Raw genomic sequence first — 72,089 nt, forward strand, 5'->3', positions numbered from 1 at the left:
TCAAAACCCAGAACTCGGTGTGAAATGTAGCCACACTCTCTTTGTTCTTGAAAACTTGAAAATGACCCCTCTAGCAGCCAGATCCTACACTGTGTAAGTCCATGGGAGTCCAGGCACTTAAATCAGCGCAAGTAGTGCATCGCTCTATAAAAAGCATTAACCACGTAAGACCACTTTTCCTCTTCAGTTCTTTAGATCTGTCAGCAGCAGCAGATCATTAATTGCTATCAGCCAGCATCACCCCCCTGGGTTTTGTACTTTCAATGTTGTTTTAGTTGCAATCCCCCTCTCCAATCTAGCATCAAGGGTTTTCAGCCTCAGGTGAAGATGTCTTATTGTGCATAAACATTATTTACAGATGATTGTCTTAATTCAGCTACAGTTGGAAATTAATAAAGTCCAAAGAAGGGATTTAAATTACAATAGTTCTTCAGGAGAACTTTAGAGATAATAACGCTTGATTGAGTTGGCCTGGAGCAGGCCTTGATCAGTTGTTCATGTAGTGAAAAGAGCAGTGACCAGGTTTGAAAAAGAATTCAGCAACAGTTTTTCTATAAAATTCTGCTTATGCTACAAATAACATCACCAGGAACACTCCTGGAATGAAGGCATATTTTCCTGGAGTAAATGGGGCTTGTGAGCTTGAAAAGTTTGGCCAAGGTGGGCTGATAGCTCATATATTCTACATTCTTTTTAAGGATTATTTATATTTTTGTCTTCTGCTGATTAAATGAAAATCCAGACAGAAAATGCTTGAAACCCCGCAAATATAAATGCAATGCTGGTTGTTTCCAAGCTTTCCCAAGCTGATGAAGTGTCACGTTCCTTTCAGCTGCTTGGTTCCCTCAGAGAAGGGCACGTCTTTGCCATGTGTGCTGAAGGCAAGGGACAATGACAGACTGTAGCCATCAAAAAGGATGAGTTGGTCCTTTTTGGTGGTGTGTGACCTGTCAGCCCAGACAGATGATGCAAAGCTGAGCCTTAGGGGAGAGACAGTTCAAAGGGCATTCACTTCCTCGCTAATGCTTTTGAGTTTTGTCTTGGTATGAGAAACTGCTCAAAAACAGATGGAAAAGTGGATTTGAAAGAAGTGTCCTATGACCACTGCAGCTTTCCTTAGCACTCCTCAATAGAAAATCTGCTTTTGTTTCTGAGTTCTTGTCTTAATGTTTGTTACTTGTATTTCCAGGTTCTCTTCAACACTGGAGAGAAAATATTGCCAGAAAACCCTGGGTTCCTTTCCTGTGTACTCTCCAGGCCCCTGTGAGATCCCCTTTTGGGTGAAGCTGAGATGCTAGCAGTCCTGTAGCTGTCATCAAGGCATGTGCTGGTGCTAGCTGGGAAGGAGTAGGATGTGCCACTGGTTTTCCTGTTGTCCCATTCTGAGGGTGCCTGGCCAAATTGCTCAAGTGACCTCAAAGGCATTGTCTACTTAGCAACTATTATTTCAGATTAACCTTCGTTTGTCTACTCAGAATGAATTACATTGCACGCATGTGCGCACATACACATGCATGAACATACACATGATAATTTTCTTCAAATTTTCTGAAGTCATGTTTGGAATTAATTAATCCACTGTATTTTCAAGAATGAGGTGGGATTTACTTTAGACATTTGTGCAGATGTATTCAGTTTTGAATGTAATATCCCTGCTCTGATTGTGGATTATTATTATTACTTAATTTTGCACTGTTTTTCACTAGGATGGGAATGCCTGACAGCTTCCAATTTGTTGATAACCCCCTGCTGTTATACTATCATGCAGCAATGTCTGCTCTCCTGGTTAAATTTAGACCCTGGGAGCCATGTCTAGCATCGCAGCAGTCGTCCCTGCATCCCCGGCAGCCTGGGGCTGTTCAGCCCTCCAAGCTTGGGTGCTCATTTCTGGGTTGCCATCTGGTGGTGCCGTATTTCTTCAGCGATGATAAGATTCTAGACAAGTTAGATATTATCATTAACTTCACACATGCACCATTAGAAGTTAGGAAAAACGACAAACCTGTTCCTAAGGCAACAGGTAGGGAGATTCTCCAGCAAGAGACTCTCCTGCAGAGCTCATCTTTTACTGCTAAGTGATCACTTTATTCTGCTATGGTCTGTTCTTATCAAGACACCTGAAGATGAGGGCATCCGTCTCTTAAAGTCAGAATAGAACAGTCATTGTGGGCAAACCTCTGTTTTGCTTTGCAAGCTGGTTTTGACCACTGCTGGCATTTTATTCTGCTGGCACCAACAGTGATTTAAAAGATGCATTCATCATCTCAACTCTTGTCTGAATGTGCAGGAAGACTATATCCAAACAGGGAGACCACAGCAATAATACATTTTATTTTTTTACTGGTGGCTAGTTCTTTGGATATATGCATTAATAGGAAATGAGGTAGAAATCACATTCAGTGATTTGTTTAGACAGAGTAGACAGGAGAGGGTGAGAAGAATAAATCCAGCCTCTGCTTTGGAAATGAGATAAATTTGTCTGATAGGGACAGGCAACTTGGAGTTGGAATTGTCAGTCTGTCTGCTGGGTCTGAGTCTGTGACATATTTAATGTCCAAAATAAATGTTTTGCCATTTCAGAGTATCCACTTTCCCATTCCCATTTGAACTACCACAAGAATTTTAAGAGTAAAATTATTGATCATTTTGAACTGAATTTGCAAATGGTTTTGATCCCTCAAAACAAAAGTTTTTAGAACAAGTGATTCGAATTAGTTTTTTTTCAATTCTGTCCTTGATTTTGTTTTAAGATATTCACTTAATTTATTCTCAGACAATAAATGAATGAAACCCAGTGCCCTAATTTTAGCCTGAGTATCACAGATGGGACATCTTCACTGCAGGCAGACTTGTCAGAAGACTTACCATGTCAGCTCAAATGCCCTGTAGAGAATGGAAAGCAGGAGTTTCCAAAGGGTTGTAACTTGGCCCTGTGGCTGCAAAGGCACACTGATGGCTCATGTTCAACTTATCATCAGCTGGAACATCCTGATCCTTCCTGCAGGGCTGCTCTCAAGTCTCCCCCAGTCTGCAGGTATATCCACAGCTTTCCACTTCCACGTGTAGAAACTCAACTCATACTGCTCTTCATGCTGCTGGTAACTGCCCAGCCCTGCATCTTGTCAAGATCTCTCTGCAAGACCTCTATACTCTTTAAGGAGTAAATGTCTGTCAAGACTATTTAGTATACTTTGAATATACAGTGATTAAAGTGAAGAGGGAAGAGGCACAATACCTTTGCAAAAAGCTTTTTTTCTTCTTTGGAAATGGTCTGAGAAGCCATTGAAAGTACACCAAAGGCATGTATCTGACAGAGAAGTTTTTCTTGATGAGTCATGCTATTATCTTAGCCTGCCTCCAAATGTTGTTAATGAAAAGAGTGATTTTGGGCAGCCCAAATCTGTGTCCATCAAAAACAGTCAGCCTGTCAGGCAGCCAGACTATAGGCGAATGTGACCTGCCACTTTCAGTGCAGTTTGTTCTGGAAAAAACAACTTTCTTTCCCCTAACATGAGAGGTCATAAGGAACAACACATTAAGCAAATAAGACTTCGAATCATTCTTGTTTTAAACACCCTCTAAAATTCAAATACGTCGTGCTTTAACATCACTCAGTCATCATTTCCTCCAGCAGGGACTCAGCTGCTTATGCTCAGCGGGCAGATCAGGGCAGGGTGACAGGTAATGGGCTCAGCCTCTGCCCTTGGGCAGGCTTCATTTGTGGTGCTGTGGAAATTGCTGCGCAATACGTGCTGGGCAGAAAAAGATGTAGGGACAGTGACTCCTGCTGCCTGACTTTTTCCTTCCATGTCCACAAGCTTGTCCAGGTAGGGCTTCTCCTGCTGTGTGGGCACAGTGCTGGGAGGCTGGCGTTGGTTGATAGTGTGGCAAAACACTGGCAGGAGGGCTCGGGCTGCAATAAGCAGCTGCAGGTCCCTTCCGTTCTGCTCCTAACTGCCTGTTGTTAAACCATCGTTGGAGAGGAGCAGATGGGTGATCAGGTGCATTCAGATTTTAATTTCTCTCTAAGAGGAACGCACAGGCCTTGAAATATTCTGTTAAGCAAATGACTGCTAATGAGGTGTGAAGTCCCTGATCGGGATATATGCCTCATTCTGCCATTTGTAGTTTTCTCACCCCCCACACCCTCCTTGCACTCCCGTTTTTTGTTGTTTTTTTTTTTTTTAATTTTCCGGTAGGCATCAATTAGGTGAGGTCTTTTCATTTGAAACGCTGAGATTTGTACTTGGTTTGCTAAGGTTGTCAGGTCTAGTTTGCTGCTGAACAGTTCATGCTTTGGTGCTGGACAATGCATGAATGTTTAAATTGCTTGAAATGTCTAATTGAATTATCCTCAAATTACAAATCAAAATAGGAAAGCTGTCTCTGGCTCACAGGCTCACTCACTTGGATGTGTCTGCCATACTGCTGCTTTTCTTTATGTTTTCTTTTCTGCTTCCGACTATGGCTGTGTTAAATGAAACTGTAAATACTGAAAGCATTTCTGTGTGCGTGTGCAGGGGGAAGTGATGCTGAACTTAGTGGGAAATTTATTCATGTTCTGTCTCAAAGTTCTTTTAGTGCCTCACAAAACCCGGTTCAAGAAATTTATATCAATGCATTGGAAGGAAAACCAGCCAGCTGCTATTTACAAAGAAACTTCCTTTCAGCCGCTGTGATATACAATAGAAAGTACTTTCAGGGAGACCAGTATATATACTGCTTACATGTTTTTATGGATGCTCATAGATTAAGGAAACCAACAGACCAGAAAGAGGACTTGATGTACCTAGCCAGTGCTTATTATAAAATCAGCTTGTTGTAGCTTTGCCATCTATACAGTGAGACAGAAACTAAAGCCTGTGTAGGATTTTCTTTTGTAAATCATTGAGGGAAGCAGAGCTGGGTCTTCAAGGACTACATTCATCCTGTCCAGCCACCTCTCCAGCAGCATGGGAGGCTGATCACAAGCTCAGGTCAGTGCAACACTGCATCTTTCATGGGTGTAATACACTTATGTCATTTTATGATATACAGTGAGGAGGGAGGGGAGGCTTGACTACTCACCCCTAACCTCAGCTGTGTGTTGCTATACCTTAACTTGTTCAGTGACCGTAGTGGCAGAACCAAGGGGTGCTGGTGCTGCATCCTGTGCCCAATAGCTGCACCATCCCTCCCTCTCCCTAGAAAAACACTTTGGGGGTTGGATGCCTTACCCAGGCATTTTTGCCTTGCTCTGTGTCCAAGTAAGGAATGCTTGCTGGGGCTTACAGAATGTATAGATGCTCCTGGCAGGATGGACTGAAGCAGGAGGATGCTATGACAACTCTACTCAGATGCTCAAAGTAATTGGAAGAATTGCTAATCTGCACAGTTATGCCAAATTGTGCTATGATGCAAGGCAGAAGCAACATGACAAGTGTTTAAATGTGGCAATGAGTGCTTTTGTTTTAATTCTGAGCAAAAATAAAGCAAGTTCGGAATATGCCAGGAATCTCAGTATTAATATTCCCAGTACTTTTTTTTCCTGAATGCTAAAAAAAAAGATTTAGATTCAGTTCATTTTCAAGGGCAACTCCTCTCTAAGATTGCAATTAGATAATTGTTTCTGTGCTATAAGACTGGTTGAGGATCTATTAGTCATGAAAGGATAGCGAAGCTTACATAAAATCTTTATTTAATGGAAGATCAGCTTGGATGGAGTATTTTGGATGGAAAACAAATAGCTAAAAAGAATGCTGACACATTAATAACCCAAGACCAACACATCAGGATCTTTAAACATCTGGTAGCTTTGGTGGGCAAAGACAACACCCATGTTAATCAAACATGCCCAAATCAGGGCCTCTTTCAGAAACAAAGAAAGTTGTTATTTGAAAGTAATTGTACTGAACATCTATTAAAATGATGTAGACCTTGGCAATGCATGTGATCAGATGAAATCATTGAAATGATAATGATTGTATATTACCAAATCACATAATACACCGCATCTCCCTCATTATTCTTCTCTTGCTCCCTCTCCAAATAGTATTAAAACCTAGTAACTTAATTACCCTCTTGGTATCATAATGCTGGTTCCCAGTGATGGGGCAGTGAAGGAAGAGCACACCAGACAACACCAGGCTTCACAGCAAGGCAAGTTACTCACTGTGTCTCCTATTTAGTAATATTTTCAGCAGTGATCAAAACACCTTCAGTTTTTTTTTGGTTTGGAGTTCTCATGCACTGTTGCTGTCTAATCAGATTTGCACCAAATGCTCTGGTAGTTCACCAAAGAGCACCAGTGTTTTGATTGTTCTTTAATGGGCTCATGCTTTTTTTTATACAACCATTTCACCAGGACTAAAGTATACAGTCAAATGGCAGTGGATTCTTGAATGATATTTTTATTGTTACTAGGACTTGAGGGTCCTCACTTGAATTTCACTAGGTCTGTGCTCTACCAATGACTCCAAGCAGTCTCTCCTTGTTGTGGAAGTCTCCTCTTCATAGTGAGGTGCTTCTTTCTCTGCTACAGGCTGGAAGTGTGGATGTTGAACTGGCAGCTTTGATGTCTGAAGCAGAGACAAATGTCTTCTAGGGGTATTTGCTTTTCCTGTGGTCACCTGGAAATTCTAATATGGGGGACTTCTTTCACAAAACACAGCTAATAATTAAGTCTCCCAGATATTACAGTACATAGCATAGTGGTTATTGCTCTTCTTTATATTTGTGTTGGTTTGGGGTTTGTTCAAGAGATCCTGTAAACGGGGATGTGAAAGGGACCAGTGAAATCTATTGATCTCTAGGAATTAGGCAGACAAATCTTTGTTCCATGAGGAAATCCCATCTAGTGAATTAAAGCTAACCAAGATGACTCCAGGCTTGGAATAAAAATCACCCCATGAAGGCCTGCATACAGATGATCTTGTTCAGGAACTTGAAGGTGCCTGGGGAGTTATTTCAGGGACTATTGTTGTTTGAACAAGCAAGAACCCCAGTGTGGGGTGAGGGTAAGAAATGGACAGGGCTAAAATCTTGTAGCAGTGCACAGAACTGGGACTGAAACTCAGGGTTGGATGAGATGCACCAGAACCCAACCAGACGTCAACAGCCACAAGCTGTGCTGAAGCCAGAGCAGAGAGCACGTTTGAACGAACAGGGTAAATTCAGCAGTAAAAGAAGTGCTGAAAGAGGCACCACAGTCATTTCTCCCTGCAGCATTTCTCTTCATCATGTCCCAGCTCTCAGCTACACAACCCACAGGACACAGGAAACTTTTTACAAGTACATTTTTATTTAAAATAAAAATTAATTATGGTGCCTTTTTAAAATAGGGTACTGCACAATCTGTATTTGCAACACAGTTTTTGGTACGGAACATACTTGTTGAGCAATATCCTTAAATACTAAATATACATTAATGGCTTGTTTGAGAAACATGACAACATTAATTCTGATTTATTTTTTTTTCTCTTTAGTTATTTAACCACCGATACAGATTTCCTATAAATAATATTTGTTTTCATCTGTACATGTGGTACACAGTCAAGAAGGCAGATCTTAGAGTATTTACATTCATGCATTGATTCAAACACACTATTTTGCAGTTTAAAATAATACATTTTTGTTTGTACAGATGCAGGGAGCATTGTAAATACATATCTACCACAGGCCTGATTCTCCATTGCTTGGCAGCATCTATGGCCATTACCTGGTTGGAGAAGCAGGGCCACGCTCGCTTCACATGCTATGCATGACCATATGGCATGCAAGACTGGACAATTAGGTCTCTATCTAGATATATATCAACATATTTATATCTTAAGCTTGGTAGAACTCTCCTCTTTCCTTCTATGTCTGTTTTTGCAACATCTGTGCAAGGTGGAGACGCATTCCTGGTCACAGCCCTGTGGTGGGTATGAGCCAGGGAGGGCTGCAGGGCTGAGGCTTCCTGCAAAACATGAACATGTCAGCTTCACCTTCCTGCTGAGTGCTGAGCAAACTCAATGCTTTGTAGCTCAGGCCCTTAAAGTGCTGTCTATGCTTGTGTTGATACTTAAAAAGAAATGTTAATTCTCTCCCTCAGACTGAACAAAGTGGTTTTCTATTTTGCAAGGCTATCTGTTGGAGGCCAGAGGGTTCAGAGTAGAGCACTATACTTTTGCCTAGAAACAGGCCATCTTTGTAACTGCTGAGGATCTGCCTATTTTGTGAATGGAGCTATGCAGGACCTTTCTGTACCTAAAAGTAAACTTGCGGTGCTTGTGAAGCTGTATTTTGAACTGCCAGTTCCCCAGATCCAGAGTCTCTGCTTAGTCGAGTCCTTATCCATCCAGACGTTTACTTCCTTTTGTATTTAATGATGGTTCAATAAGGAAGAATAGAAAGCAGTTTCAGAAAAGCTTTCCAAATAGACTGTAGAAAATTAGACAGACCCTTAAACCACATAAGAAAACTTTAAAACTCATTCCCCAGAGACGCTGCCTTTCTGGCTTGTCTTTTCTGAAGACTTAAATCTGATTCCAGCATACTTTTCCAAGAGACCTTCTGAAGATCACCTTCAGATCACCTTTGATGCATTGTAGTCAACTGCATCTAGGTGCTCAGGACTCTACAGGCAAAACTGTCCCATATGGAATTTTCTATTTCTCCCAGCCATGCAGCTGTGTGTAAGTGCTGAGAGCAAATGACTAGAGAAGCAGGGAGAAGCAGCTCCCAGCTTGTCTGCTACTGCTCTTCTGTGGCCAATAGACTAAGAAAACACATGAAGGAATGTTTATTTATGAAGTGCTTTGGGCAGTACAAATATTATGTAATGATATTCCCAAACACATTTATTTAATATCAGCGTGTTAAATATAATAGCATTGTAACTCTGCCTGTGCAAGTAAGATACATACACATCTCTCAAAATACTGCCACGGAGGTGTTAACTATTTTATCTCAATTATACAGATGGGTAAATTGAGGCACAGAGAGGCAAAATTACTTGCTAGTAAACAGCAGATAAATGGCAGAGTTGAAAATAGATGCCAGTCCCCATGTGTGACTCCTTGAAATGTGCTGCCTCCCTGCTCCACACCAGGCTTGAACATTTGTGTTCCACTGAGAAGACCTCCGGGGCCTGTGAGAGGTTTGCTCCTGATTGCTCATGCATCAGGATTTTCTGTCAGCGAGGCCATTTTACCACTGACATCACTGAAAATAAGATAGTATCCACTGATCACCTCTTTAGACTTGTTCTTGTAGAAACAGACACATTTTGATGAACATAATGAGCTACAAATCCCTTTTGTGATTTTGGCTTTACAGAACGTGCCTTTAAAGCTTTAGTAGGAAACAAAAAAAATCAAGAACCCTTAGGAGAAAGTGCTAATCCTGAGCCTGTTTCATGCTAAACTCATCTGCATTTACACTTCTACTCTCAGCTAAACTTGCAAACAGTCTCACACTGTATCACATTTAGGCAGAAAGAACTGGAGTAAAAAAAGGCAAATATTGGTAACTACAACAAAATAAATGTTATAGCTTAAAAATATTCTAGAAATATACTTGTGATATTTTTATTATAGTATTTAGGGGCTAAGTGCTTTAGGCAATCAACATTTAGGATACTAGACTCAAAATGCAAATTCTGTCATTTTAATCTCACTTTGGATGTAAGAGCATATCGCTGTATGTTGTGCAAGCACACAATGTAAATATGGAAGGTAGTGATTGTACTCTTGGGCAAAGGGTTACTTATTCCCTTTAACTTTTATAATTGCATTCACTTCTCAAGAAAGTCTAGCTTTTAGAAAATAATTTTATGTAGCTAAACCTTTAAGTAGTGGTGACAGGCCATAAAGCTAAATGAATAACGCCACAAATTCCTCAATGGTGGTATATAGCAGCAATTCATTTTATCATTAGAAAGATGCTTATATTTACATATACTCTACTGGTTAATAGGTAATAGAATATTAGAGGTGGGCGTGATCTGAAAATGCTGATTTGAACACCCTGGAGGTTATTCAGGGAAGGTGTTCAGAACCTTGTCTCCCTCTAGGCCAAACTACATACTAGAGGTAGACTAGACGCAAACAGGAATGTGTTCAAAATCTGGTTTCTGCAGTTCAGGCACATCCTATGTCAAACTGAAAATATAAGTGTGTTGCATTAATGACAGAAGTGACAGCTGGGGAACAGACATGTCCCAGAGCAAGACTGAGTTGGTGCCCAGGAGTTACTCGCAGACATGGAAACCAAATGGAATCGGTGCTTGAGGTCCAGACAAGAAGCAAGATAGAATCACCGTGTTGTTACTTTCAGCACAGAGGTAAATGATGCCATATGTGCGGTGATGGGACACAAAGGAAAGTCTTCAGGAGATAGAGAAAGACCAGCAGCTCAACTGCCTTTATCCCAAGTGTTGCTTACTGATTCTAACCTGAGGTCATACATGAAATGAATTTGGGTGGATTCAGCTTTGCTTTAAGTAGTCAGTAATCTATGCCATGGAAAGTACAACATTAAGCTATTACACTGAATTTGGCACAATTGGCAGTCTCTGCCAGGATAGGTGGAGACTGAATTAATGTGAACACAGCCAGCTTACCAGGCCCTCAGAAATGGTTCTCCAAGCCAGACCTACAACATCCTCAGTGGATCAGATCAGTTCAGGATACTCAACGCTTTCAGGAAGCAACACTCACCAATGAATGAAGAGGACTTCAACGGGCTGCTCATCCTTTCAACACAATCCCACCCAAATACTCCAGGATGTAAACAAAAACTTTCCTGTAGGGGTTTCCCTGGCAAATCAGCATGAAACAAACACAGAGAAATGTGTAGACTTTCACCAAAAAAGAAGTTTTTTGTTTGGTTTTTTTTAAAAAAAGAAACATGATGCAAAAAACGGAAGCTGATTACAAAGTAATAATTTTCAAAGCACCTATTGATCCTGTCCCTCATTAGCAAAGCTAATGACTACATTAATGCTTTTTCTTTTGCCTGAAAAGTCTTCAGCCATGGAAATTGCATAGTCACCAGACCACAGACAAATTTAAGTCACAATTCCATGCAATTTTTGGTTCCTTGATGGCTTAATAGATTTTTTTACCTTTGTTTTTCTTCTTCTTCATCTTCTTCTTCTTCTTCTTTTTTTCTTTCTTTTTTTTTTTTTTTTTAAATGAAATAATAAGAATGGTAAGAATGAACAAAGTATAAGCGTACAAAGCTGTGAGGTCCTAGGTGAAAACACGGCTCAGGCTGGAGAAGTATGTAGGTGACAGCTCCACCGTTGATCCTCAGGCTCATTTAAAATAAGCTGCTGTCACTCCAGCAGATCACTTTTTCCTCTGATGACCCTATTTAAGGAGCTTTTTGGGAGTGCTCTATTCAGACTAAGAACTGGGGGAAGAAGAAACAGGAGGCATCATGATGTTGCTTTCACAAGATGCAGCATGCAATGCTTTGTGATGCCTTTTCTCTGGGCAGCTTGGATCTACGTCCCTTGGAGAAGCAGCAAGCCTGAAGAGCAGTCTGCTTTTCTCTTCTGAATCACTGATACGTGCGCTATTTCTGAAATGAAGTCCTTGGCCACAGAGCTCCTTTCGCTGCCTTATTTCACCCACCTTGCATATTCCATGCTGTGCTTTAAAAGTTTACCACCTCCTGAGAGTCAGTAGGATCTCAGGGATTATACGACGGCATTGTTATCAACTGTTTTGTTGTTCTGGGAGGAGGTCATTGCATATTCAGCCCGACTGGTTCCATTCTCTTCTTTCCTCATGGGTTTCCTTAGGTGATCCAAGATTCGGTGATGTGTAGGTAGGGTGAGAGGAAAAGAAAGGACAGAAATAAACATCTTATTTTTCAATACAGAAAAGCAAGGACATTAAAAGGGGTGTTAAAACGCTGACTTTTTCCTTTCTATTTTCACTTTCTGAACAGAGGTCAAATCAGCAGTTAAATTTTGTTAAGCCTGATGATTCACCCGGAAGGTGAGGGGTCTGTTCCTAAGCCACACACAGGGCTGATTGTCTCCTCATTGCAACCTGCCAGCTCTTCACTACCTTCATCCTGGGAATAGAGGCACAGGCTCTGCATTGGCCTTTCTCCTCCAAGTGCTACACCATTAAAACTGTGCTGATGGCCAGTTGTGTCCATAGAGGACCCAGGTCACTCACCAGTTCAGCCACTCAACAGTCATCATAAAAACTGCAGTTCAGAAGAGAACTCCTGCGAGTAGGTGTAGATACGTGCATCTGTGGTGATCATCCCAGAGACTTCCTTCACCATCAGTGAATAGAAAGAGGTACTTTTAAAACAAGATTAAGATCAGCTGCAGTGGATGTCCAAAATTAGCCAGATTATGCCCAGGGCATCCCTGTTTCTCTGCGCTGCCTGTGAAGGAAACCTAGTTTACAGTCTTAGAGAACTCCATGTAAAAGTTGAAGCTAGTGACCATTGGCACCATTCTGGTAACACAGTCCAGGTCCAACAATGCTAATTGTGAGGCAATTCAGAAAATGCCCAGCAAATGTAGAAAGCTAGCAAGAATCTGTGAATCACTGAGCAAATGAATCTTTGGGATTTTCAAGTGGCTCTGAAGGGGAAGACAGAGCAAAAGTCCTGTAACAATGTTAATTCACGTAAATGATTCCCTCACCGTTTCTTTGCTCAGAAATGGTGTAGCCTTTATTTAAAGCCAAAGCTTCATGCACAGCAGGAGGCAAAAGCTTTGTGCTTTCCAAAATGATATCTCACACATTTGTGCCTTGAGTGTAAGGTGCTTATAAGGGCAAAAAGAGAGATACATAAAATATAACATTTCCTGTTATTATTCTTAGCATCATTTAACAAAGCAAACAACAATTGATAAAAAATAGTTAACAATATTTAATTTTAGCAGATAAAAGCATTAGTGAAAGGTACATTGAGAATTATTACAGGAAGATAAGTTTGTTTCTCTTGTAATCTTGCAGAAAATATATTTGACTGTGATGTCTTACTCCCCTCTTTAGCTGGTGAGGGTTAAGGCTTGTTAAAATTAGCAATCAGTCCAGCAATTAGAGAGTGAAAATGGAAGGGAAGAGGAACCTAAGAACTTTGTTGAGCTCCATTTAACTGTTAGCATGCTGTGCCTGACTGGTTTTGGAAAAAGCTCCTGTGACTCTACTTATCATGCCATTGTAAAGCAGCCTCCACCCCATCACACTCCAGAGAAAAGGAGAATCTGATGGCAGCATTTCCCCCATTTCCTCATGGGCAAGCAAAATGCTGTGGCTCTTTTTAAACTTGTCCTTTGTTTTCAAAATTCATTTTATTTTCCTGTTCCAAACATGACAGTTGGCTTTATGAACATTCAAACAGTGAAGGCATTTTGGCCACTATCAGCTCTGTCTCCTTCTTTCTTTATCTTATTGTCTTAAGTGTTTCTGTACCCTTCCAGCTCTACTTGCTTTCCTTATCTAGACTTCTTTCTTCAGGAAATATCTTCCTTTCACGTTTATCTACTTTTTTTTTTTTTATCTTTTTTTCTTTCTTTTTTTTTTTTTTTTTTTTTTTCCCTAGAGGTGATTTCAGGAATGGACACCTCAGTCCTTCTGAAACTGCCCTTTTCCCCTTCTGCCCTCTTCTAGCTTCTGTTTTTCTTGCTCAGGAGCAGCTGTTTGCTCTTTCACTTCCCCAGCATGGAGCTGAGTGATTCAGAGACTCCCCTCTGACAGCAAGACCTCTCTGAAGAGCCTGCTGGAGAAGCTGCCCTTGATATTGTACTGCTTGCAATGGAATTCACTCAAAATTATTTGTTCGGAGCCTGAAAACAGTGGAATGCAGATTTTAATCAGGGTTCTGCTGGTTCTCTGCAGCTCCCACATCCTCATCTGCCTTATCAGCTGCTCAGGGTTAGTGTGAGTGAAACACAGCAACTACCTTGGGGCTCAATGAAATGGCAATTTGAGTCACTTAGTTATTCTTGGCAGAACTGAAGTTCAGGCTTGCAGACTGCTCTGCTTAACTCCCTCAATTTATTTCCAAATGCACGACAGATATAGATTTGGGGTCCCACTTGCCTCAGTTACGCTATTTAAATCATGGGCTTGACAGTGCTTTATGCATTTATCACATTGATTAAAATTGACTCATGCATTTAGATAATGAAAGACTTTTTAGTGTATTGCGAATTTTAAACCACCTTTTTGCATTAGGGTACTAGCTCTTTTTGTGTCTAACTCTGTGTGTCACTATTTCTTTTTCCCCTAAAAGTACACAAGATCCAAGTACACAAGTTCTCCTTTTACATGCCAAGGAGAACCCTATTACTCTATTTTCTGCCTGATAAGTAAAGTTATACGTGATCCTCCTACATGTAATACTTCAAGATCCCTTTTATTTGAAATGCCGTGGCCCTGTACTTTTCCAGTTCTGTTCCAGGGTTGCTCTTCACTGGTAAGAACAGATGAGTCAAATTAGTGAGGGAAAGAGCAGGGAACTATTCATACCTGACATACGTACTTGGTGGCAGGTGAAACAGGCTGCTTGCTAAGTGCTTTGCATTGCTTTGCAGTGTGATTTGCTACACATTTGCTTTAGCAAGCAAATCGTTGCACTCTTCATGCAAAACAACTGTGAATGAAAGATAACTTCAACTCTGTAATACACGCCTGAAATGATGCATCTGAGTCCATAATGACCTCTCCACCATGTATGCATTAATTTGCAAGAGTCCTAAAATCAAGAAATCATCAAATAGCCATTTACTAGAGCATTTCACATGCTAAGCTTCAATTTCTGATGAGGTTCTGGTAACATAACATGATACATTTTGTTTGAAAAAGAAAAAAAAATCATATTGGCTTATGGCAGCTCTCTGCAGTCCTGTGTACAGTTCAACGTAACAATGCACATTCAAACAGGATTTGTATGCTCTGACTTTAGAAAAGATCCTCCTCAGTGGGACTGGAGAGAGAACTGGGAAAAGGTAAAAACTTATGGGCTGAGATAAATGCAGTTTAGTAGGAAAGAAAAGGAAGGGATAACAGTAATAACAATATAGAGAACATGTGATGCACAACACAACTGCTCACCACCTGCTGACTGCTGACCAGTCCCTGATTAACAGCAGCCATCTCCCCATGGCCAGCTCCTCCCTGTCTTATTGTTCAGTATTTCACCATATAGTATAGAATATCCCTTGGGCCAGTTGTCCCAAGTTCTGTCACTTCTCAACTCCTTGTGCTTCCTGCAGCCCCTTTGCTGGCAGGGCTCTGTGAGAAGCTGAAATATCCTTCACTTTGTGTAAACAATGCTCACTACAACTGAAATCCTAAATGCAAAAGACAAATTCAACACATACCAGCCTTTATAAAGAAAATGAACTCTATCTCAGCTGACACCAGGACAGGAAGACATTTTTTGGCACTTGATGATGTCTAATCACAAAACTCAGCTGGTATGTTTGAATAACACCCTCCTGCCAGCTTTTACTACTGATGTAAATTTAGCATAGATGTAAGTCTATTTTTGTAATACAGTATTGCTGGTAGAGTAGCATGGGAGGGTTTATCTTTATTTTTTTTGCTCATTCTTAAACAATAAAAAAAATATATATATATGACTTTTTTGATAAAAACATTTTAAAAACATTGATAAATTCACATCCTGCCAGAGCTCTGATACTCAGCTCAGCACTGCCAGGAGATACCTACCTTCACTTGGGATTTACTGAAGGAAATGTCTATTCTGCTTCCTACAAAATGGGAATAGAGCAACAGTTTTCTCTTTAAAAATGCAGTCAGGCACTATGCCTTCCCTGCTGTACATTGTTTGAGGAGATGCCCAGTGCCCAGATGACCACAGTGCAAGTCTGCTCTTTCCTGAACAGTGGTACAAAATTGTGAATTGTACTTAAAATGTACAATAAAGAAAGATAAATAGCTGCAGACCTGTTCTACCACAAGCCCCACAGTGATTCCAGAGCCCTTCCTGTGCTTGTACATGCTACAACTTCAAAGCTGCTCTCCACAAGAATGAATATTTCATTACCTATCAACATAGAAAAATGAATGTTTTTCAGTAAAATTCGATATCATCAACACACTTATTTGCTTTACAGGATTGCTCTATCCTCATGTGTACAAATGAAATACCCATGCTGTCTAGGTACATGCAGTGATCCAATAGCAGCAGTATCCTTCTGGGTTACAAATTTTTCCAAGAAATGGGGTAGATATCTGATACGTGTATTTTCACACATTTTGCTGCTGGAACCCAAGAGAAGATGATGTGTGGGCTACAGTCATTCTTCAGAAATATCCTCATTTAGCAGACATGGACATGGAAAAACAAATGTTACAATGTATTATTCAGTTACTGGACCATCTCTCTCAATAACCAGAATTTTTATAAGAATGCAAAGAAAGTGAATGAAGGGTGTTCACATCTCAGCACTGTAGGTGTTCATCAAACAGCAGCTTGATTCATGTTGGGCATCAGCCACCAGAGATGAATCTGTTCCCATAATAACAACAGCTGGGAGAAGCAAGCTTGCTTTCTAAGACTCGTTTGTGAGCAGAACCCCTGTTAGAGAGGCTCAGTGCACTATAGAAAGTTGATTTATGGGAGACATCTGTCAAATCTAGAAAGCTTGTGTGCAGCTGCTCACCAGCAGCCCTGCCTCACAACCAATCTAGGCTGGCCAGCCTGGTGCGATGGACCAGACATACACACAGCTCATGCTTTGAAGTAAAAAGGAAGGTCACTTCTCTGAGATGGTTTTTAAGCCTATAGAAAGGGAGTCATATTCTGACTTCCTCTGACTGTCTCAGAGAGATCAGAAAAGTTCAGTCTGGATATTATTTATATGACATTGTAAAGGTAGAAACCAAAGAAGTCCTAAAGAAGAAAAATCTTTGAAACTTTAGATTTTCTCTATTCAATTAGACATACATGGAGCATCAGTCTGTCCACAAAACAAGCAGCACACTATTACTTGTAGGAAGATGTTACTGGCTCAATTACTTTCCAGGTACAATGCAAATGATTTACAACTGTAATGAAAAACAGCTCCATCTGGACAAGTTACTCAGTTAATCTCCTACATGGAGATGGAGAGAAGATCCGTACAAGTGCATTTGCTAGAACGGATGTGCAAAACAGAAGAATCTCTTTCACAGCACTGCAAATCATGTTGCATCAACAGGCTTTGATCTAGCCCTAAGATAATGTCTCCTAAGCAAAATTTCTTCTTTTCTGAGTGTTCATATGAGAATTTTAAAGCCTGCAATTTATGACTTTCCCTCACAGCTACATTTAGCTGACCAATGTCTGGAGTATACTTAAGCGGGACCTGAAGGCATGTGGGCAATTTCCACTTTGGGGTGTTTGGGTGACAGTCAAATCCCCCTTGCTGTGCAGAGATTGAATGTCTAGTCTTTGCTGAGTGCTTCTCTCAGCAAAAAAATATTTCCATATGGAGCTGCTCTGCAGCCATTCATCAGCACTTAGAGGCCCCCTGAGCTCTTGGAAAAAAATAAAAATGCAGTGGGCAGGGCTCCTGCTGCAGAAATGCACCTACCCCAGCCTACTGTAGACAGTGGGAATGCATCTGATAGGAGAATTTGGCTTCTTCAGACCTCAAGTAAATGCAGTAGATTGCCGAGTCACACATGAAATTTAAGATGTGGAGTTCACTCTTAATTTATTTTCACCAGGGCAAAGTCAGAGTAATTCCACAGGCTTTGGTGGACTTGGGCAGGATTTATTCTAATGTTCCAAAGGAAGATCTGGCTCTGGGAGCCTATGGTGATGCAACTGGATTAATACTCAGCCTTCAGTTAAACCAGCTTTAGAATTATGCTCCTTACTTATCACTCATACAAAGCCTATCATAAGAAGCATCTTTACTACTGGACAATTGACTGAGGTAACTGATAAAAGTACTTTCAGTGACCCCTCGTATTACATCCCATCCTCTGTACTCATTATAATGATCTTTAAAAGGTTTTATTGACTAGTGAGATATGACAGCTGACGTTATCCACTGGGTATTCTCACTCTGAAATACATAATCGATGTGTTTTGATGACAAAAGGAAATAAGATGAATGGGCCTAATGTGAAACAATGAGCTCATGCAGCTGACCTTTCAGCTTGGCAAAAAGCCACTAAATGGAAAAAAAAAAAAAAAAAAAAAAAAAAGGAAGAGACATTTAATGCATGAAATAAAGGCACCTTACTTTTAACAAAGCCAAGAAACATCTGAAGTATGGCCGAGGCCACAGCCAAGCAACACAGAAACAGTCTTGCATTGCTGGTACATATGTAGTGTCTTCCTAACTGAGATTGTAGGTAACTGTTGTGTTAGGTAGGATTTGCCTTAGCAAGTCTATAATTAAAGAGAGAAGCCAGCTCAAATTTCTGTTCTAACCTCTTATGGAAGACAATAAAATTGCTTGAACAATTTAATCTAATGAAAAAAAAAGAGGATGGGAATGGTTTCAGGGAATAACAGAAAGGAAAAAGGCTGTTTAAAAGGAGAAATAGGAAGCAGACAGGGGTAAATTTAAACTGGAGATGCAGATAAGTTTGCTGTCCTCGGAAGAACAGAGGTTTGAACTGGGACTGCTGGAGGAGGAAACAAGGAAGAGTGAGTGGAAGTGACACAGGTTCAAGAAGGAGACTGATACGTGTACGGTAGTGTATAGGAAACTGGTAATCACAGTCTGAACCTCTGATTAACCATCTGAGGCAAGTGTCAGGTCAGCTGTGGGAGCACAGGTGAAGGTAATTCAGCTGTGCTCCCAGAAGTGGTGGAGCCTGACTCCACCTCTCCTAGACTTCATTTAAGGGCTGACCACCATAACTGCAGTATCTCTTTTGGAGATCACTCTTTTGTGGAGTTTGGGTGACCAGTCTCAGCATTTTCCATCTAGATTGAAGATCTCCAAATTGGTGAGTTTCTCCTATAGATAACCTTTGGCTATCTATTATACTGCCATTCTTGTATTATCTCCTCTATATACTACTATTCTTGTATTATTTTTTACTCTATGGGTGGGAACTGGTTGTGGTTTAACGTGGCAGGCAGCTAAGCACCATGCAGCTGTTCACTCCCTCCCTCCCATGAAGAGAATTGGAAACAAAACAGAAATTGTTACTTGAGATCTTCTTTTAGTTCCCAACGCTCTCCAGTCTTTCTGGTACAGACTGAACAACATTTATCACTGTTGTGTGCTTTCTGTCCTCAAATTGCTTAATGAACATTAAGAAAATCTGAAGAAACATGCTATTTAAATGCCCCCTATATCAATCCTGATTAAAACCTTGTTTTTTTTATATAGTCAAAGCATCTAAACATATATGTTGAACTAAACATGAGAGCAGCCTAATTGCTTTATCAGGTATGCTGGCCAGTAAAACCAGTTATGAGCTATTACTTAGCTGAGCTCCCAGGTAGAAGTTGCCCTTACAAAAGGGTATTTATATGGGAAGTGGAGGAGGGAAAGCTGCAGGAACTGCATCCTATGTCTGCAAACTGGCTGGTAGCTGGTGTATGGTCCAATAGCCAATTGGACTATAAATAGGGGAAAAAATGAGGGGTTGAAGTTGTAAGGTGGAAGAGAGAGCTCTTCAGTGCTCTCACACTTCAAAAGCTCTTCAGTGCTCTCACAGTCTTTGAAGGACGTTATGTCTCTTACCACCCAAGCAATTATAGATATTGCCATTCTAGGCACTGGGCTTTTCCAACCCCAAAACAAAGTTGATCTGTGATACTTTGTGCCCAGATTTTTTGCTGAATGCAGATGGCTAACTGCATATAGTTTCCCTGCTATTTGATCCCTTGAAAATGTAGGCAGCATCCAGACAGAAGGGCAAGGCTACTGCTATTTCAAATAATCATTTGGGTAGAATTTCACATAATTATTTAAACAGGTGCATTCTGTGCAGGTGAAACAAAATTCTCTACCTATTTTCTAGTGCAGAAATGTCTCTGATAGAAGACTATCTACAGGACAAATAAATGCAAGGAGCTGAGAAGAAAGCTAAAATTTGTAAAATAAACATACCTGCAGCTTTCTGTATCACTTCACATTTGAGGCAATCTGCCTCTGTTACCAGTTAAGAGTAAAACCAGTGATTTCCAAGCAGCTGCTCCTGAATATATCCAGACACAGAGGAAAGTCTGCAAAGCCAAATCCTTCTCTTTGCGAGAAAAATACATACCCTCCATAAGGTGACTGTACACAGTGGCCCCAGCTTTCCCATGTTCCAGATGTGTAAGTGGGCAAGTCCATACGGAGGCAGAGCAAGAAGCAAGTCATATGCACAAAGATTGCGATTTATGGAGTTCAGAAGCTAAGTAGATTCAGCTAATTTGTAACTAAGGAAGGATTCAGTTCAGCCGGACTCCACATTCAGAAGACCACAGGGCTCTCGGGGTTAAGAGCAACTGAAGGGAAGAGCCAGATTAGCACTTAGTTACCACTGCTTGGGTGTATTAATGTCTTTCACAGTGTTTTGTGCCACTGCCTCCAAAAGAAGACACCGAACAAGGCACTGCACAATTCCTCTATCTGGGGCCCTTTTGCAAAACTGTTTTAAGGCAACAGCAAGAAAAGGAACAACCTTATTTTCCTATTTTTGACTTGTAAACAGAAGAGATAAGACTCTCTGTGCTTTACTCCACTAACAGGCTTTAGCTTGGGGTAAAAGATGCAGGGATGCTCCTATCTCCAAAAATGCCTTCCAACATAGATACTTAGCAAACTCTCAAAGCCAGACAATCTGGAAGCATGTTCTCCAGCGTGATGGTATTGGAATGGGTAACGATGCACCTGCTGACTGAGTAAACAATTGAGGAACAAGGCAAGCATGTGGCCAGGCAAGACCAACCCAGCAAGTACTATATTCTCCCACACTGACCTACAGTGCATCTTTGCAGCAAGGCTCTCCCAAAGTGGGAGCTGAGTGCTGCTTAGCAACCCAGGAGCATTATAAATACATAGTACTGGGGTGCAGACAAGGAAGGATGGTTGAGCAGAAATCAGAGTAAGTGCAGAATCTGGCACTGATTCTTGTTATGCCTCAAGTTGTATGGCCTCTTGTATAGCCTCAATTTTTACCAGGGTAAGTTTAGGTTGGATATCAGGAAAAACTTCTTTACAGGAAGGGTTGTTAAGCACTGGCATGGGCTCCCCAGGGCAGTGTTTTGAGTCACCATCCCTGGTGCTGTCCTAAAAGCCTGTTTGGATATGGACATGATTCAGTGAAGGGTTGTTAGGGTGGTATGGTTTAGGTCATGGTTGGATTCACGATCTTTAAGGTCCTTTCCAACCTGAGCAAATTCTATGTTGATTAAACTTCACGTGGTTGGTGACTGTCCAGCTCTGTAACTTGTCCAGATCTTCTGTGAGGCTGTTTTCCCCAAGAGAGTGAGCAGCTTTGATGAAAGTGATGGGAAGAACTGGTGCTTTCCTGCTCCATGGGCAGGACAAGCGTGTGGTGGCCCCAGTGCAGAGCAAATGAGGTCCAGACAGAGCCTACCAGGGACAGCACTGGACCCACAGAGGAACTGCTGGAGGTGTACCGGTACTCATGCATGTGGCTGGGTTCAGTCCTGGCTGTTTTGGCTCTTTTCACACTGTGGCAAGAGGGCGAATACCAGCAGTGAGGGCAGAAACCAGGAAGTTTTCTACTTTCCTTGATTTCGATTGGCTAGCGACAGTCTAGGTTCACGACTTGAAATTTCCAGTGACAATAGCTGAAAGAAACATAGGGTGACAGCAATGAATCAGGGCCATACTTCTCTGGCTTTTTCTTCCTAAATTGTTGGGTTTTAGAAGGCTGCAAAATCTCCTCTGTCTGCTGAGCCCACAGGGAGCTGCAGCAGTTCCAGCACTGGAGAAATCAGGCTCCACTGCTGTGACTCCAAGATGCACTGCAAAATTCTCTGTGGACAGGGACAGGGAATGATAAAAGCACACAGCAGGTTCTTAGGGGATTCACTTAGTGTAGAGGGAATTTCTGCGTGGTACAGTGATGGAGTAACTGATTCCCATCCCAGCGCCAGGGGTACAAATTTCCTCTGCTCCATAAAAAAGATTGTTCTGGGCATCCCAGTGTGCTGCTGCTGCTGGGTTTTTGCAGGCTGTAACAAACACAGACCCTTCAGGTACTCCAGGTAACCCAGACAAAAACTTTCCATAGATGTCCTAGCACACTGTGCCAGATATGTCTCAGACACAGTTGTGATTTTTAATCTGCAGGGTCAACCACAAAAGCTTTCGTGTCAGCTTGCAGAAGTTTAAAAGTCAAATGAATTTCTAAGGAATAGAAATGTATTTCTTTGCCTTGTGGAGTTTTGAATATGTATGAGTCTTGAGTCTAAAGTCCATTTTAAGAATAGTAGGTGAAAAGAGTGGGTGAAGAGATGAAAAACCCATTTCAAACCCTCATCTTATATTTTACATATTACTTCAGAAGCTACAGCTTCAGAAAAAAAACCCAGCATGTAATAAAAAGTCATCTTAAAATCATTGAAATTGGCAAATCTTCCACTTTAGAGCTCCAGTATTTGCTGTATCATTGACATACATTTTGGGAACATTTCGGCTAGTGCAACCAGATTAATGTGAGCATCACACAGGTGAAATTCATCTGTAGCTCAGAGTTGTGCTGAGGCAGTAACTGTAAAATACTTTTATCTAGTGCAGGATTTCTGCCCATTTGATGTGCTAGCCTAATCTGCAGCAGAAAACAAAAATGGCAGGTCATCAGTCATGCTGTAGATATCCATGTTATAGCAACCATGTAGATTAGACCACTCTTCTGTCTTCTCACTGTTCTGTTGCAATTAATGATGATTTTGGACTAGGCCATGCTTTATCTCAGTACTTCTTATAAGAGATAGCCATATGGCTATAGAAAAGGGGACTTCTTTTTGGGAGTGCAAGCAGTACAAAATGAGAAACAGAGGGCCATGGTCTGTCCAGTAGGGCACACACAATAGCTCAATATAGCTTCTGTCTCTGCAGGATACTCGATGTTTACCTTTTGCAAGCACCTGTCTCATTTTTCTAAACAAATTAACCTCCTGAAGCCTGCTCTATCTACCGAAACTAGATCTTGCAGTACACAGGGTCCATAAATCACAGGTCAATGTTGAGTACCTTAGAAAACACCTGAGCAATGAATTTTAAGACAGTATAAATATGACTTGTAATTTTATTTCAATACAATGTTTTTTCCTGTTTAATCATTGTTTGAAGGTGAACTCACTACCTATTAAAGGAATTGCATATTTAGGCCTTTATGATTAATTTCAGGCTATAAGATACATACAAACCTGTTGAAGCTTGACAAAGTTAGAGTATTGAGTAGAAGGTATGTTAAGAGAGACTTTGTTATCATCAGCTTGCTTTCTTTGCTGACACAGCAAGAGGGCTCTTTGTCAGCAAAACCTGTGGTGCAGCTGAGCAGAGAGATCTGTCCTAAAGTGCTGCCTAACCAATGAGTCACAACCCTAGACATAATGAGAGGCTCACAGGCCATCTCAGATGATATGAATGTTCTGGAGAAACCAAATACAGGCCTTTCATGTATTGAAAAACATCCTAAACATCTCCTGCCTGGTTGCAAAGCCTGTGCATCAGCTAGCACAGAGACTCAGGTGCTCAGCTTTGCTCTCTGCTTTGAGACTGGAGGGATGGCTCCAATATCTTAATTTTACATAGACAATCAGATTTATTTTTCCCTTTTAAATAAATGCCTCACTCTTCTCATAGTAAGGTATCAACACACAAATGAGCTGCAGAAACAGGATTACAAAATGTTGATCCCTTTCTCCCCTATTTCAGCTGTTTTATTTATCAGTATTTTCTCATTAATCCACTTTGCTGTGTTTACTCCCCACTTCGCTCCAGTCTTAATGTCTTACCACGGTTCAGATGCTTGCATGGTAAGGGTATGCTGAGAAAAGCTCAGGAGGCAGCCTTGCAGTTATGCCTGTTCTAGAAATCTGGAGACAAAAGGTGTCACAGACACTGAGCAAAGTGCATCACATCCAGCCAACCCTTAGATTCTTTTCTAATGTCCTTTTGGAGAGTTTCTTAAGAGAAAATTCATATATATATAATTATTATTATTAAGAGGAAATATCCTTCTGTCATTGTGACCAAAGAGAACAGCTGTTCCTCTACTGAAAAACGGGTTGCTGTTTTCACGTGTACAGCTACACTGTAGCACAACACAATCTCTTCAAATGATTGACAAGGCTGATCTATGCAGATGCAGACCACTAGCATCACATGCAGAAATTTAGAACTGCCCCCGTAGGTATCTTCCGAAGAGTTTAATTTGTCTGGCAGTGCTCTGAGTATTAGAGCTGATTTAAGTATTCTGGTATTAGTTCCCCTGTGCATCAGAAAACACAGGAGTGAATTTCAGCATTTCTTATGAGCATTTCATATGAGAGAATTTAATATTTCCAGGGGAGATGTGTGGAGATATCAGCAGACTGGCTTGGTTTCACTTGTTATCTTATACAAAGAAGCAGCAATTCACAAGGTTGCACTTCATAACAAAAAATGGCTTAGTGACAAAAACTTTTGATAAGCTGAATGCTCATCTTACAGAAAGGAAAACTCAGGTGAAATATTTTATACAGATCAAATAAAAATAGAGCTGAGTTATTATACCTTAAGGACAGGTACTCCCTGTCTTCTTCTAGAAGAAAAGCAGACACAAGAGAGCTGAATTGGGTCTGGCCCTTTGAAACTGGAGATTTTAGCTTAAGCGTAATAGCATTTTTCTACTTTTTCTTTCCACTTTAAATTTGATTCTTATGAAAGTGAGGGATTAGTACAACAGATTCTAGCTCTGTGCAAATAAAGCCTTGCCTGTACTCTTCTGCTAAGACATTTAACGCTTGCTATACCTTACAATCAGATAATTGTTATTATTTCACTCTTCAGTGCCTCTTTAGTGCCTATACTACTAATTAAGATGAGCCTCATGCTTTAGGCTAAGTAGGATATAGATACTGTCGATGGCCAGGCAATAAATCCCACTTCATTTGGAAGACTATTAAGCAGAAAAATATAGAATCAAGCTATCAAGTTAGTCTAGTTATGCTCCTTGCAATACATAATCCATAATACTTAAGGATTTGTCACTGGGTGATACACACCACATATGTTTATTATAGTTTAATTCAGATTGGCTGATGGTATGAGTTTTGCCCATGGATAGATATACTTCACGAACAGCTCGTGTTCAGTATCTTCTTGGTATTATTATTTCAGTTTATTTTGTTGTTAGCTGATGGGCTTGTGAGAATTTTAAATGTAGTTCCTGTAGGCTCCAAAAAAGATATTGAACCATCTGCTGCTGGCAAGCCAGTTTTCATGCTTACTGATGCTTTAATTTTCTGCTGCACCCCAGGCTCTCATCAGAGTGAGAGTTTCCAAATGTGAGGATGTGGACCATCCCCAGCTCTTCCAGGAAGAGGCAGAAAATTCCTGTCTAGAAATTCTGGAAGGTGACACACAAGGTTTTACAGAGCACGTATTTAGATAATAATCCTTGCCACTCTTGCATTTACACTGCTAGTCAGACAGCAAATGTTGACCCTAGATGACAGCTGTGAGATTTAGGCAAATGGTTTGATAACTGTCTCAGAGTGAGGAAACTGAGCAGGAGAGGGTTTCAAGAGTCTGTTCATGATGGACACTGTGAATAGTTCCTTCTTAGCAAGCTTTGCCACTCTCCTGGTTCCCCTTGCTGCCCCATCAGCAATCAGCTAAATGGAAAATGATGCTTTGTCAACTTTGTAACCTCCAGACATGCCTGATCTGGCACAAAGAAGGAAGTGATGCTGTTCATTGGTGACCCTCATCCTGAGCTAAGAAAGAGTCAGCATGGGCAGGGGTGGGATCTTCCAACTGGTTTCTTATTTCTACATAGAGAGAAACTGCATGGACCTTTCCATCGACAACAAAGGTTATGCCATGTCATGTCTATAACCCAACCTAGATACAGTTGAAAGAGGAGTGTCTGAAGGGGATGAGAGTATGATAAGCAATCAGACAACATGCTGCGCTGGTGGTGGGAGCCAGATCTGTCAGATGACAAACATCGCGCTTCCAGGAGATGCAAAGAAATGAGGGTTTGGAGGGACTGAAGGGGAGAACTGGTGTGGTGGAGGTGTAAGAACAGATGGGACAGAGCACAGCTACAGAGCATGAGACCAGAAGCACACTGGAGGAATTCTGCTTCAGTGTCACTCAGATTAATATCCTCCTTCCTTCCTTAGCCAGCTCTACCTCCCAGCAAAAAATAGAGTGAAGGATTTCTCACACTAGCTAAAACCAATTCAGCTCAACAATATGTGATAATACTCTGTGTTGAAGGCAGAGATGCTTCCCTTGTGAAGTGTCTTATCTTATTTCCCAGGGCTTATCAATAGATATCCTTTACAATATATCAAGAAACCTGAGCAACTGAGGATGCTGCCAGGCACTTCAAGGCATCTGTTTAACAGTTGTTTCAGAAAGGACTCATTGATGAAAAGTAATGCTCTAGTTACTCTGTAAAAAATATAATTAATAAGATTTTCCTTTATAGCCATCCATCCCATAGATGAGCAGTTTTCAGCTTAGCATTTGTCAACACTGTGAATGTCAACAATAAGATAAAAGAGGAATTTTCACTTTTCTCTGAGCCTATTGCCAGTTCAAGCTGCAGACTTGTATGTTAATATTCTCACCACTGACAAATAGCTGTTGTCTTCATCAAGCATCTGCATTACCCCTCACTGACATGAGACACAAGAGAATTGGTTATGTGAACTCCCATAGCCTTTTCCGGGCAGCTCTAAATTTGTCTGATTAAATTTCTTTTCTGTATTTTCCATCTACCAGCAGCAGAGAGCAGATCTGAAGAGCATTTTTTTTTTTTTTTTTTTTGCTAAGCTCAAGTTGCCCTGAAGAGTTACTGCTCCCATTGGCATATTTTACAGCCTTGGCAGAAATCATTCATAATCTGACATTAAGCAGACAAACGCAATAGCTGTTGTTGAAAAAAAAAAATAAAAATACAACTTTACATTGGGAATTTGACCAATCCCCTGTGAACAGACCAAGGTAGATTATGAACTACAAGCAAGAAATTTTGCTGTGTTACCCATCCAATTGGACTCTGGTTTCAGTCCTCCATGGATGATTTTTTTTTGAAGTGCAGTAGACACAGTGAAAGCTTTCCAGCTCCTCAAAACTACTGACTGTTCATTTAAGCTGTACTAGAATAGCAAAGATACTTATGGCAACTTAATAAGGTAGTAGATACAGATTTCTGTTTTCTTGTTTGAATTCTCCCTTTTTTGATGCTCTTGCATATACTATCCTCCAAATCCCATGTACATTTTTCAGACTAACCTTAAGTGTAATGTGATATCTATGTAATGTGACCGCTGTGATATCCCTGCTGGGGCTTATCAAAAATCTTGCAGTTGCCTTGCACACAAATAACTTTTTCATGAAAATTATTTTCTTTTCCCGTTTTTCTCACCTCAGAAAAATCCCTCAAACATCCAAAAGCTGGAAAAATATCACTTTTCCAGACTGAGATTCAGATGTCACTGTAGCATCTCATGGGAGTTAAGATTATTGTATTCTCTATGGTGAGCCGAGTGACCCAGCTGCAGTACAGTTCCTGCCTGAGATACCTACGGTATGAAATAGTAACACAATGAAAACCCAGCTGTGGGGTGTCCTCAAAGAAACTCCATCCATTATGGGAATACAGTTTCTCACAAGGCACTTTCTTTTCTAAATCCACGTATTGGACTCACAGTCAGAGTCTTCATATAGAAGCTTTTGAGTTTTGACATTTTTTTCCACTGGAAAGTTGAAATCCTTTTGTAGAGAGATGATCTCCCATCCCATTTCTCTGTGTAACTGACGTTAAAGCTATCTAACTGCCTGGGCTCTCAACAAGCACATCTACACATCTATCACAAAGCCAGTGGCAGAGGAGCTGAGATGGTTACTAGGCATAGTATTGTGCATAGGCTTCACATGAGCTTTTAAATTAAAAGAAGTTTTGATTTTGATTGTGTAAATTGAAACAAGAGTAAAAAATAAGAGAATAATCAAGAGTATGTCAGAAGTTGAGTCTCCAAATGATAAATTACACAGATTACCCTGCACTTTAGGTTAGAATAGCTTGCATCAATTTGAAATGTTACACTTAGCAATGGGTCTGGGCCAAAAATCTCGCATCCCACATATGCACTTTTAATTGAAAGCTTATTGACATTATTCAGCATCCTGCAGCATTTCAACTTTAGGGAAGTTGATGTTAAGCTAAACATTGTGACTTTGTCCTATTTCTATTTTTTCTCCTCAAGCCCGTGGCTGTGCATTGAACTTCATCCTTTACACAGACAGGAAAAGGTACATAAAGCAATTTTCCAATAAAAACACACACTGACCATAGGGTACCTCAGTCTGTGTTTTGCCCTTAGGATGCATTTGAAGCAAACCAAGCCAAGCCTTGGATCAGCTTTTGCAGGATTACATTGCCCTAAGCACATTAAAAGCATCTGTAGCCTTACCTTTTTATGGCTTTGTAGCAAATGATGACAACTACAAAGAGGAACACTAGTGTGGCACAGCATACTGCAATGATAATAACCAGGCCTGGCCACCAGGTCTCTTCAGTGGGGCAGAAGGTAGACTTGGGAGCTGTAATAAAGAGTGTGGAAAAACACATGAATTCTCTCATATAAGCAGAATATAGTCAGAACCATTTCAGTTGCCCATAAAGCAGCACAATGCCAGGGCCCCAGATTCATATGAAGAGGCTGCCTCACATTTAGGACAATTTATATTTTCCCCCCAGTCAATCCCCCTGTTAGGTACTAAATATTTCTGTCATGGTTTCCAGATGACTAAGTCCTTGTATGTCAATACTGTCCATGGCCCAGAGTTCAGCACAGAGGAGAAAGGCTCAGCTCTGCTACCTGCAGGAAACCTCTCCCCTCCTCCAAGATTGTCATCTTCTGTACATCAGCAGCAGACGTCATGCTGATAAGGACGGGCTTTCAAATCACATTAGGGGAGGTTAATAAGGGAGCAGTAGCAGTGTCTACCAATCAGTATCACATCTGCTATCATTGTAACCTTGGAGAAAGGAAGGGGAATAGGTTTTAAAAGAACAGGAATTTTATTGCATTTATTAATTGCTATTAAAGGACTGTGGCTGTCAAGCTTCTTCCCTATTATGCTGCCCAATAGTTAAGAAATGTTTACATTATGAAATGCTAACTCATGAAAACAAGCAATTGTTATTACATTATTCTGATTCAATTTAGGGCTAGAATTGTGTATTTAGTGCTACTCAAAACAAGCAATGTTTTGAATCAGAAGTACTACCGGTGGCGTTTAGCTCAAATCTTTTTCTCCAGGGCCAAATTCCTTTTCCCATACTTTCTGGGCCATCTGTTTCTTGAAGGATGGTGAGCAGTAGACAATGCCATGAGCATCACTGGTTATTGCAGAGTGGGAAGAGACCCTTTCCTCAGTGTAGTCAACCACATAACTATCATGAGATGCTGGGTGTCCCTAAAGAAAGTTCAACAATGATTCAGTTAATGGGAATCTGTATTTTCAGTTAAGCAGAGGAAATAACCAAATAACTCTACCCTCCTGACATTGCCTCAAGAAACTGAAATGGTCCCACTGAAATCAAATTCAGCATATATGTGTATGATACAATCATACAGAACAGGACTGGTAGGGTCCTTCATACTTAGTTCCTATTCTTCCTCCAAGGCAGGACCAACCAAACTAGTCATAGAGTAAAACAAGATAGTGAGACCAGGTTGGGTTGCTCTTCAGCACGACAAATGAGAGTGACAAATGGCAAAGAAATGGCCTAAAGCAACACCTGTTACCTGTTTGAGTAGCATGTACTCCTTGGTGGTTTATCACAGCATTTTTACACGGAGAATAAACAGATGCATTTGGAACAGAATAGTGAAAATTACTCCTGACAGCTTACATGTAGCTATTAAAGACAGGAAATAAGAACTGCCATTGTGGAGATGACCCTTAATTCACCCAGCTCCATTCCCCTCCTCACTGGTCCAGACCAGTAACTCAGAAAAACATGAGAAACAACTCTGGAAGCCATCAAAGCCTGTTTATTAGTTGCTGGTGGTTTTATACAGCTTTAAAAATTATTTTATATTTCTATGTTTATTATTGCAATGCTAAGTAATCTTGTTTTCCTTAGAAATGTCCAGTCTTGCCAATAAGCTTCTGGTTGCGTGGTTGCTTCTACCTTCCTCAGTATGTATTTATACTGCCCTCATTACTGTGACATTTATTCATCTTTAATGCATTTCTTCTCACAATTATCCTCTGAGGAAGAGCAGAACTGCTTTAATCCTCTTGAATGTAAGGGAAACCAGAGCTTGGCCCACCTGGATGCCCCATATATCAGGTGTGAGGCACAGAGAAGTGCCCCTTGGAGAGGCCCACACTTGGCTGTTAATATTAGGAAGGCACTGGTGTCTCCATCTCTGGAGTGGCTCTGACCTGCTCGCTGACAGCCTCCATCTTTATGCATCCTCTTTTAAATCTATTATAAAACAGAAAAGGTATATTTTTCCAGAACCAAATCATATCATTTCCCTTGTCTGATAAAGAAACAATGAATCATGTACTGCTGTCATTCACAGCACTGTTTCAGGTGGAAAGGAGGATATCCCCAGGTGAAGGTAGTCCCTGCATCATCACTGTGGGGTTACAAAGAGCTGACATCTGCTTCCTTGGCATTTAGTGCTGGTCTCATATGAGTATCTTCAGCTGCTCAGAGCATAACCACCATCCGATTTGACTAATTCCTGTCTTCTCTTCATTGGTCTAAAGATCAGCTGAACAGAGAAACTGATTTTCAAAGTGCAAAGCAACCTGAGGAAAATGTTCTTTTTCTCCTAGACCCTGAAGTGTTGTTCTTCACACTGAACAAACCACTGGGTGGAAAGTAGTAGGAAAGTTGTGACATTTTAAAGATAAGCAACCTAAGCTAAGCATCTGCATGCTGTCATCCTGACAGAAGCCTTGCTAAAATATTGAATATTCCATTCAATTAATAAAGCATTAAAATAAGTCACTGATGCTCAACAGCAAAGATTTAAGAAAATCTTGTCAAACTAGCCAGATATTTTCTGAAGAGATTACTGGTTTGGTAAATACACGTATTACAGCTGGTATGATAACCTTAGAGTTTGGAATGGCATTTGATGTTAGGGCTATGAAACTATGTAGCTATACAGTATGCATGGAACATATGAATTGAGCTAAAAACCAGGGGTCTAGTGTGCCTCAAAATCTAACTGTATATGCTACTGAGATAATTTGTTTTTTAGCAACTCCTTTCTTTCCCACAAAATATTGGAATAGATATTGGTAAAGTTTGTCAACCATTCAGGAACGTACTCCACTACAAATGGAGATAAATATATTTGGATTAGAAATAGAATAATTATTATCATTAAGGGTAATTATACATTACAATACTCTATCAACTCTGGTGAAATATTTCACTGAAAAATTTAATTTAAGGTAGACTGTTCATTTCTCCTCAAAGAACTCCAAATCCAGCTGCAAAGATTTACTTAAAATAATAAGCAAGTCAAGAAAATGCTCTGCCTCTGAGAAGCCCACATGAACACAATGCCTTTTTTCCTTCTGGCCTTAAAAGTCAGGAAGTACAAACATTGGGTTAGGTTTACTCTTAGGCAGACAGTGTTTTCCCTTATTCCAAACAGGACTAAAGACTAAATAAAGACAGTATCAACGCAATGAATCAACAGACCCATTTCAGACCAACTACGGGTGGCTGGAACCAACTTTGAGATAACAAACTAATGAAAATGTACGCTGAGAGTAAAGGCATCCTGCAAACCCTTCAAGCATCAGAAAACTCTCACACGCTTGCTTTCCTTGACTAAATTTGTTTTGAAGTCTCAGCATTAAGGCAGCTTCAGTTCTCATGCTAAGTGAAGAAGTATCTGTACACACACAGGTCTAGCCAGAAATGGCATACCAGGTGTAGTGGAAATGCTAAGTCACAGCCTGAACCAGTTATTGAGCACCTGATGGAAAGGCAGGGCCAACCCAGGGAGCTCAGGTGCATGCAGTGCAGTTGAGTGACTGGAAGGGGTAGAGCCAGGATTCCCCCCCCCATAGAGACCCATAGAGACCCATAGGGACCCCATAGAGACCCATAGAGACCCATAGACCCCCCCTTTAACCCCCCCCCCCCATTCCCAGACCTCATTTAAGCATTGGCAGTGGAAGCGAGGTTATCTTTTGCTAGAGACTTCTCTCTGCCTGAGACCTTCTGAAGGTAAGCAACTATTTTTCTTCATTTCTGCTTATGCTGCATTTGGGCTTGTTCTTGTTGCTGTAGCTGAAGGCTTTGTCATCCTGCTCCTATTGCAGTCCTTTCCATTGCGTTATAGCATTACACCAGGAAAGATTAGCTCAGCTACAAGGGGCTCCTTGGAATGTCCAGACACAAAAATAAGAGGAGGAAAATGGAAAAAAACAAACAAACAACAACAACAACAACAACAACAAAAAACTTCCATGAAATTATAAAGAAATATCTGTTTTCTTTTTAGCAGATCTTAGAGTGGGTCACTCTCAAAGTTATCCTCAGCTGCTTAAAACAAAATAAAACCAACCAAACAAAAACCAATGATGAAGCAGTTTTTAGTCATGTTTTCTGGATCACCGTTAAGGGGTTGTGTGTATGATATAAAAATGTATGTACTGTCTGCAACAGAATATAGAAACATGACTTGGACTCCTTGAATGTGTCCTCAGATTTCTCCAGTGCTCATAGTTATGCTTTATAAAGCTTAAATTTTGGAAATGCCACCGACTATTTTAACGAGAGTTAGTACTTTCCATTGCAGTATCGCTTGTAGACTAATTGCTATTTGCATTGGAACGCTGTTGCATCAAAAAGTATCAGCCCTGAGCCTGCTGAGAGGGAGTAAGGGCTGCTTTCCACCACAGGGACCATACTGACCCTCAGCCCTCCACAGAATCAGTGAGGGAGAGGAGGGAGACAGCGCTCATCCCTCCTGCCCTGGCCATCACTGCCAGCCAGCTGAACAAAACAGGGATGAGCCAACAAACAGACAAGAGAGCAGTGACCCGTCTCCCACGTGCCATCCTAGAGAAGTGTCTCTGGCTGGGGTCTGAATGCGTCAGCCTGCCACAGGCTTAGTCCCAGGCAGCTGGTGAGTGCATGCTGACATGATGTGGAAGAGTGACGGTGACCCCCTCACCTCCCTACAGCAACAGTGACTTCATGTCTAAAAAAGGAAGAGCGCTTTCAAGATAAATCAAAACTGCTTATTGTTTTTCCTCCTGCTTTTATTTCTGTTCTTGCAGAAAGGTCAAGAGTGCTGGTGTAATCATTTTTATGAGACATCTGCCCATTTTTAATACTGTACATTCACCACAGGCTAGGCCCAGCCATCTCTATGCCTGCAGCCCTTCTCTTGCTCTTGTAGGGCTGCCTGAATCAGCCACGCTCTTCTACTTTGCTGGCCTGGAAGCACGCTGGACTGTGCTTTGAAGGCAGGCTCATATGCCAAGGGCTTCAAGTGTTTTATCAATCTTGGTTGGAAATTGGAAGGAACTGTGGATGCAGGCAATATGTTTCTGCTGACCCATATGTTATGTCACATATATTAGGGACCTGCTGATCTTCTGGTTTAGGCAGGATTAGGTTCTAGTCTCAACTTCACTGTTATTTTCCTTCTTATTTTGATAAATTCACTAATCTGCACTTTGGCATCTCCGTTTATTAGACAAGGTGAAGCTACTAGTTCCTACAGCCATTATTGCACTGGGATGCAGAGCATCTCTGGCAGCTCTGGGCTCTTTGGATGAAAGATTTGTTACCTAACCCGGGGCAATGTGGAGAGATCTGTGAGTCAGTGTAAACTCAAGTGTCCCTGGCTTGGTTGCTGCATTTTGTCACGTAGGAGCAGTTACAGATGTGTTTGGATGGCCCATGTGATAGGAATACGCTGTGCGCACCCAGGGCTGCTAACAGTGAGAGGCAGCCAGCGTGGAGAAAACAAATCTTTCACAAAGAGCCATCTAATGAAATTTGTAGTACTATTAGACTTTGATACAAATATAGCCCTTCAGCTGTTATTTTTAAAATGGATTTCAGGAACATGAATAGGTTCTGTCTTCTTTGGGTTTTATCCAATGAAATTTCTGGATTTGTGGGAGAACACTTCTAGGAGGATAAGAGAAATGACTCTGACCAGATGATGAGGGCCTTGGTGCTTGCCTCCCAGAGCAAAAAGCGTTTGTGCATTGTGGTGGGTCATCTGTTGTTACTCCGATTCCTTGTACAAGCTGAACATATCAAGACAAACATTCGCACTGGGGATACCACGTGTCTGAAATAGTTCATTTTGAAGATACAGAAGCTATAAGATGTGAATGGATGTGCTTTGCTATCTGGACAGGTCCAGATATAATCCCATCATCAACCTCCCTTCACAGTTATTGCCTACAAATGCTAACAGGCAATGCCTGAGCTGCCAGAGGGTGAGCAGGTGAGAGAGCACATCAAACCACTGGCCAGAGGCAGTGTTGGGATCAGTGCAGGCCTGCTAACTGGGCCAGGCCCTCTGCAGGTTGCTGGATGTGGCTTTGGAGGCAGCCTGCAAACAACTATTGCCTCCTCTGCTTTACCTCCAGACTGCTCAGCAGATCCAAATCCAAACCTGGATTTGGCCATCAGCCATAAGGCTGCTCCTTTACCTCATGTTCATAAGCAAACACATCTAGCTGGTGGCTTTGGCCATGGTCTGTCCTCCCCATCCCAATGCTTCAAGGCAGCTACAGTCCCCTGGAGAAAACACCGAGTCACAACATTGTATGGACTGGAAGGGACCTCTGGAGAACATCTAGTCCAATCCCCTGCTAAGGCAGCTGTCTTACAGATGTAATGAAATGGCACAGAGAAGATACTGCAAGCAGACCATCTTAGGGTAACAAAATGGTACATGGACTCTTAAATATTAAATGTGGATGCTGATGGGCACAACACTCAGGATGTGGCTCCAGCTCTGCCACTGCTTCTCGCTCACTTCCCTTGCATAAGCAGAAACAGCAAGCTCCAAAAGAGCACTATGCTAAAGTACTTAAATCAGTACTTAAAACAGTGAATTAAATCCAGCAAATGCACTAAAATACAAAATTTCCAGAAAGTCATGAATCTTAAGGCTTTTCTCTTCAAGCTTAGAGATGTGCTGCTGTTTGGAGAGCTGGAGAGGTAAACTTTGTGCAGGATGGTCAGCACAGAAAGCCAGATCTGCTAGCAGCCATCATTACTTTGAGAGACTGGGCCAATGCAGCAGAGATGGATGACAGCTTTAATAACAGATGAAGTCAACCTGGGACAAGTATGTCTCCAATAAACCTAAACATCACAGAATGAGTTTGGATTATGCCAGCACCCAAAAAACACTGACCTAAAAAGCTTTTATGTTGTATCTGTTTCCTGAAATGCTGCCTCAGAGCAAACACCAGAAGAAGATGCTGCCCAGCAAGGGAAAACTAAAGAACTCCTTTACACCAGCAATGTCCTATCCCACCATCCTCATCTCTGGATTGTGGCTGCAACTGTATGAAATGTGAATAGACTGCCTTAAACCAAATAAGATCCCCCTAAATTTGCTGTGGATTTTGATCTACACAAAAACTCCACATAATATTTTCCCCCCACTTTTTCAGTTCACTGTAGGCTTGTGCTTTTCCTGCTGCCTGTAAACTGAGGGCTGTTTCCAGAGAGCTATGAACTAGTCGGGTAAACAGCTGCTACTAGGCAATAGTAGTGTGCTCAGCAGAAAGCCTGTCCTGATTTACTGCCTCCCTCAAGTAGTTAGGTTAAATAACACTGGTGGAAATCAGCTATTCCTGGAGCAGATGATTCTTCTGTTTATCACATTATGTTGCAGACAACTTTATATCACGCAGCTGCTCTGGGCATATGTTCCTACTACAGTTTTAAGGGGGATACTGTTATCACTATGCAGTGGGAACTTCTGCTATAATAAAAACGTGTGGGATAATGCTGGAGAAATTCCCTTCCCTGCAGCTTTTACACTGCAGATGCTGTTTCTCTGTACTCTCAGTTCACCTCTTTGTTTAGTTCTCTCCTCCTTTCTAAAAATAATTTCCCTCTAAAACAAGAATCGTGCTGAGTTTTGTGCATAGATTGCAGGATGGGACCTCAAGAAATAGAAGAAGCAGTTCTGAAGGAGCTTTATAGAGATCATGGGTGATAGAGGGGTACATGGCTCATTGCAAGAAGTAGGGCTGTAACCTCAGGTGGAAAAAAGCTGAGTCTGAATGTAGGCAGGGAAAGAGAGAGAAGCTGTGTTGGACTTCCAAGTACAGTGCTTGATACCTGATCTTTAGAGGTCATTGAACATGGATGCATTTGGGTTTTCTAGTAGATTTCACTAAATCCTTTGAAAAATGAGTTTGTCATTAGTACCAAAATAAAAATAATACCAGATAAATGTACTGGTTGCTCAGGCATAAGTGAAGCACATTGAGATGAAGCAGCTTGTCCAAAGTAGCTACAGCTTGTTGAAAAAGCCAGAAAACAGAATGTCTTTTGACTCCTGGCCAGTCCTACGTTCTGGACTCCTCCTTGGGAGTCAGATGGAAACACTGGATTTAGTTATAACTGCATTATCAGAGTGGAAGCAGGCAGATTTCTGCCCAAAATTAATGCTATGCCCAGAACTTTTGTGTGGCAGAGACCTGTGGACAGCAGAGCATCCAATAGGAAAGGCTCATGCCCCACCAAAACTGAGGTGTGACCCCACAAATAGGAGCTAAACATGGTTTCGGATGCCAAGGTCCTTTGGAGGAGAATAGGGTTAGCAAGTATGCAGAAAGAGTCTATTCTCTAAAGCACGATCTGGACAAGCAGTTGCGTTTAAAGGCCTTGTGGAAAAAAAGCTTTTAAGGAGATTACATCATAGCTACTTTCTGTGTTAACACTCTGCTCTGGCATTTATCTTTACAATGGGCGCACACGTCAGCTACTGCCCTCTGTCACATGTTTTTCTAACCAGCAGTCTCCTGATGAGATGCTGCTTCTCCCTCTCCATCTGATTCTCCCTCAGCAAAAGGACAGAACTGTTTTTACCCTGATAAATCACACGCTACCAGTTCTGACCTAAGCAAATTAGAATTGAAGCCTATGGCAGTCTCCTTGCAACAGCACAGTCTGGAAAGCCTCATGGGTACCATCTCATTTCCCTGCTGTCCATAACCTGGACAAGCACCAAGCTGAGTAGCACAGAGCAAGATGACACCCCTATAAAGTCCTACTGCATGACAGCCATCATTCAGGCAAATATTGCTGTACTTGGTGGTCTGATTTTTGAAATGCAGGAGTTGATCAGATTTGTGGGTATCTAGTGCCTCCAAGAAACAGGTCACAAACGCCTGAATGTTTTGTGTTAAATTAGTACTCTGGAATTTATTTCAGAAGGTGACCTGATTTCTGCAGGTTCTAAGCACTTAGATGCTTTAATTTGGATGCCTGATATGCCAGACTTGATTTAACCTTCTGTGTTTTATCATACAACCTCTCTTCTCTGAGATATTGTCCCATGGGAACTGAAATCCCTCTAAAGACTTCAGCCTCAGCTCTTTCCTTCCTCGTTCAGTGATTATTATTATTATTTATTTATTTATTTACTTATTTATTTTGCAAGATCCTTACCCTATCCTGAGATTCTCCTCTAGTCACAGTAGCCCAAGTGTTTCTATAGTGTTCCAAGGTATAGGAATAAAAAGTTCTATCTTTGCACAGTTATTCCTTTCCCAATTCTGTAATGGGATAAATAATTTTTCCCTAGCAACCAGCTGCGTTTCCTCGATCTCTTCACCAACCTTGTATTCAAGCAAAAACATCAGTGAGGCAGTGGTTTAGAGCAGAACAACAACCGCACAGCCATGACCTGAAGACAGTGATTCTCAGTTCTTTAGAACAGAGGCACTGCTGAGAGGCACAGACATACGCAAGTGCTGTACCATCCACTTCATTGCACAAACACACAGCCCAGCTCTCCAGTGGCAAGCGATGTGCAGAGAGCATGAGCTACCCTTCAGAAGGGAAAATCAGTGCCTGTGATCAGCTGCTTGCCTAAGCAAACTGTGGGATCCCCTCATATTCAGGAAAGAGGCCTGAAAACACAAACTCATCGTGCAGAGTCTGCCTTTGCCATTTCAGTGCTCTGATACCTGAAAATATATTAGCAGATTTCCACATCAGGGCTCAACAGCCATATAGACATTAAAAATAACAATCTTCAGTGCTTGACACCCATCTCAAATCCAGTTTACAGGAGTAAGTTCTACGTGTGATAGCTCAGTATTTGATAGGTTTAATGCTTTCTTGAGATCCAACCAGCACGTTGGAGGCAGAGGGAAAGCAGCACTCAGGACTCTCTTGTTGATGCTCCCTGCAGGGAGGCAAGACACCTCTTTTGCAGGGGTCATGATATATCACCCTGAAGTCTTCTGAAAGCTTATTAATCTTTCAGCTCTTGCAGTGAACAGGCCTTTGAAGGAGGGATGATGTACACTGAAATCAAAACAGCTGAAACATGATTTTAGAAGTCTAAGCCCCTGCACTGATGACCAGTCTTTTGCCAGAAAATGATTAATGAGATACTTCAGGACTGGCAGATTCAATCCCACACAAGAATGACAGATTTTCTTTGTATCATGTTCTATATGTATAGACCTAATTAAGAACAAGGTCTGCACAAGTTCTTCAGGCTGAGCAGTATTCACTTGAGCAGTGCCATCAAAGACACTAGGATTGTGAAATACAAATAGAATTCAGTGCTGCTGTTGTGATTATCTTATCAATACTGTCTTTTCAAAGAGCTCAGGAACCCACACAGTAGCAAAGATTGGGCAAACCTCACAGCTTGGAACTGATGTGATCTCAACATTTGTGTCTTCAAGGAAGGCAGATAGAAAACCACATTCAGCCATCTGCAGGCTGAATTTCCTAGCACAGATTGTAGAAGATAAGGAAATACTTGGGATATTTCCCTCACATATTAGTGGTAGCAGTTTCTAAGGCACTGATTTATGTCTATCTCTAAAAGATTAATGGTTTGTGCGTAGGGTGTTCAGATGCTATATGGAAAGTGGCTATAATTGACATGCACTTGAGATTTGACTATAGATAGCTTTAAAGAGTTCACTTTAAAAAGAAAGACTTTGCAAGTCATATGTCTGAGTTTCAGGGAACAGCTGGTTGACTATGTAGCATGTACTTCTGTTAGTGTACACCACTTATATAAACATAGATCTGTTAGACACAACAGTTAATTCCTTCTATCGCTTCTGTGGCTCAGTTATTAATGGCAGAGCTACAACTATCACCTAACATTTTTCTTTGAGGAGATCAGTTATTTCCACACCTAGTGCACTTGGATTCCTTATCCAAAGCACCTCTGGGTTTCACGTAAGTGAAATATAGCTAAAACTGATTGCTTGATCAGAGGAAAAAGTAACTAAACTGTAAAGTGCTTTCCAAACCAGAGGTAAACTTAATCTCAATAAGATAAATTCCACTTATCATCTCACTCAGATAAAATCCAAAATAACTAAAATAGCATTTACAGCTTGTTAACAGATCAGGTCATTTCACTATGCCAAATGTCTGACAGGCATGCCTACAGTCACAAACGAAAGCAGGTTGGTTACCAGTCATTGCTTGCAATTTCCTCTATCTTCACACAGAAATCTAGACCTGCATGAACAGCTAAACTCTTGCAGAGATGCTATTGGCTGTCACTACATAACGATGCACCTACAGCTTGCTAAATCAAACTGAGGGTTAAACCAAACCCTCCCTTTGCTCCACTGATAGTAACTTCCTTCAATACTGGCTGTGAAATAGGTTATATACTGCATCCAGAAGGAAGCAGAAATGTCCAGTGATGATTCAGTAGAATTTGTCCTACTGGCTACCTTCAACAAGTCCAGTTTGATTTGCCAAAGAACAGACCTTTGAGTAAAACGTTTTTTGCCAATGAACTGATGAAATATCAGCCCTGTTTAAAAGATATGCTTCAAAATGAAAAATTGATTCATTTTAACAACAATTAGGTAATCACAGTTTGCTAGAATTTTATGTGACGTAATTTATTACTGCATGTGCTAAACTATCTCAATTATTAATGATTATTTTTGGCAGCGGTATCAATTATTAACTAACAATTTTATTACATTAATGGACGCTATTTACTCACTTCAGGTTAAGAACTCAAACATCCAGACCGCTGCTGTCTTGATCTACTATCCTGACTGAAAGATTACTCATAAGTTGTAATTTTACAAGCAGCACAACACTTATTTACTAAATTGATAACTAAGATAATGCATGAAAACATTACGAGAACATACTCTTCTGTGGGTCTGCTTTACCAAGGTCAGCTGCTTAGCTTTGCTGCCAGCACAGCTTGTGCCAATTAAGAGTTTACTTCTGGCTTGTCAAGATGAGGCACAACTCCAGACTGCCATGGGCATGGGAACTTACAATTATTTGTATCTCAACAGCCTCTGACTCATCAGTAACTTCACTGAATATTTGTTATCTTCTTAATCAATGAAATGGTAGTCGTGTACAAATGGACTGCCATCCACACAAGGAATTAATGTCTTCAGTTTTGCCTTTTTTTAAGTTTTTCCTTTTGCTTAAAAAAAAAAAAAAATAATAAAGAATCAGGCTACTGGAGTACTCATCTCAAAGCAGAAGGGATTGCTCTCCTGCAGAATGAGTTTAATATCTACTGTTTCTTGTTTCTAAATTAGACAATACTTTTAATCTACAGATAACAGAACTCTCGTTGATTTCTGCACTGCAAAATCTGGCCTGAAGCTCTTACTTTTAAATACTGGAAAATGTATGAAGGAGTATGTTTTCAAGAGAGTGGATTTTTCCATAACATGGATTTATTACTGCATGAAAAATTCAAAACAAATCTGCAAGGTCCCAGAGCAGCAGGAAGATTCATCTCTTGCCTAAATAAAAATTAGCCTTGACAAAGCACTTCAGAATTTATTGTGGTGAAAAAACTCTGAGTTGGGAAGGCAATGGAAGCTGAAAATAACAGTGTGATCCAATCAGTATTTTACAAGGAGATACAGAGTGTTAGTAGCCCAATATGAGACCTTACATACAGAATTGACAGCAGAATCCTATCAAGTATTAGCATGAGTCTTTTCCGGTCTTACCTGCTTCCTAGTCACTTCAGCCTTAAGTCTGGGCATCTGGGATATATACTATTTCATACATTGTATTTCATTACTGCTATAGAAATTTGCTCACCCTGAACGTTTTTCTCGTTTTGACTCAGATATGAGAACTTCTAGTTTTTACTCCTACACTAGAAATAACTGAGCTACATACAAAAAGGTACCAGGATTCTGAAATCTTTCTGTCTTAGGTATTTGAATTACCAGCACCTGCACTGCTAAGCAGGTGTCCTTGTTTCAGCTGGGACAGAGTTGATTTTCTCCACAGTATGTGGTATGATATCATGTTTGGCTTTGGGAAAAGAACAAGGTTGATAACACACTGATGTTTTAGTTGTTGCTGAGCAGTGCTGCACAGAGCCAAGGACATTTTGGCTTCTCATACTGTCCTGCCAGCAAGGGGCTGGGGGAGGCATATGGAGCTGGGAGAGGACAGAGCCAGCACAGCTGACCTAAACTGGCCAAAGGAATATTTCATATCATATGGCATCAACTATAAAACTGGTGTGGTTGATGGGGGGGGCTGTGTGGTACTGAGTTGATTATGGTGTTAAACCTCAACGGCAGGAAATCTAAGCATTATATTTCTGATTTAGGTGGGTGAATTCTACTAAATTCTACCTTAGTAGCTTAATAATTTTGTTCTCTGTGCTTCTGGGGAAGGAAGTACCTGCAATGTGAAGTCAACATCATGCTAACCTGGATTCAAATTGACACATGCCATCATCTGTGTCTCCAGGTTGCATGGCTGGATGTCAATTCAGATTTGAAAGCCTCAAAATCCTACTGCAAGTTCTTAGAATCACAACCCTTTGGTAAACTGACAGTGTATCTGGGAGAAGGCGAGAACTGAATTTGGTTTTGCATTGTAAATTATAAACAAAGCTCTCACACAGGAGTGTAATTCACAGTATAACAGCTGTGTTACCAAAACTGAAAGGGCTTCCCTGTTTCAGCGCCGTGCTTCCAGTTTAAAATCCCAATCTAGACCAATATACTAGAAAAATGTCCTCTCACAGTAGCTGTCATTACTATAATTTCTTTGATGTAAGAGTCTGTGCACCTCTGCACTTTCGGTGTTACTGTAGTCCTCTTCCATTATTGCTCAGTTTTGCTAATAGGTATGTTGTATGAATTATAGAGGATAGCATTTTACTCCAGTTAGGAAAACAAATTTCTTTGGCCACCGTTATATTTACAGCTGCTCTCTGCAAAATTGCAACGCACTTGTGAGGCAAAAAGCCTACACGGAAGGAAACCTCAAGTCAGAGCTCTCCGGGATGCAAGAACTGCACCCAAATACCTGCAGCAAATTCTTTACCACCTTGTTTTAAGCCATGACATGGCCTCCAGAAGGATTTCAATGAAACTTTTGCAATCATGACCTCCCCTCAACTCCTGAAAGACAATCATAGACGTCTGCCAAGACCAGAGGTCCTTTCAGCACTGCATAGACAAGCCTGTCTGCATCTGTGCTCATGCAGTATAAGAAGTGATGTAGTAAGAACCAGGACTACTTTGAGCTATCCTTTTAAAACACCCATTTGGAGAGAGCGCTTGGTTTGAGTTTTAAACTCATTTTCTGACCCACTGTGGGTCACTCTACCCATTCTATCACCAGGATATGAAGCCTTAGATCATTGAAAACCCTAAGGTAAAGCCATTTCTTATTCTTTTATGACCCAGCAGCATATGGATTTCATTTCTGCAAGAAGTTCCTGCTATGAAAGTCCTCTAGCAACATGGCCAGCAAGTGACATCTTCCAAGATAAGTTACTTTAAAACTTACTCAGAGTTTAAGAAGTTCCAGAGTGTTCCTGTCCTTCAGACTCCTCCCTGCTACACACATTGTGATCATCTGTCCTTAAAGATCCAAACGTCCTTGGCTTTCCTACTCCCACTGAAGGGATACTGCACACTTTTTGAAATTAAGCTATATATTTCTGCTCGTACAGTTGCCAAAAAGTTGCTTTCTGACTACAGTCAGTCATTTTTGTTTTGGCATTTTCAACAGTCCAAATAATTAATTAATTAGATACATTATCTTCAGGATAAAAGATTTCACCTTGAAAAACCAAACTGTACAATTACAGCTTGGAGATTAGAGTCCTCTGCAATTATATAATTCACTTTGGCTTTGCACTGTGGCTTGATTATGCTTTATCTCAATTGAGAGCCTAGGACTTTTGCTAAGTTCAGTATCTGTGTAGGTATTTGAACATCCAGCTAGTCAAAGACTGGTTCATATCCAGACTCAGTTGTACTGCTCACGTTTCCTCCACTAAATTGCAACTGAAGCAATATTTGGTCTGGTACTTCTGTCACTCAGAAAGGGGATGGCAGTACCACACCCAATGAAGGAAATAGGTAGAGACAGCAAATGTTACCAAGCAACAAGTGATGTGTTCATGCTGGACTTTTTTTCCTTTCCTTGGTTCGTGTTCAATAAGTCACTTCTGAACTGTTTTTTTCCTTAAAACTTACACAGTCTAAACTTTAGACTGACTGCAGTATCTGTCTCTACCTGGATGTCTACCATCAATCCTCCCCTCCTTTGAAAGCCTGGCTTCTACTTCAAATGAAGTCCTTTCTTCTTTGCAGTGGCCCTGGAGAATCCCGTGTGCTCACAAAGCATTTAAAGGTTGACATCTGCAGTGTTTGAGATTTTGAAGGGTCAATTTCATTTGAACTAGCTTCATCTCATGGGTCTGCGAAGCTGGGTTAGAAATTCTGCCTAAACAAGTACTCCATCCACCCTGCATTAGCCTTGACTGAAAACCAGGAACCAGGAGGAAAGCAGATGAGGGGGAATAAGAAACAGGTAATTAAAAGCCAGGTTCTGAGAATCTTTGTTAGCCTTAGGCCCCTCACAGATACATGAGCTTTTCCTTCACTTCATTAACCAGCAGTTTTCTAAGCATAGGTTAACAAGCAAGCTTCTACTTGCAAAAGGAGAGAGACCGCAGAAACATAAGGATGCCGGACTGCTTGGAGGAACTGTAATTGGCTCAACTCTCCAACAGTTCTCACTAGTTTTTTGCAAAGCCCCCAGCATCCTAGCTACTCCTAATATAGGCTAGGGATCCTCAGCTTAAAAACTCTAAAGGAGAAACACTCATATAAACTGAACAAAGCAGTAGTATCTCAGCAGGACACCAATAAACAGCAGCCAGGATGAAACTTAGGAAACTCAAAACTGAAAAACTCATGGTGAAGACCTGTATGTCCCAATGTAAGGAAAGAGATAATGAACCCCAGCCTAGCAATACTGAAAGAACCAGCATCCAGAGAGATGTGTGGCCAACTCAGCCTTCATTTAGATACTGTAAAGATAAAGTATTCACTGTAGCAGACCAGGATTCCTCTACTTAACATGGATATGCTGCTGCTGCAGGGCATGGAGAATGTCCCATGAGAGCTGCAGTGCAGCTACAGTGAAAGCAAGAACAGGGTTTGGAAGGGACATCAGAGATGTCAGTGTCTTGTATGAAGATGTTAGAAACATGGGAAAAGGAAACCCCTGACTGTGGCTGAAGGAAGACAAAACCAGTTTGCGTTTTCTTTCCTGGGACCTGGAGTCTGGGTGGAAGAGTCATTATCTGAATTCACCAGTCTGTAATTCAGTTATCCATGCTGGGAAATATATGGACCAAATGATCTAATTTAATTCCCATACTCATACTGTTGCATGAATGATATGTCTCCTCAGAGCACAACAACACACAACACATACATTCCACACGAGCAAGTTGGCAAGTTTCTGCCACTTCTCATTTATTTAGACTGATTGCTAAGTTGTATGCAATTCTGTTTATTTTCTGTGAAAATAATTAGCTTATTATACATCAGAATAAACACAGAACTTATCAGCAATTATACATGAATTCTGGAATTCATAATATTTAACAGATTTTGTATAAACATATCTGGAAGAGGCAGAGTTAAGGATTTGTCATTGGATGGACCAGTCAATACTGAAATGTCTAAAGAGATACTAAATGCAATGTAATTGCTCCTGAAAGTCCTGAACTGTTCTCAAGCTCAGCAAAATAGTTTTAGGGATAGATTCAGCTGCTCACATATAATGTTGTCCTGCACATCCAAGTAGTGTTTGCTGTGACGTGGGATTGATGGAGAATGCAGAAGGAGTGTTCTGTGTTTTTCCACCACAGCAGATGGAGAACAACAAGAACATGTCAAAGATGGCTGCCAATGTGTGTAGTAATGGGATGGGCAAGAGATATGTACTTGCTAGCTTTCACCATTAGACTCACACCACAATGTGTAGAGATGATGTAAACATCCAACAACTTTCAGTGCAGTTGAAAATACAGCTGTGAAGGGTTGTGCGTAGGAGACTGCAACCTTTTGTGGCTGGCAAAGCTCTGAGGGCAATGGCAGAATCTTCTCAAACTACCTCATGGTGCAGGCATTGTATTTTGTAAAAGTAACAAACCTGTGGCTCCTGGGCTGCTGCTGTTTTTTGCTGAGGTCTTTCCAATACTCGAATCACTGAAAAAGTACAAAGTGCAAGCCTAGCAACACTTAATGGTTTGATTTGTTCCTTTACTGCTTTATCCAAATGTTGTTTAAAGTGGTGTCCATAACATCAATATTTAACCACAAGGCTCACTCATCCTCACAAGAATGTGGCTTGCTGTACACATAGGCTAAATCACAGCGCCTAGACAGCAGATAACAATTAAAGCCTCTTTCAAGATGAGGCACTTGATTGCTACTCTGAAGCTCGCTGGTGAAAGGAATGCGTAATCTTTTTTTTTATTGCATTTGAAATGAAAGAGCTTGTTTAAATATTAGTCATCTGGATTTATATAGTTCATTTTTAGAGCTGGGCTAGCACCTGGCAATCCAGCCTGAGTAAGCATCAGGCTATCCCAGTCGCAGGCCTGTTTGATTTCTGTTTCCTCTTTTTACAGCATGTGACAGACTGATTTTTTTTTTTCCTAGGATGATTTCCTTCCCACTCACAGCAGACAGTTCCATACATGCAGAGCAGCTGCCTGCCAGGCAGAGCAGAGCAGAGCCCTCCTCCCACAATGCTGAGCACCATGCCCAGGACCAATGCTGACACTGATCTGCATATGGGTAAGAGTGGTGCCCTCAGGGCAATGAATAGCCCAGGTGCAAGAAAACAGGGATAAAACACATTATTTTATGACTATAAGACAAAGATAAAGGCAATTTTCACTATTACTATCCACAATGGTTTTTTTTCTGAAAACTGAAAGAGATTTCTCCTGCTATTAAAAACATTCATCCCTGCCTTTCAAGCTGTCTTTGTTTTTCCTTTCCCAAGTGTTTCAGATTACTGCTTTTTTTTCTGCCTTCGCCTTACATTTCTGCAGCCTGGCACAGATACGAAGCTTGCTGCTGGCAAAAAGCACTGCAAAATTCTGCCCATCCTCTGCCAGGCTGAAAACTATGCGCGAGCCTTCCTCATGTCTTGCACACATCTGAGGATGGAGCTGATAGAGACAAACAGCCAAATGATGCTGCTAATGATTTCTTTTCCCTCAGGGGAAGCACTGAGAAGGATAATAGATATACTTTGCAACACTGTTCCCAGGGGATTTTATCTAAGCAGGGAGAAGAATTAATAGGCAGCCTTTCAGGGAGAGACAAATATGCAAAAATATCACAGCGCTAAGGAGTTCTGCTGACATAGCAAGCACCTAAAGGTGTCTGTGCACGGCTCAGCCCATGTCTTGGCACTGAGTTGAAGCAGGCAGTGCCAGCAGGGTCAGCTCACTGCTTGGGGATTTGTCTGTGCCACCCTTTCCACCCAAGTTGGTCTGGACAGAATGTTGGAATTTTTGCCTGCTTGTAAATTAATGGGTCTTGGACTGTGCAGACCTCCAGGCTGCATATATGGTAGAACAGGAGGTGATGTAAATCCAGGAGAAGCACAGTGCTTAGTCTGCATAGAAAAGAATTTGTCAGGGCTAGGACATTAGTGAACCATTTGAAAGCAGGGAATCATTTATAATACAATGAAAGGAGGGAATTTCTCTGGCTTTCCTCCAGAAGCCAAGTATTATTCATTGATCAGAAACCAGATCTCCACCTCCACTGAGAACATTTTTTTTTCCTCCATTTGCTAAGTAGAAAATGACAAACGAGCTCGCTGTGCCCTCTCCCACATCCTTCCCTCTCCCATCTGCCCAGGCATCCCTGTCCCTCTGCCCACTTACCCGGCACCACCAGCAGCCTGGGGGGTGGTGGGGGAGGAGGTGGCGGTGGTGGCGGTGGTGGAGGCCTGCACTGGCAGATCTGCTGGCAGCTCTCCTGGACTTCATCTACTACAGGCTTGGAGCATGACTTCTGGGGCTCACCCTGAGTGACCTGTGGAGAAACAAGTCATGGCACAAGCAGCAGAAAGAGGGAAAACTGATTTTCCGTCAACACGCTTCTCAATCTTGAGTTCCTAACTGGCACCTCAGCGCCTGGAGAGAACTGAGCTCCTGCCACTGCTGTTCCCCACCGAGGACACAAGGTTGCTTCCCTACAATGTCTCAGCTTTATGTTTTACTTAACATAGTATCTTCAAGACCTTTTTACTTCTGACTGTAGCCGGCTGGTTTCTGAATTATTATAGGGTAGAGTGCAGGCGGGTAGTGGCAGACAATGTGGTTGCGTAAGCCCTCTTTCCTTAGGATGGCCGTCTAATAGCATGCATTATTCACAGGGTCGTTGCTGCAAGCCAAAGAGAGCTAATAAAAATTGCAAGACATTTAGGGTCAGTATTATTCTCATTTTCCTTATGGCAGAACCAAGAGCCAGAGATCTCTCCTGTTTTGCCAGCTTCCTTTTCATGTTTGGAGACATGCATCACTTCCCACCATGGCAAGGCAGCCCCATTTACTCATCTACAGACTGCATGGAATACTTGTTCAAAATGGAAATGCCACAGCCTGTGCCTTGCAGCTTCCTATTGGTTATCAATGAAGCTGAAGAAGAGGCACTGCAGAACCCAAGTGTAATCATTGCTGAACCCACATGTAGGCACTGCTTGGCACTGGCCAATGATTTAGCCAGGATGCATACATTCAGCACTGTGATCTAGTCATGACAAAGAGCACATGTTAATACATAGTTTTCTTACCAGAAATAATATTTATACTGTAAATAGGTATATATTCAGCTACTGTAAAATTCCTAATGTAATGCTACAAAATGAAAAGGAGTATGTGCGTATTGAAAAGGGAATGTGGGGTACTGAAGGAGCCTCTGCTGCAGGGGGAGGGTCCTCAGGGGTCTCTAAGTCAACTTTTTTCTTAAAGATTCAAACTCAGATGGAAAATATGGTATACTCACTGAAGCTAAGGAAAATCACAGGAAAATTCAGCTGTTGCCTTGTAAACTTGGCCTTGGGAGGGTTATAATCCAAACAGTTTTTCCCTAATATTAATTCCTCCTTACTCAGCTCTCTTTCATGGCATGTTGGGCAGTACACGGAGACCGTCTCACTCCAGCCTCTTTGGCCTGTTTCAGACAGCCCCTTCTGCCCTGTTGCCTGTCTTCACGTTCACTTGGGACTCACAGAACCACATAAAGATTCCATTCCCCAGACAGCTATGGGACAGAACCCATCTCGTGGTGCAGTGAAGCACAGAGGCCTTTCATGTATTTCTGGCAAAAGAAGAGATGTGGGCAATAAAAACAACATCACTGCACCAAGGACATGTTCACATGTGTAGGAGGTTTCTAAATGCAGAAAGATGCATTGCTCTGGCCTCAGGGAAATAGAGGAAGGGCTTTGTTGATTAAATATTACAGAGAGAGAATAAAAGAATAGGAAGAGCTATGCGTTGCTGAGGCACAAGTCAGGAGGATCAGTTGTTTAAACAGCATGTCAACATCTATTACCAAACATAGGGAGAGACAAATTCAGCACAAGTGCTTTCCAACTTTCCCTCCACCGCCAGGTAACAGTATAAGGCTGGTTAGAGACCATCCCAGACAGCTTCCAGGAACTTACACAAACTCTCCGAATGCTCTAATGAATCAAAGTGACTTGGCTTCATAATCCCTCAGAGCTGGTAATAAATCTGTCTGCTAAGTAGGTGCATTTATTTTTAACATAAGTGATCACGGGCAGCAGACTATTCTCGCTGCACCACTTTGGCTCCCGTGGGGCTGTCTGTGCACTGGACCAGGGTGCCAGTTGCTCACCCAGAGGAAGGGCACCCTGGGCACTCCAAGGTGGGACCCATGGGGCAGCACCTGCAGCACTCACACAGCAGGTAAGGCAGCATCACTCTGCCAGCATCAACTGCTGATCAGGCAGCAATGTCAACCCTCAGCTTCAATTATCACTCCTTCCTTGGTTCTCTGGCTGACAAACCCTATGGCTCCCAACTGTCTCACAGGAGCCAGTAAAGTGGAAGAGAACAGAACCAGGGTAGAATACCATTCAGCAGTCTTGGAGCCAACCTCATACGCTGACCAGAAGTAGCTTTGTGTATATGAGTCTGAACATGATGCTGGTATGGAAGAGATACACTGAATTATTGCCCTAACTTAATAACAACCAGAAACAAAAGGCTTGCTCAATCTTTTTTTAGACTATTGACTGTTTTTAAATCCCTGGAGGCTCTTCTACCTTTGACTGATAATAGAGTGTCCTCAGAAACTGGTGTGTATTTTTCTCAATTACTTGGCAGACAAGATTAACCCTATGCATGTCCAACCGCTCTCTGCTCCTGTATGCTTTTTTTTATAATATTTCTGAAAAAAAGAGTTGCTTGGTCTCCACATATCTCACTCTGAATCATTTATTGAGATTCCTCACAGTGATTCTTAATGCTTGGGAAAGAACCGAAATTTGAGAGCATTGGCTTTGACACCTATTTGGTTCTCTTCCCTTTTCACTTGATACAATGGCCAGTTGATGGAAAGATACCTACTGGAGCACAGATTTTGCTTTCAAGGGTTAGTAAAGAACAAGAATATTGTAAGTTGGCTGAAATCTGTCAGGAAAAGGAAAGACATAAATTGAGGCTGTGGCCTTGAGGAGCAGAGAAATGCTCAAGGACTGCTGCAAGAAGATTAACTAATGGTAGCAAGATAGATTTGGAAAAAAAAGAAGACATTTGGCTTGTTCTCCAGAAAAAAAAACAACAACCCACAGTATTGATGTCTATTAGCCTTCTTATGAAAGGAATGAAGAATATTACCTGTATCTTGTAAAGGTAAGCAGAACAAATCACTAGGAAATAAGCTTTGGGGAAAAACTCCATCCTCCTGGAGGATGGCAAAATAAATTACTCCATATTTCTTTACCACTGTCTGTAATTCAAAGTAAGCTGCTTTTACAGGAGTTGGCAGGAGAAAAACAGGTCCACTGAGAGAGCCCCATCCCTCTCTGGCCTGCCCTGCTAATGAGCACCCACTCAGAGCCCTGGAGACAGTTTGGATCTGGACCCTGGTCACACTCCCCACTCTCCTGCCACACTCTCCAGCCCTGGTGCTGTAAGCAGCATGGACATGTCTCCTTGGCACTTGGTGGCTTGTCTGGCCATTTGTCAGCTTGAGCTCGTTTGGTACCTTTGATATCAATATGCTTTGCAAAAATGCAAATGTTTTTAAGTACTCATGGCAATGAAAACCTGATCCACAAATGCCCAGGGAAAAGCAAGCAAAAAGTGGAAAACATTGGTTTCTTTTTGTAGTTTCTCAGTGGAAGTCCATATCTGTCACATTTCTGCTTAATCCAAGACTTCCTGCAGAAGCAATGGGCCCAGTCCTGCCTTGTGCAGGGTGGGAGATCCAATCTGCATGTGGCCAGGGGAGCTCAGTACTCCAGTAGAGTCGTGCAGGGCTGCAGCAGTCCATGAGCATGCTCTACAAAGTGGGGTAGAAAGAGTGGATCAGTACAGTATCCTGACTGTGACCCTCTGGTGACTGTGAAACAGGAAAAGGGAGGAAAGCTTGAAAAGAGAAGTGCCACTGAGAACTCTAAGATCCTGCTGAGGTAGTGAGAGCTTTGCCTCTTGGAACCAGTCTAGAGAGATGAGATCTCAACAACGCCATGTAAATCCCAGAGAGGCTCTGCATAATTCACATCACAGCTAATCCAAATCCATGTTTATAAAACCAGAAAAGACATGACACTACCATTTATCACTGCACATACTGATACATTTTTTAAATTATGTCTAAAACTTCAGACGGAATTGTGCCTTCCTTCCTGTCGTATTGGCTATTAGGCTGAGAAAAACATACATATTCATGCATACATATTGTAATAATGCTGCTCTTCTGATTTGTATCTGACTGATTCCGTTAAGTGCCTCGAGGCAGGGCCCAAGGAAGGAGCACCAAGTGGTGATGAAGGAGGCCAGAGGCACGGACACAGGTCAGAGCACGGCTGATGGGCAGAGAAGGGCTGTGAGAAGCGAGAAACTGGAATGGCTGCTATAGATAGAGTAGGGATACATTGGGACCCCTGGGTCAATCGTCCTCAAAGGAAGACTGATGTTAAGAGCAATGGTTACAGCTCAACAAGGGGAAGGGAACCATGGGAGAGATTCAAAGAGGAGTGAGATCCAATCCCAGCATGTTGGTGCACTGGTGAGCTTTCTGCGCCATCCTTCTCTCTGGTACCTGCCGGGTGTCCTGGGATACATCTGTGTCTGGGCAAAAAGCAGAAGTCTTACTGATTGCCCTTACACAGAGCAGCAGACAATAGACAAACACTGATGAAGAATTGGACAACAAAGCTTTGCAAGGGAAGTCTGGACCCCTTGGCTTCTGCAGCTCTCAGAGACTGTTTCAACTGTTATAAATGTAAGTACTATTGAAAGATTGCCCCTAGTCACTTAAGTAGTTTACCATTAAGATGTTTATGCAATATATTTTTTTTGTCTGCTTGACCGATGGACTGATTACAGGACAGGGATCTTGGGAGGCATCTCTTCTTGCACAATTGCATTTCCCTTATAAAATGCAGCTACAGCTTTGCCTTACAGCCAGCAATCTGCACACCTGAACAGGACAGCAGCAGGGTAGCGCTGGCTGAGATTTTTATGATGGAGGAATTAGTTTGAAAGATGTTGGTTTTGCCGTGTTTCTGCTCATTTTAATCTGTAAGGTGCACAGATCTTCTTTGTCACTCGCAGGCAGACACGAGATGCTGAAACATCTCTGTTTAATCTCCGGGGAGTCACTAAGTTTAGAACAAGGAGTGAAAGATGCAGAGTCTCCACCGTGTTTTCACCAAGAAACTGCAATTGTGCTGTTCTTGAACAGCACTCAGCTGCCTCATCAGTCATTCGGCTGAAGACATATATTATAAATAAACTTTAAAATACCCAAGTGACGCATTCGAGTCGAGCTGTGCCGCTGCTCCGCTCCCCGAGCTGGACGGGCGCTCTCCCTCCCGACACACTCCTGCCCATCGGGCACCTTCCAGCTCACCCCACACCACCACCAAGGTCACCCACCGACACCCGGGGCGGAGTTGGAAAACCTTGATTTGAGGCTTAAGCAAAGAGCCCTCAGATCGCAACCAACACCAAAACCCCACGGCGAAACACTCCCAAAAATAAGCCCTCCGGAGCACCGCATCTTCCTCCCGTGCATGTCGCCACCGAAACGCGCTCGCTCAAGAAACTCCGCTTCGCCTCGCTCCGGCCACAGCAAGTTGGACGCTCCCGGGGCTCGAGGCGGGCCCTGCCGCTCCCTCACCCCCTCGGTCCCGCAGCCCGAGCCGTGCCGTGCCCAACAGAGCCGCGGATTCCCCCGCCCGGAGACCACCGCCCGCCGCCTCCGCGGCGCCGCCCGGGGCTCTGCCCGTCGTCCCCGGCCCCTGAGCGAGGCCCTACCTGGACGGAGCCCCAGAGCGGGTGGAGGGCACAGTGCAGCAGCAGGGAGGGCCAGCAGCAGCGGAGCAGTCCCAGCAGCTCCCGGAGCAGCATCCCTCCTGGGCGGGCGGGAGAGCGGGCTCCGGGCGATCTGGGGACGGAGCAGAGCGAGCCGGCGGCACAGGCGTTGGCTCGCACCCATCCCCGGAGCGCGACTGTCCCAACTTTAATTCTGGAGGAGAGGGAGGGAAAAAGGGAGGGAAGGAAAGAGGGAGGGAGGCAGGAGGTGGGCGGGTGGGGAGGGGAAGGGGGTGGTCGGGAAAACCCAGCTCCCTGCCCGACGCGGCTCCCCCAGGCCTCCGCCCTCCCCGCCCGCCGCTCCGTGCCCGCCCCTCCGGCTCCCCCCACCGGGGCGCTCCGGAGCCGCCGCTCACATCTCAGCCCGGTTGGGAGGGAAAAGTTTGCAGGGGGAAGGGACCGGAGCCGGCGGGGAGAGGCGGGGGAGCGGCGCGACTCGGGGGTGGCACCGACCCCGCGCCCGCCGGCGCTGCTGCTGCAGAGATTTTTCAATCCCACGGAACGGTCCCTGCACGCCCGGCGCCCGATGAGCTGTTCCACGCCAGCGCTTCTCCCGTCTGCGGCCGGGCTCTGCTCCGCGGGGCACCGCGGGGCTGCGGGGTGGGGGGGAATGCGTGGTGCGGCCCTCGGTCCCACGCTGCAGCCGTGTGTGGTGGGGCTTTTTAATCTATTTATTTTTTTTTCTCTCTAATTAAAAAAAAAAAAAAAGTGAAACAATTGTCTTTTTTGTTGTTGTTTTTATTATTAGTAGTATTTCTTCTTTATTTCTCAATTTATTTCTTTATCGTCCTAGAGTGATCCTGTTGTCAGCTCAGTATCCCCAGCCTGGTGTCTGTGGGATGTCACAAGGAGTATGATTCCCTGTGCTGGTGTTTCTGTGCAATAATGCAGCATGTGGAAATAACAGCACTTGCAAGGATGTGGATAAGGAGCCCCTGATACCATGGCTCTCCAGGGAGGAAGCAGGCCAGAAAATCAAAGATGAAGAAGATTTTGCTTCTGCTGAAGCAACTGAAACCTCAGTGACTGGTAGCCGTGGCAGCTGGTTGGGCATGCACCAGGGTGTTCATAAGTGTCTGCTGTTGAGCTGGTGGGACAGTCCTATTTTCAGTGTTTTGAATGAACTAAAACAAGTGGGTTCAAATGAAGTGCTGAGCTCAAGGTTTATGTTTCATACTTGGAGATGAACAGGATTTGGGATATGGATTTTACCTTTTTTCCCTCTATTTCTTGCACCCACTGGACTGGGTTTCATAAACTCATTAAAATCTGCTCAGTAAAGCAGGAATGAAAATATGCCAATGCATGGAAAAAAAGTCTCTTTCCATGCCACCAAATCTCCATTCATTTCAATCCCAAAAGACACCATTTTCAGTGTCGGGACTCAGCAACATCCTACAAATGAGAACAACACTGTGGAATTCAACACAGTGATACCTGACTTGAACTTGGTCCATCGTGGCTGGCCAGTTATTTGAAAATCCCTTTCTCATATGTTTGTAAAGGCCAAGTACAGCCAGACTGACATCATGATGTTGGGTGCAGGCAGTAACTGTGCGGCAAATATATCTTCTGTAATGATTCTGAAAAAAGATGGCATCCTTTTTCTGTAAGTCTACTGTGTAACATGCAGTGCTTAATATACTGTGCTCATTCAATTATAGTCTTACTGAGCTGGAGTCACAAGAGGCAGCAAAGCTTTTCAGGCTTTCTGGTGATTTCCTGAAGGTATTTCAGCACTTGGTCACAGTAGAGAACATAATAAATTGCACCATCTGTATACATACTCCTTGGTTCCTGACAGAATGAGAGATAAGGCTTTAGGCATTGTATGCCAAAAAAACACACAACACGGATTTCTTTTCTTTCAGTGTTTACAATGCCTTAATGTCAGAGAACTGTGGATTTTCCTGCCCTTAGCAATTGCCCAAGTGCCCAGCCCTAAATGTTCCCTCTGCCCATAGACAACTCAGGGGACTGAGGACATGGGGCCAACGCTCTGCCCTCATTTGCACAGAAGTGGATGCCATCACAGAGCTTGTTCCCACAGAAACAATCTCTGGCTCAGGTACTCAGCACCTTTCCTCTTTGTGCTGGTAGTTAACAGCTCCTTGAGCAAAACTACTGGTCTGAATTACATGAAGTTCAAGCTTTGGCTCCCATCATGCAAACACCACCTGACATATTTCTCATTAGACTGGATGCCTGAAGAAAGAGCTGAGTACATGCCTTGTTCTTGCTCACTCAGTACTAGTGCTTTTTATTAATTTCATTTACTTCAATTCTGTAGTTTCTATGGAGAAAAAATAGCATCCAGGAATTTTCCCACTTAGAAGGAAGATAAATGACACAGTGCTTGCAAGACTGCAGGCTTTGGATCAACAACAGGCTTGAAATATGTTTTCCTTAATAAGCAAGTGTTTTGTATCACTGGGTCTGGTGCAAGGAAAAATATGGTGACTGGCCTGCAGCAGCCACACTGCTGTAGTGTTGAGATGGGTATTGGCTGTGGGTACAAACTCAGAACCAGAACCTGCGTTTCTTGAGTTGTGACCCTACTGCTAGCCACAGCTGCTGTTACCTCAAACACATTTTTAACATTATCTACACCAGGTTCCCTGCCTGCTATAGCAGCACATCCAAGTCCAGCTGCTTGGAGGCAGTGTTTGCTGGCTGAGGCAGGAATGGGATGTGATCTTCCAAGGATCTCGCACAGCACAAATCTAAGAGCAAGGCCAGGTCTTTGCTGGTGGGATCAGCACAGGTCTGTGCTCTGGAGAGGAAAGGTACCTTATTAGAGCCATGGCTCAAAATACAGACATAAGCTATTTTAATATAGTATTTTGTTTTCAGGAAAAGACCATACAGACAAATGCCTCAAAAAATTTCAGTCAAATGTTAAAAGTTGGCACTATGATTGCCATTACATTTTGTCCTTTCAGCTTTGGTTCAGTTGTTACAGCAAAGTAGTTCTCCTGTTTGCTTTATTATTTTCTGAAGAACAATCACTGATTGTCAGAACAATCATGATTAACACTGCAATACGGTAACTACTCAGGAAACATTAGTAAGGGCTGCAACACTGATTAGCTGTACAAACACATTATAGCACTCCTTTCATCTAAGTAGCTGTAATGGTTATAATTGACTCTAAGAGGCTGTTTATTTTGTCAGAACAGACTGAGTTTACAACATGTATTCATGTGTTCAGAGGGCACAGGGCAAGGCTCTTTTAATTAGTCAAAACTTCATTGAAATCAACAGACATTCACCTATCTGAGTTCTGTAGGACTTGTTCCTATGCCTTCAGATATGTTGGGATGGATTTCTACTGGAGCCAGTGGAAGTGAAGGGGACCACTTCTCAAGGAAGTGTTTTGTGATCAGTCAGGCTGAATAGAATTGCTGATGGCGTTTCTGGATGCAAATCTGTGTATTCAAGAAGAGTTTCAGACCTGGGGAAACACTAGCAAGAACATAACCAGAAGATATTTCAGCACTGGTATTTCAGAGCCTCCTGCTGCCTGAAAGCACTCTCTGACTAATTCTTAGTTTTGAGTCTAGAATACCATCAACAGGCCACTAAATGCACAGCGTCAATATACTTTGAATGCTATACCATAATAAAAATGTTTTTGTTTCTATTCTTTTAAAGACATTTTTATCACTGGGTATATCTAAAGCAGTGCTTTCAGCAGTGGAAAGCAAATGTATTGTTTGTGGATTTTAATTCTCTACATAGGAATCCCCACTGACTGAAAAGCTTTTAGGAGTTCACGTATTAAGAAAGGTCACAAGAGTGAAAACAGTGGAGGGATTTGCAGTTCTCCAGATACCGCCATTGACCCTTTGGGAGCAGAGGGGGTTGTTCCTGATAATCTCAATCATTCTAAGGAACACAGGGAAAAAGCATGCTCAATAGAACTCCTCTAATAGCATTTACACATACAAATAGCAGAATTGATTTTAAGAAGATCCTTCAGTTGTTCAATAATTCCTGTTTGTGAGAAAGGATTTCCAAATTTGAGCACATCTAGAGTCAGTTTTTAAGTTGGATGATTCTTTCTTTATATGTATATACAGTTAAAGGTTAATGGAATACTAGAAGTGGTTTTTAAAAGTTAAAGTCTGATACTTTCAAGTCATGTTTTTTTCCTAGAAAAATACAGGTTGGTGTAGTACAGGAATATCTTCAACAAAATCAATGGATCCATGTCAGTTTAAGTGAGGGATGAGTAGGGCCAACATGGAAAACAGCATCAAGTGATCTTCAGCTTGTGCTGTTGCACCTTAAATTATAGGATATCACAGAACTGTGTCCATGGCCAGAAATGTCCCCTGCTATGACTATACATCATGAAAGCCTGCTTTTTTCCCCCAGTTTTTTAGCTGTGAAATGCTACATCCAGTGTTAAACAGGCTTCCTACTGCCTCACTTTTGATGGCTGGTCACAGTTTGTTCTCTTTATCCAAAAGATGAGTTTAGCAGCATCGCTGTTCTTTGTTAATTAATGTAAAGGTAAAATGTATGCAAAAAGTTATTAAAAGTGTCCAGGAAAATCTCAGATTGAGGAAGAGCTTGTATGCTCCCGAACGTGACTGGTTCTTTTTCCAGCTATGTCAATCCCATTACTTCTTATTACTGATATTACATTGCTAGTCCATTGTGGCTATTATAATGAAATCCCTACATCCTGAGTGAACTGCAGGTTGCAGAAATCATTTAAGTGCTATATCAGATTTGCACTCAATATTCATTGCGGCTTAGGTTTCATCTGTTTTTTTTTTTTTCTTTTTCTTTTCCTTTTTCTTTTTCTTTTTTTCTTTTTTTCTTTTCCTTTTTCTTTTTCTTTTTCTTTTTCTTTTTCTTTTTCTTTTTCTTTTTCTTTTTCTTTTTCTTTTTCTTTTTCTTTTTCTTTTTCTTTTNTTTTTCTTTTTCTTTTTCTTTTTCTTTTTCTTTTTCTTTTTCTTTTTCTTTTTCTTTTCCTTTTCCTTTTCCTTTTCCTTTTTCTTTTTCTTTTTTTTCAGAAGATTAAATAGTCATTATTTGAATGTATAAAAGATAGCATGGAAGCACTGCCTTCCTATTTAGCTTCAGACTCCATTTGGTTCCCTTGTGGATCCAATGTAAATGGCAGCATTTGTTAGACATTTCCAGGAGGAATCCCTCATCCACTGTACTGCAGAAATCCAGTGTGGTTCCCTAATACTTTGTGGTCTGTAGCTGCTCCCCTGGAAACTGGTTGGCTGGATGTTAAGGAGTCACCAAACCTTACTAACCCATTGCAAAGCACCTATTTGTAGACTCCATGCTAGTACAAAAGATGTATTTCTTGACTATCCATTAGGTAGCTATGGATAAAGAATAAAATAAGATGAGAACCGTCATGGCATAGACTGTTGTGAAAATGCATGGAGGACAAGGATGAGACCGAGTGAGCTTACAAAGTATAAGTAGTTACAGCTGAAGAAAGGAAAAAAGTCCTATCAGCTCTCTGATTCCTTTTTATTCCCCCTGCTAGTAGAAATGTGCATACCTTTTGTTCTAATCCTTTTATTGTTGCCTAATTAGTATTTCTGACTGACCAAATTAAAATAAAACTGAAGTATTTTTTTGACAGTCTCTTAAGTGAACCCCAGAATTTTCCCCAAAACTACAAGTCCAAGAGTTTCTATTCACCTTATAAGTATGGTTGAATTGTTCTGGTAACTAAAATCATTATCTCTATGTACATTGGAGGTGTTTCATCTAAAAATGCTTGAAAGATGTTCCACATCCGAGAGCACTGCTTTTCCTTCTTCCCTGTCTCTCTCACCTCTTACCTCAATTTCTAACAAACATGATACTCAGTCTGAAGAATTGGGAACCAGATTCTGAAGAGCTTTCATGTCTCAGATGTGGCTCTTCCAGCATTTGCGGCTGTGGCCACTCAAACCATCTGGATTCATGTCTGGATTCCAAACTATGAGGATGCCTTGATCTGAGCACTCAGATGAGAGGCTGAGTAACACGGCACAAAATCCTCAGAGCAGATGAGATGCAAGACAGTGGAGGAAAGCTGGTTCCTACCAGCTGCGTTTTAATTGTGCTGCTGTGTGAGATCTGGAAATAGTCCAAGGAGAGCTTCTCGGGCAGGATTGCTCCAGACACAAGGCAGCAGGAGACTTAGCAGTCAATAGAGTATAATAAAGCCCTGGAGCCCAGCAGTTCTCTCTATTTGTGAGCATACTGCTCACACAGAAAGCAAGAGTACAACGTGCTGGCTCGCTGATTCCAGGCCCTAAGGGGTCTGCATGATAATATAAACTGCACAAAGAGCTTGAATAATGCATGACATTATTCAATAATTCATAAAAGTCATCAGCAACACTCAACTGAAAAATGCATTTGTAAATAGTTTCTCAACACTGTTTTCTTTCTGCTTATTATTTTGGTCAGTGGGATTGGTCCTTCCATTTTGATTTAGCACCTCTCCTTGTATTTGTGTAGGGAGACATGGATATGAAGGATTCACACTCTGTCAGGCAATTGCTACTTCCATTAGAAGTGAGTAGAAAGAACAGAAATCTGCTACGGGAAGCCAAGAAGATGACTTGGCCAGGAAGCAGTTAATGTGATGAGATGGAGGGAGGGAGCAACTGAATTCAGTGGGGAGCTGAGCAACAAGTTGCTGTGTGAAGGAAAGGATGGAAATGGTTCTTGGGGCTTTGCCTCCCAGAGTTATTCTCCTGCCACTTTACACCAGGCCCATATCTTGTCAGAGAGGAGACTGAATGTAACAATCCTGTGCCAACTGTGCTGGAACATTCCCTTACCTGCAAATTAATTGGTAGTGCAGGGGGGTCTAAGAGCAACAGCCTGTGGATGGTCACTGACAGAAGCATAACACTGATAGAAGCACATCCCATTATTTTTGTTTTTCTTTCACTTACCCATAAGATCCATGGTGGATTTTTGTAAAGATCAATTATGCTGTTCCTTTAGTAATACATCCAGCAAATGTGGCATCTATTGTCATGAGATGGATGTGGTATACAGTCTTGTGGCCTGACATTTGTTAGTGTCAGGGAAAGAAAAATGGGGTTGTGCCAATGTCTAACACAGAATTTTGGTGAATATTTTATACTGGCCAAGGTTAGGAGTTAAAAGCCAGACACTGAATGTCTCTGATTGTAATGGGCCCATCTGTCTCACAACAATGGCTATTGATCAGGTTATTAGTCATAGCTGGTAGCAGGCTATCACAAAGACACCATTGGCATCAGAACTCACAACTGAGACCTGCTGCAGCTGGATAGCACTAGGGCTAACAGGAGAGTTTCTCTCCAGCATCTGCATGCTGAGAACAAACCTCTGCCTTGGAACAAGCACTGTCAAGTCCCAATGGCAGAAGTGGTAACAGCTCCCACTTCTCCTACCCAGACTCTGTTTAGTGTGTAATATCAGCCTTTGTACAGGTATCAATTCAAAACCAGTACATCATTTGTCTCCTGAAAAATAACAGTGAATTTTTTCTGCATCTGGGAAGGCAGATGCATCAGTTTGTCAGTGGCTTCTAAGCTTTTATGGGTGCAAGACACTGCAAGTCTTTCACATCTTGTATCTGAAGTCACTATGAGGACTACAAGTTTGGCCACTGCTGTCATTTCCTAGTTCCTATGTAGTTCATATCTATCTAAAGAAAGAGCCAAAAGACATCCAAGCTGGTGCCAATACATCCTGGAATGCATAAAATATACTGAAATCTGTTGTGTCCACAGGGCCAGGTTACCTGCATGCCTGGTGAGATGCTGTTATAATGTCTTAGACTGTGCTGTCCTGAAGCGCCTGGGGACATGGCTGTTTGGGACACAGGCTGGCTATCAAAGGTCCACCCACATGCATTGCCTGAAACTTTGCCACCTTCCTTGAACAGAAGAGAACCATACAGGTCTTTCAGAACCAGCTACTGTAGCAATCCTAGCTTGGCCTTTGAAGACCACAGATGAAAACTGCTATGGAAGTTCATCAGCCTACATTATAAAAGGTTTTAGGAACTAAGGTAGTAGAAAACATTTTACTTTCCTCAGCACCAACCATGTTTGTGTTGCTAAGGCAGACAGTAGCCAGTGGGTTACCATTGCCCACTCCGGCTATTTTCTAATATGAGAAGACATTTTTTCTGGGAGAAAGGCCCACCACAGCAGCAGGTGTAGCAGAAATGCCAAGTCACTGCTTGAAGCAGTGACTGAGCACCTGGATGGGAGGCAGGGACAACTCAGGGGAGCTCAGGTGCATGAAGTGTGCCTGAGTGACCAGAAGGGATAAAGCCAGGATCCACCTCCTCCCACACCTCACTTAAAGGTTGAAAGGGAGTGCATTAGGGTATCTCACTGGAGCTCCCTCCCTGCCTACTTGGGTTCTTCCAAAGGTAAGTAGCTTGCTTTTTTAATTTTTTCTTTCCCTCTCTTTGTTTCTGCTTCCGTAGTTTCTGCACTTGGGCTTATCTTCACTTGCTGCAGCTTGGAACTCTGCTACCCTGTTGTAATTGCTGTGTTTTCCATCACATTATCCCATTACAATAGGTCTAAAAAAATCTTTAAAAATAGATTTTTTTTTATTATTTGTTTTTTAGCTAGACATAAAGGAAGAGCAAATATGCATTTAGAAAATAGTGACTCTAAGGCAAAGAAACTAATTGAAATAGTTTACTTTTAGCCTCTGTTGTGGATATCTTTATGAAGCCTAATGCAAATTACAGTGCCTGTAAGTTTTTACATTACAGGTGTTGCTATAACTCCAAATTATTGCCCTGTTAGAACCTAAGTCAAATAATGTGTGTGTTAGGTAAAAGATAAAAGCTCTCTGGTAGTCCATAGTTCCAGCTGGAGAATATCCACTTCGGAGTCTGCTTGCAGACTTTCACCAAACTGGGAGCTCTCAGGATGTTCCAGGAAGGTGGTACTTAAGGCACCTGCTGCCAAATCTCTTAACGTTGGTGCCAGCACTCTGTTCCATGCACACTTATGTGCTCTTTCTTACTCAACTCCAGAGATGGTTCATGGGTTCATGTCCAATAAAAGTCTACTCACCTTTACCTTCAAGAGTCACAGCTTCCCATCATCTCTGCTCAGCCTTTGTCAAAAGGCATAAACTAAAACGCTGCAAGATTACTGTTCTCTTTTTGTGGGAGAGGCTTTCATTTTGTGATGGCAGTTAGGCCCTGTGATGTTTTCACTGACGCTAATGATATTTGACTAGTGAGGAAGTTTTCAGTATGTTTTACTGTTAATAATGTATTTGTTTGGTATTGTCCTGTAGGCCCTGTGATATAATTAAACACTGACATGTGGTACTTCCCATGTTGATTATTCCACCTTTCCCCCCCACCCCCTTTTCTCTCTCTTCCTATTTAAAAGTCCAGTCTCCTTTTACTGTTATGCCTCTAATGACACTTCCCATGTCCTTTAGCTCCAAAGTGTATCACCACCCACCAGCTGTTGGTTTGGAAAGAAATACAACCAGAGCCCCTCTGTTAGGCTCATCTTATTTTGTATTCATTTCAGTGCCTCTCAAGCATTTTGAGATCCTCTGATGAAAGTCATTGCATAAATGCAAAGCATTGTATTGTTAAAACTGTAAATCATGACAGATTTTGAATACATACTTTTTGTGACTCAGTCATGAATCACAATTTGCATATAATATTTTCTTGTGCTCAACGTATTCTCATTTAATCCTTCTGCCTCGTGGTGCTCTAATAACTTTTAGCCTGAATTACAGAAGCTGCTGTGGATCACCTTGCTGTAAAGCTGGTGATGAGTAAGCTTGGTACACCTGTAGGCTGCAATAGTTGACAATTGCCTGTAATGAGCAGGGAGGAAACCCGTCATTAGAGGAAGCATTTCTGTTTATGAACAAGTGCAAGCATTTTGCTTTCTTTTACCCAAAGCTATAGAAGCTATTTATGTATCTGTCTAATCTGAATACTATTTCTTTGTGCTTATTACTGCACTGCTGAGGGGTGAGCTCATATTGGGGCTTCACTTAAAGAGAGCATGGGTAAATGCTGGAAGACAGACAGTGCTGCCTTAGTACTCTTATGTGGGCTTAAGGAGCAGAACAGGCACCTGGTAAGAGGGTATCAAAGGGTGCAAGATCTGAGGAAGAAGTGATAAGCAATTCACTTTCTTTGAAGTATCTTCTTTTCCAAAGGACAATTTAATTCTTGGAAACATTATGTTGTTTATCTGCCCAGCTCCCTGGCTGCTGTGGTTTGGTTTTCCCTAAATGAATTGGTCAGGGGAGCGTGGCAGCCCAAAAGAATCCCAGCAAGGGTGAGAAACCCAAGCACCAGTGTGTGTGTGCTGTAGAGCTCTGTCTGGTGAACTGGAAATCCAGGATACAGATCCACACACTGTACAGCAGTGAAGTTCCTGCTACCTTCATTGCCTTCTTCATTTGGAACCTTGCTGGCCAAGAGAAGTCGTGTGCTTTCCATAACACTGTTCTCTGTCCTTTAGAAGATCTTTGCAATGTGTCCTAACAGAAAGAAAACAGGCTCCTGAAGATGGTATATCCTGCAGTTCCTTCTGTTGTGGGGAATATCAGTTTGAATGATTTCTTGCTTGACAGAACAAATGTTTATATTTGAGTAAAAGAATTGCCTCAAAACAAAGCTGTTCTAGCAGATGCTGGTTTGCCCCATCCCTATTTTGCACCAGGGTTTATTCTTATAATGCTCATTATTGCTGGAATAATCCAGCATCAGCTACACTGACAATCCCACACAGAACTATTTACAGCTGCCAAGAGCTGTTTTGGGTCTGGTTCTCTTCCACTTTTTTCTTCTTTCTTCTTCCTGTGTGTTAACCCCCTGCTTAGTGCCAAGGCACCCATTGAGATGTGACTCTGGAGCCACAGGGCATTTTCCCCTGCACTGTTTCTGGCGTGCTTTGGAAGCACTGGAGCAGGATTAGCTCTCAGCTAATCAAAGTCTCACCCTCCTCATCTTCCCAAATGTAACTCAGTTATCGGGCTCCTTCCCAAGTAGCTTTTCCAAGCCATTATTGGATCCCATTTCACTGTTTGAATCTGGTAGCTGAACTCATGCTGCCAGATTGGAAAATTAGCCACCATGCAGATGCAGAAAGAGAATAACTGCAACTGACTATTTTTTCCCCTTGCTCAAAGCTGTCAGACTCCTTGGGTAGACTTTAGAGGTGCACAGCCTGCAGCGAGCACCTGTGTGCAGAAGTTGTGGGCACTCCCACCTCTGCCAGCATCTCCCTCTGCCTCAGTTCAGACATATTTCTGCAGATAGCTTGAGTGTTGAAAAAAAAATTGATTTCCCTCACAGCTGGTTTTAAGTAAAACAGGTTTCTAAGCAAGTTTTAGCTTTGGTTTGGTTATTTGTGCCCAAAGGCTTTCCCCAGTGTGCTGACCATTTGCTTTCAAGAATGTTTCTGTTTGTGCTATTTCCTTTGTGGACTGAGGGTGGGGTTTAGTGTTTTTCAGATACTCATTCATGCTTCCTTTTCCTTTCTTTAAATTGCACTCGTCTGTCATGTCCATCAATCTGTTGCCTTGCATGCCACAAAGGTAATAAACTTCTGTGCCCATAAATGCTTCAGTCCGTGACTTCTCTCACATAAATATGCTCATTAACTTTTCTACAGGATGACTTGCATGAGGAAGATGACATGTGCTCACTGGTAGGAAGATAAGAGTCTGATGTAATTGGATTAGCTGTAATAGAAAAATGAATGAACTGCAGGAATGGAACTTGCTCATAACTGATTTGGAACACAATATCTGAGTGCTGCAAATATGATAGCAGTGGCTTTCTAAGTGTATGTGTGTAACAGGGAATGAGTATATCATCTGTAGGACTTAGGAGGCATGTTCTGCAAGATAAATGGAGATATATCCTTTGGAAAAGGAGTCCTAAGGAGTATATCTGGTAGAAGAAAACATTAGATACTGCATTTCATGTACATTAAAAAGAGGAACTCCAAAATTCTGAAACAGCAATGTATTCTGCCAATGGACGTGTCACCTGTGATGGAGATGCTGATTCCAAGTCTGCTTTACCCTATTTCAGTTTCATTCAATTTATAGTTGTCTCTGATAGTTGAAATCTCAGTTTCATTGTCTGTGAGCATGGTGTTCATTTGATGAGCATTTATTGCTCCAGACAAATAGAGAAGATGAATTATTTTTGAAATAAAATGTCCCATAGTTTGCTATGAACTCATAAAATTTGCCCAAACTCTTCAAGAAATCCCATATAATCTCTGCCTGTGATTAATTTGTGCTCTGTAGAAGTGCAGTAAGCATGTACAAGACATGTAATAGCATGGGAAGCCAGCTGGTGCTGCCTTCAGGCCCATTTAGAACAGCAGCTCCATCCCTTAGCTGTGTGTTCGTGTATGTATTTGGCTTTTGAGCTTTTCAGTCTGTAATGATTGTGACATACTTTTATGCGGAAAATAGTTGTTTAATTTTAATCCCTGCTTACCCCAGCATCCGTTCTCATCTTTTGGGTATTTATGGACATGAAAAATGCTTGCGAAGAAGAGGATACTGTAATATCATTGCTCAGTACATGCACATCTGAGGAATATATCATTTCAGTCTCTCTGTGCTCAGCAGAAAAGTCTGCTGCTTTACCAGATGTGACAAATAGCAAAATACAGGGACTGAAGTGCTCTGGTAAGCATCATACATCCAAATCTGTGTGCTTACAGTAAAAGCTGAGAGAGAAATCCCGCCCTCCTCCCCTGCCTCCCTTCAAAATAAGACAGAGCAGAAAGCAGAGCAAGTAGGAGCTGAAATGATAAATTATAGGTGACAACATATGGAGTAATTAAGCATCTCTCTAAGTATTTTTATTTTGAGTAGCTCAGTGGGAGCTTGGTGGTCTCACCTGGTGTCTTATTAGCACTGCATGCAGCAATGGGGCAGCACTGGCATCCTGGTTAATCACATCTAGGAAACTGCAGAAAGGACAGAGAAGATACTTCACAAAAGGCAAGCTGAGATGTTGCTGGAAAAAAAGGAAAAAAAGAATTTGTCTGGTTTCACAGGAGGTGGACAATAAATCTAACGCTGTTATGGATCAGAGCTATAAGCCAGTTTCCAAATGTTCACAACCATATGTAGCATCTGCCTTATTCAAGAGTTTGATCACAAACAATCCTTGCTGCAAATGAAATGTGGGGTTTTCTTCTGCGTTTCAACTTGCTGGCTTGTTTCATTTGTGATTCTTTCTTGAGACCTTATATCATATCCTAATATTTCAGAAAGCTATTTTTGATCAGTGTAATCCTTCTGTGGTGCCTAGTGATTTCCCTATATTGAACTGGAAGCTCTTTCATAAGCAGTTCCCAACAGAAATGCTCCTTTTAGCCTTATGCATTACTTGGATCTTTTTCTCAGGGATGGAGTGTTTTGTTTTTTTTTCCTTTAAATTCTCTTTAAACTACTGACATTAATGCTCTCTATAAAACTTGTTGTGGGCTCTGCTCTGTGTTTCATACATACTTGGAATTAAGGAGAATTTATTATCATGTGGTCCTAAAGCAGCTTTTTCCATAAGTCTTGAGTACACTCTCCTGCCAGGCGAGTGATGATTATATATCATAGTTAAAAAGGCTGTGAAAAGAGATCCAACAGCGAAGAACAGTTAGAAGACTGGGAGGAATTTGCAGCAGAAGAAAAACCTCAGCTCCCACAGAAGATGGTGCAGATTCTTCTGAGCAGGAGGAGCTGTGACTTGGGAGGTGATCTAGTAATGACGGAGGCTGACACCTGGAGGAGGCAGGATACCTGAGCTCACATTTCAGCCAAAGACAGGATTTGGAATCAGGGATTTCAATTCCATTCAATGGTGATGGGAGACCTTCACAGTGGAAAGCAGATGGGCACACTCAGAGCACCTGGCATATAAATGGTTATACTGCATGTGTAAATACGCACAATTCTCTGGAATATGTATCGTGTTGGAAATGCACCTTTTGAATCAGTCTCTGTTCAGACACATCATAATGGAAATAATCCTGAACCCATTTCATTTTGAATATGCTGGGCTGGCATTTCCATTGCTTCTGGAAGAAATACGTAAACAAAGAGGAAGCATTCCATGCTATGCCCTTAAAATGATTTTAAAGACCATCACTAGCTGAAGAACAGAGGACTCTGTTTCTCCATGATCTTTGTCTGAAAGTAAAAGACAAGTATTTGTGTTTTATGGAGGGGGTGGAAATAACAAATTAAAGACATGGGTTGGGGGGGGGGGGGGGGGGGGGGAGGAAATGCATTTCAGTGCAAAAAGAAAGGTTACTCTTAATATTGTCATACTAAAATCAGTGGAACTAACACTAACTAGGCAGTAGTTAACCAGTCTGCTGGCGTGAGCAGGAAAATAGAAGCTGCTAGTTCCAAGGCAGGCTTTATGTGATCCTGAGGGTGACATTTCACCTCCTTGTTTTTTTTTTTTCACCTGTAAAGTGGAGAGAAGAGGAAAAGCAGTTTAGGTCTTCTGGGTACTGCCTTAAGTTAGGGTTTGTGAAGTGCTTTGAAGTCTGCAAATAGAGAAGGTGCTAGAGAAGTGTTTAACTTCACTTAAATCATTTTTAATTATTATTTCTTTTCCAACAGGTGTCAGATCCCTGGATCTGGCCTTTCTGAGTTGCTTCTGTTTTGTAAAAGATTAAGTCTACCCACAAAGGACAGTTGGTGAGGACTCCTTCACACAGCCATCGTATTTGTTTCTGCTGCAGTTAGATACATACAGAAATATCCAGCTTTTATTATAATTATATATTTTTTTATATTTTTTACTTTGAAAATTAATAGAAGACATTATGGCCCTTCCCAGCCTCACAGGCTCCAGTTGTGTTTCCCTTTCCTGACTTTCCATCAACCTTCTACCTTAAGCATTCTGTCTCTCTGAAGCTAAATTGTTGGACTTCATCTTCTGGTAAAATGTATATAAAATTTAGCTTTATTTAGAGAAAAATCTCTATATCACTGTTTTATGTTTGTATGTATATGACTGTTCATGAAGCAGTAATTGAAAATAGGACAGAAAAAGACTCTGATGCAAAGAACATCCTAATGGAAGGAGGGTGGGTTCAAGTGCTCCAGTTTTGTCATCTCAGGGTACAATACTACTAAACCCTTGTCCTGGCACTGGATGGATTCTCCTTGCTGTTGTTACTGGGGACCTGATGACCCTCTGGAGAACCCTGTGCCTTCTAGGGCACTGCTTGGTCCAGGAACATCTGCATCCCTATGAACCAGTTCATTCTGTCTTATATTCCCCTCCTCAGGAAAGGTACTGATACAGTCTAAATAAAACATTCTTCTCAGCTTGAACACTGCTGGCCCTTGTGAAACCCAGACTACTGGGCCGTATGCTTTGAGTCTGCTGCCTGTCTGCTAGAAATCACTGTTCAGGAAAGTGACAGTCAAATATTTTAGAGGTATTATTATTTTTAATACACCGGTGTAAGGCTTATAGGTAAGAAAAAAGGAGAAATAGTTGCTTATTAGTGTGAAGTTCAGGCACAATTTAGGATACATCTCTATCTCTTAAAGTAGGATAATTTCTATATTGTATATACAGAATAATAACAAGAAATAAGATTTGCATTTACAGAAACAAATGGCCTTTCTTTTTAATTGGTTCCTGCTTGTAGGAAACCTGTCAACACATTTTGTGAGTGTATTTCAGCCTAATTCAGCCTGGAAACATCTTAATAATCAAGTTCTCCTAATGCAGTTCTGGGTCTCTGAGAGGCTTTTTTTATGCTGGTGCTTAAAGTTATAGGGCATGCTTTATGGTCTTAGAGGTAGATGTTCACTCCCCACTCAGTGCAGTTCCAGAATTCAAGAGGGGGACAAGTTTTTGACAAGATGATCAGGATGTTTTAATGGCAAGGATGGTGGCTACATGATCCACTGTTGAATATATGCCCTAGAGAATCAAAGAGAGGGGGTTTTGGTCCTCAGAAGTCCTGTATGTTGCATATCTGAGATCAAAATCACCCATGCATTTTACTGTGAATTGTAAAACAAACAACAATAACAGAAGAAAAAGAACAAAACAAAAGGAGCTCATGTTTCTCTCTGTTTCTTTTTGATGGACGAATCCTGACAAGCCTCTATGTCTGTCTTTTGGCATCATCACATTCAAGTACAGACACTGTTTTGGATATCAGACCATTTTGTCTTGATGTCTTCTTTACAGTTCCTGCAAAGATTTGTAAAATCCAAGCTATCAGCCTGGATGGTGCTCTGTGTTGATTTGTATTTCTCTGGAGGACAGAGGGTGCATTCATATAAAGGATATAAGGGATTACATTAAGTCGAGATGTAAAAAAATTACACAGTGTTACTGAAAGCAGAGAGTACTTAAAGTACAGTTTGAAAGAATAGTAAATCAGCGCTATCCTATGTTCAGCATGACTTATTTTTTCCTTTGATATATATTCTACCATCTGACTTACCACCTTAATTCCAATTTTTATTGTATTCCTTTTATTTTCCAGTGCACTGTGCCAGATTTTGTAGTGTAGATGAAACAGAAGGTCACAGTTTAGACACTTAACGAAGCCCAGGAGTTGCTTGGAAAGACCTGGTTAGTAATTTTGAAGAATATGTCCATAGATTAATAACAGTGAAACAGGCTGATGACTTTGGAGAGCAAGAACGTACTGAAGACCAAACCTTGACACTAATGAACATGTAACCCCTATGTAGATGAACAAGAGTTTTATAATTAACTTGAAAAGGGAGTGGATTAGTCCTCAGTCTACAAAGTCATGATTTAAGAGCCCAAGCTATTGTACATCTGCTCCTCTGCAATGGAACATGAAAAGCAGCAAGATCTATGTATATCCTCTCTCACTCCATCTGCATCTATCACTTCATGCCCAACAAACACTCCCAGACAGACTGTATTCTTGCAATGCTGTGGAAAAGAATGGTCTCAGGAGTACATGTGTAAATTTCCCTGAGAAATATGCTTATGTTAAACAAACAAACAAACAAAAGCAACAATCCCCCACCACACACATGCACACAAAAGACAGAAACCTCTTGCCTTGTTCAGTGCCTGTCTATAAATCTTTCTTCCTTGGCAAGGTTATTAAGAATAACTGACTGAAGCAGTGCTGCTGTTAGTTGAGATTCTTGCTGTCTTACAAACCTGTCGGCCATGTTAGAAAAGAAAGCATAGGGAATCGATAGTCAGGCAAAGCTGCCTTTCATGTTTTGCATGATCAAGGCTTATCTCTTCTAAGTCAGTGTGTGGTGGGATGATGGTGGTTGGTGGATGGTTGGACTAGATAATCCTAGTGGTCTCTTCCAACCTTAGTGATCCTATGATTTTAGGTTGTGATCCCGTTTCAGTCTTGTATATTGTTTAGCACAGGAGGAAGAACAAGAGGTCTGCAGAGCTGTGTCTTCCCTAACTTCTGTGAGTTATGGATAAACCTTCAGACATTCAAAGGTACAGAAGGGACTGGGTAAAAAGGCCCTTCTCATTCCTTTCTGGATTTAGTCCAGAAGTATCACTCAATTAATAATTGTGGACTGCAGGGCCAGACTATTCTGTAGACACAGAAAACCTCAAACTGGCAAAAGAGCTGGTTTGCTAAGATTCAACACAGGTGAAAATTGAGAGAATGATGGTATATCCACTTTATGATAACATTTACAAGGCAAGAAGTCATAATATTGTTCCTTCTTTCCTTTCATACGTTTCTATCGCTGTCCATAAAGGCAGTAAATAATACTGTGTTTAACTGATGATGCTTTGTAGGCCTTTTGAATATTTGCATTTTCTTAAATCAACTGTGTTCCAAAATGTGATGCATCTCTACAAGATCCCGGACAGAGGTTGTTAGAGAAGGTACTTTGTAATAATTATTATAAATGCTAAATTCCACCTTGTAAAACAATCCCTCATAATTTGACCTCATTAAGGATACTTTGTTAAACATCTTTAATTCATTCACTTTGTCAGGTTTGTCGGCACACTGCCACAATCAAATCCAACTTGCTGTATATTGTGTAATGAGAGCTGAGAGCAGATCTCCTAATGGGCTGTCCTCTAAAAGCATGTGAAGCACTTGTTGAATGTAGTGACGCTCTGCTCTCAGTGTAAGCATTTCCTGGAGAGAAAGAATGGATGTACTGGAAAAGAGCATATGTATGTCCTGGTGCTCAGCTTGGCACACCCAGGCCATTAATCCCAGTTTCACTTGAACCCAAACACCTGAAAGGATTCTGAAAGCCCAGACTGATTTCACCCTTGAGCTGCAGCTAAACATGAAGTCACCATGGGGATGTTTAAATTTTGCTTACTTGTATTTTGTTCTCAGAGGAAGAGAGATCTGACATATAGGCTTTTCTCTGCATCTGCTGTACTTTTCGAATTGCAGATAATGACTGGATAATGCAAAATGATGTCATTTGCATCAGAAAGATAACTGAAAAACCTCTTACACATACTGGGGGGCATAATTCAGCCCATTGATATGAGAAAAAACAGAATAATATTAGAGGCAAGTTCTGCTTTATTCAATATGTGACCAAATAACTGAAGTCAGTGACAACCTGCAGGTCTTTGCCACCATTTTCAGGTTGGCCCACTGCTAATATGCTCCCAAAGTCCCTTCTAAATAGTGTGATACAATAAGCCCTGCACCCATTGTTTGGAAAGGGCAGGGAGTCAAAAGACCTGGGACAGTCAAACACCCTCTCAGCTGTTACAAAGGGAAGGAAAACAGTAAAATACACCCTCGAAAAACTCTTCT

General features: G+C 41.7%; 1 protein-coding gene and 1 long non-coding RNA gene across 6 annotated transcripts; one reads left to right on the forward strand and one right to left on the reverse strand.

Annotated features, from left to right (window-relative positions):
• Positions 1-7,257: 7,257 nt before the first annotated feature.
• On the reverse strand, positions 7,258-53,520 carry PRIMA1 (proline rich membrane anchor 1). 5 transcript variants are annotated; one of them, XR_004307368.1, is made up of 5 exons: positions 53,227-53,519; positions 47,593-47,743; positions 28,582-28,711; positions 14,472-14,697; positions 7,258-11,765 (listed from the first exon to the last, which is right to left on the reverse strand). XR_004307368.1 is itself a non-coding variant. In XM_015865352.2 (4 exons), exons 1-4 carry the CDS (start codon positions 53,317-53,319, stop codon positions 11,666-11,668), a joined length of 474 nt encoding a protein of 157 aa, XP_015720838.1. In that variant the 5' UTR covers positions 53,320-53,503; the 3' UTR covers positions 7,258-11,665. The 5 variants fall into 5 exon arrangements, 1 of the variants encoding a protein (XP_015720838.1); XR_004307370.1 differs by having other exon boundaries at positions 11,654-11,765; positions 14,472-14,595; positions 53,227-53,520; XR_004307371.1 differs by having other exon boundaries at positions 11,658-11,765; positions 14,485-14,595; positions 53,227-53,520.
• Positions 32,317-38,355, forward strand: LOC107315230. The gene is made up of 2 exons (XR_001555822.2): positions 32,317-32,384; positions 32,480-38,355. It is a non-coding gene; the product is annotated as an uncharacterized LOC107315230 (long non-coding RNA).
• Positions 53,521-72,089: the final 18,569 nt, after the last annotated feature.

Source organism: Coturnix japonica, chromosome 5 (genome assembly GCF_001577835.2).
Source record: "Coturnix japonica isolate 7356 chromosome 5, Coturnix japonica 2.1, whole genome shotgun sequence".
NCBI lineage: Eukaryota > Metazoa > Chordata > Aves > Galliformes > Phasianidae > Coturnix > Coturnix japonica.

What these genes read in the sequence shown, in the direction of transcription:
- PRIMA1 (XM_015865352.2), bottom strand. Translation starts at nt 53,319, where the DNA reads ATGCTGCTCCGGGAGCTGCTGGGACTGCTCCGCTGCTGCTGGCCCTCC. An exon ending in CAGGCTGCTGGTGGTGCCGG is followed by an intron (nt 28,712 to 47,592) that starts GTAAGTGGGCAG and finishes TCTTTATTACAG; the next exon opens with CTCCCAAGTCTACCTTCTGC. An exon ending in TGCTACAAAGCCATAAAAAG is followed by an intron (nt 11,766 to 28,581) that starts GTAAGGCTACAG and finishes GGATCACCTAAG; the next exon opens with GAAACCCATGAGGAAAGAAG.